The sequence below is a fragment of the Malus domestica genome, chromosome 04 (genome assembly GCF_042453785.1).
Source record: "Malus domestica chromosome 04, GDT2T_hap1".
In the NCBI taxonomy this organism is placed as follows: domain Eukaryota; kingdom Viridiplantae; phylum Streptophyta; class Magnoliopsida; order Rosales; family Rosaceae; genus Malus; species Malus domestica.
The window spans coordinates 24,280,540-24,352,132 of NC_091664.1; the positions used below are offsets into that span (position 1 = coordinate 24,280,540).

At 38.4% G+C, this 71,593-nt stretch overlaps 4 protein-coding genes, 2 long non-coding RNA genes and 1 pseudogene across 6 annotated transcripts; 5 read left to right on the plus strand and 2 right to left on the minus strand.

The window, feature by feature from the left end:
• Positions 1-1,616: 1,616 nt before the first annotated feature.
• Positions 1,617-2,420, minus strand: LOC103425972 (em protein H5). Its single transcript, XM_008364071.4, has 2 exons — positions 2,202-2,420; positions 1,617-1,934 (listed from the first exon to the last, which is right to left on the minus strand). The coding sequence occupies exons 1-2, from the start codon at positions 2,332-2,334 to the stop codon at positions 1,768-1,770; spliced, it is 300 nt and encodes a 99-aa protein (XP_008362293.1). The 5' UTR covers positions 2,335-2,420; the 3' UTR covers positions 1,617-1,767.
• Positions 2,421-4,139: 1,719 nt separating this feature from the next.
• LOC139195213 (uncharacterized) lies at positions 4,140-4,471 on the minus strand. Its single transcript, XR_011579853.1, has 3 exons — positions 4,409-4,471; positions 4,266-4,341; positions 4,140-4,182 (listed from the first exon to the last, which is right to left on the minus strand). It is a non-coding gene; the product is annotated as an uncharacterized lncRNA (long non-coding RNA).
• A 6,277-nt stretch (positions 4,472-10,748) lies between these two features.
• On the plus strand, positions 10,749-12,946 carry LOC103425962 (mitochondrial succinate-fumarate transporter 1-like). The gene is made up of 2 exons (XM_008364062.4): positions 10,749-11,364; positions 12,058-12,946. Exons 1-2 carry the CDS (start codon positions 10,951-10,953, stop codon positions 12,595-12,597), a joined length of 954 nt encoding a protein of 317 aa, XP_008362284.3. The 5' UTR covers positions 10,749-10,950; the 3' UTR covers positions 12,598-12,946.
• Positions 12,947-20,287: 7,341 nt separating this feature from the next.
• On the plus strand, positions 20,288-24,112 carry LOC103425947 (ERBB-3 BINDING PROTEIN 1). The gene is made up of 10 exons (XM_008364046.4): positions 20,288-20,500; positions 20,609-20,736; positions 20,813-20,897; positions 21,063-21,212; positions 21,345-21,498; positions 22,818-23,033; positions 23,128-23,264; positions 23,355-23,446; positions 23,525-23,701; positions 23,802-24,112. Exons 2-10 carry the CDS (start codon positions 20,646-20,648, stop codon positions 23,882-23,884), a joined length of 1,185 nt encoding a protein of 394 aa, XP_008362268.1. The 5' UTR covers positions 20,288-20,500; positions 20,609-20,645; the 3' UTR covers positions 23,885-24,112.
• A 1,589-nt stretch (positions 24,113-25,701) lies between these two features.
• On the plus strand, positions 25,702-29,870 carry LOC103425955 (dnaJ protein ERDJ3A). Its single transcript, XM_008364055.4, has 7 exons — positions 25,702-25,931; positions 26,207-26,262; positions 27,243-27,316; positions 27,477-28,009; positions 28,094-28,429; positions 28,753-29,106; positions 29,234-29,870. Exons 1-7 carry the CDS (start codon positions 25,842-25,844, stop codon positions 29,516-29,518), a joined length of 1,728 nt encoding a protein of 575 aa, XP_008362277.2. The 5' UTR covers positions 25,702-25,841; the 3' UTR covers positions 29,519-29,870.
• A 2,959-nt stretch (positions 29,871-32,829) lies between these two features.
• Positions 32,830-35,157, plus strand: LOC103426268 (pyruvate decarboxylase 1-like; annotated as a pseudogene).
• A 155-nt stretch (positions 35,158-35,312) lies between these two features.
• Positions 35,313-41,886, plus strand: LOC139195326 (uncharacterized). Its single transcript, XR_011580146.1, has 4 exons — positions 35,313-35,939; positions 36,130-36,247; positions 40,774-41,287; positions 41,390-41,886. It is a non-coding gene; the product is annotated as an uncharacterized lncRNA (long non-coding RNA).
• Positions 41,887-71,593: the final 29,707 nt, after the last annotated feature.

Consider the following 71,593-nt stretch of genomic DNA (forward strand, 5'->3'; position numbering starts at 1 on the left):
CTTTTTTTCACGCCATAGGGGGAAGCAATGTGCTGCTACAGTGTATTATGTATATTGTAGTCAATTAAAGCGAGAATATCCCTAACATAAATTTTAAAGAAAAGTTCTACTCACATCGTCGTCACTCTCAAATCTACACTTTCTATAAATGCGTTTTCTATATTGAATAGTGCCGTTTCATTTACTTTCATCATAAAGACTCTCATATCCTTATTTTATACTGCACCAACAATTATAGTCTACGTAACACACAAGTCGAAGTAATTAAGAATTATTTAACAACTTTAATACTGATACGGACGTGCCAATTCTATACCGAACTCGATCGAGTGAGTAGTACTTAATATAGTTCGGTCGAGTGAGTATTACTTAATATAATGACGTGGTAGATTGTGCTGCTGACTTATGAATCGAGCAACTTCGGTCGAGGGGGAAACACTCTCGGTTTTGAGTTCTAAAAGACAAAGTTCAAAACTAAAATTGTGAACTTAGTCTTATTTACGTAATTCATTCAATCTTCGGCCTTGAGTTCTAAAATCGGAAGACAAGATTCAGAACTAAAATTCTGAACTAGTCATGTAATATTAATTCAATCTTCGTTGGGAAAGTCAGATTCAGAATCCAATCATAATCCTCGGAACAATTCTTTCTCGTCTTAAGACTCGGCCACACCAGAGATCAACCCTGATCTTCGACTTCGACCAATACTTCATCTAGGGTTTGGACCACACCAGAACCCATTCCTGATTCACAAATAGTCGTCTCTAATCACTATCAAATCCACACTTGTTTAAATAGTGTCGTTTCAATTCCTTTCATCTTCCTCAACGTTAGGAGGCTCTCATATCCATATTTTATACCGTGTTCTGTGTATTGTCGCCTGAGTTTGACGAGATAAGAAGACATATGTATGAAACATGCAGTCATGTGTTCAAATTTCTTCTGCCTTTGCCTTTGTAATGCGCTACAAAGGTTTCAAAAGAGGGTTTAAACTTCCAACTGATTGGGATTTTTTCGAGTCATGTGATGAATATTTGCTGAATGATTCAAGGAAAAAAGGACGAAAATAATTCAGTCAAAAAATTAACAGCAAATGCTGCAGATGACATTTTTCTGTGGTGACGGAAGCATGCATGCTTGTGTAAGTAATAAGCCCTCTTTTGAGTATTAGCTCGTCAAATATTCAAAATTTCTCCAACTGTCTCTAGAAATACGATTTAGTTGTGACAGAAATACAAGTGGTACACCACGTATTTTAATAAAAATGATAGGAAATTTTATTTTTTAATTTATTAAATTTTTAGCACATATATCTCACAATTTATTTAGTAACAAATAATGTACTACCATGTGTACCGATTACATTAAAAAATCTCTCCTCATACACAATGTTCGTTCAAGAATTCCCCGACAGCTACAAGCAAAATTTTGTTGCACACGAAAAAAGGCTTGGACGTATGAAGAAAACATATTATGGAAACGGAAACCACGGGAAAATGCCATTAACAGATGACTTGAGGAAAATTAAACAAGAAGGAGATTACAAGAGTGGTCTACTACAAGGGCAAAATAAGCAAAACACCGTTCCTAGCTACCACTTTATGCAAAAAGACACTATCGGTAACACTAGCTACTACAAGGGAAAAATAAGCAAAATACTGTTCCTTGGTATAACTTTATGTTACAGACACTGACGTAGCAAGAAACATCAAAAACCAAAGAGGGTTTGGAGTTTTGGGAGCCACCCATGCTGCTTCAAAATCATGATCAGCGATTCTTGGTCTTGAACTTCGACTCGTCAATCTTGATGCCTTCCTCAGCAGCACGCTCTCCTCCGGGCTTGTCAGTGGTGCTCAGCCCGCCCTTCTTTCCCATCTCATGGTACCCCTCTTCCCCTATCTGTCCCTTCCTCGTCTGCCCTCCACGGCTCCGCCCTAATCACCACACACAAAAATTCAGACTGAGTAACTAAAATGTCGAAACTTACCTTCACCTGGAATGCAACGGTAGCAGTATTAAATAAGGATTTATATACATACACACATATATAACCCTTATCACTCACTACCACATAAATTACCATATTTTGTTTACTTTCAGGTCTCGAGATGCTGCTACCCTTGCATATAACATAATATGTGCATGAAAAGTTCTCTCTCGCGGCAGAAGTGGAAAGACGAGTAATTTAATGAATTAGTTACCTTCAGCAAGGTGCTCCTGTGCTTCAAGGCTATGGCCACCAGTACCACCGGGCACGATGGTCTCTCCCCGCCTTGCCTTCTCGTCCAGCTCATTTCTCTTCTGGGGGTCTTGTTTTTCCTGTTCCGACGCCATTTCTTAATTTCCAACCTCTAGTTGTTCTCACAAAGTTTGATGCAATGAAGTAAACACTCTTTTTGGTATTCGTTGCTGTTTGGAGGGAAATCAGGGTTATATAGAGGGAGGGTTGGAAGGTGAATGAGGAGGCAGAGAGAGGAGGATGTGTCATGTGATGGGGCGAACGTGGCTGATGGGGGGCTCTAGAGGTTTGGGGTAATGCCACGCATCTGCTTTGCTCTGTCAAAACGGTTGTTTGACTTGCAGTAAGAAGGACACGAGTCCATTGCTCAACTCGGTCGCACCGTTGCCAAGGAGATGATCATATCAGCCTCATGCATATCCACTACCCACCTTAAGAACAAGGTATTAAATATCGGTAATATCGGAAATATCGGTAGTCCGAAAACACGGAAATATCGATGGAAATATCGGGAAAATATCGATATCGATAAAAATTACATGGAAACCACGGAAATTGTAAGAAAAACTTGGAAATTTTTATTGAAACTTTGCAGGATGTTTATTTAGTCAATTATCTATTAGTTTATCACAAAAAATTGGAAGGAAATGCATTGCATGATGGATTTAACATTATCAAGTTGATTATATAGCGAGCTGACAAACATTGTGAGTGTAGAAAATATGTAGTAATTAATGAAAGAAGTCTAAACACACCATAATCATTTATATATAATGAATTAGTACAATATTTTACACTTTAGTACCACATAGAGTTCCTATGAGGTTCAAATTTTTCACTATCTTCATCATCTCTATGTGTAGAGTGAGTGTATTGTGAAGAGTAGTTATCAAATAATAAATCCCCAAAATAGTTTTGCATATGATTGTTAACATGCCACCCATATGGATCCGAGATTGGTTGAGATTGTCCATAAGCAAAATAATTTGAAGATTGAGTCTGGGATTGTTTCCATGAGTCGCTCGATTCCATCCCAACAGGAATGGGATATGAAGGGTAGGGAAATGGTTGGTTATGAGTATAACCATAGTTACTACTTCCCATTCCAACAGAGTCCGAAGTTCTAGATAACGAGTCATCTTTTTGACTTGACAAAATCCCCTTGCCTCTTTCTCTACGAGTATAGTCCTTCCCTATGGTACCAATTCCTGGTCCTACCCGCCTACTGCCATGGTCATCATCTTGTGTTGCATGCGTGAAGTTTGCCTCACCAGTGAAGGGGGTCATATATCCGGGAGGTGGTGGTCCATAATAGTTTCCATATCCACCACCACTACCTCCAGCTCCACTGTATCCTTCATCATTCCCACATCCAGTGGTAGGTGAGTCTCCTGATCTTGTATTAGAGCTATCATTAGTATCAGCACGATGTTGTGGTTGTGTAGGATTGGAAGAATGTGGAATTCCAGTGTTTCTTGGTCTTGGGCGCAAAAGTTCTTTCAAAGAGTCAGCGCTGCTAGATCCCACCTCCTCCTCTAATACTCTTTCTACATTTATCCCTTCATTACGTGCTTCTTCAGCAACTCTAGGAGCTGGGTTGCCTTCATCATCATCTAAATGAAGAGGTCTAATCCATTGATAAAGTTGGTTACTGTCTGTATCATCATCTTCACCAACAATATCAAACACATCTAGTGGGTCACCACGGTCGACATGATCTATTTCTGCTTCCTTATCTCAAATTTGAAGCTTCATGTTGTAGTAGCAATACACTAATTTTTCCAACCTACTATGAGCCAACCTATTTCTTTGCTTTGTGTGTATGAGTGCAAATGTGCTCCAATTTCTTTCACAAGCAGATGAGGAAGCTGTTTGTGATAATACTTTGATTGCTAACCTTCTCACAGTTGGTGCATCGGTCCCATACATGATCCACCATTCAGCTACAATGAAAAACAATGTTGATAAGCCTAATAACTCCAACAAATTCTATTATAAACTTATAGTGAAATATGTTTACACTCACTAGGAGACATTGTTGTTCGAGCAGCAATTGATGTTGGTTCTCCAAAAGTTCTTCTTGCATCTTTAAACCATGTTAGCTGAATTCAATAAATCGTGTTAGTTTAATCCAACAAAGTAATTATTATAATTTAAGTAATTGTGTACCTCATTTCCAAATTGGCCAACTGCTGGTGATGCAGGGTCTAATTTAGAGTATACATTATGTACAGCACGTATAAAGGTACCATCATCTCCAACACCGGGTTTGTATTGATATCGAGGATTCAAATAATATGTTGTTCAAAGAAACACATACCCTAATAAGAGAAATAATACTTATGCAACTAAAGAAATGAATTGCAAATTATGACATAATTTATACCTGCTGCATGCAAATCGTGGTATAATGTTTTATACCATCGGTCTTCAATTATCTTTATGACCCACCTTGCACCATGTTTTCTTTCCAATTCATCATTCACTACACGCATCAACTCATATACTGCCCCCATAGTAGGATACACTTCTGTGTCAACAATCCGTAAAACCTTATAAAGAGGTTCAAACACTTGGCACACATGTTCTGATTGAGTCCAAAAAGCATGATCAAGCACTATACTTTCCACCATACGACCTGCATTTGAGCGGCTGAAATTGTGGTTGGCCCAATCGTCACTAGTGAATAGTTGCTTCAACCCTGCTTTCTTCTTAAGTAGGCTGTCTAATGCAATATAGTTGGTGGCGAATCGAGTGGTAGCTGGACGAATAATTTCTCCTTTGCAAAATTCACGCATCTTTGCCAACAACCAACCGTGATTGTAAATATAATTTGTGATCGTTCTAGCTCTTTTGACCACAGTAGCAACATTCCTCTCTTCCCCATTGCCTCAAACATGAGATCAATACAATGTGTTGCACATGATGTCCAAAACACATTATGATGCTTCATTAACTTTTTTCCAGCTTTGACAAATGCAGAACCGTTGTCGGTCACGACTTGGATAACATTATGCTCTCCCACCTCCATGATTACATCCCTCAATAATTTGTAAATATACTTGTAGTTCTTTATATGGTCTGAAGCATCAACAGACTTAAAAAAAATTGTCTTTCCCTTGGAGTATACCATGAAGTTTATGATAGACAATCTGGTCGGGCCGGTCCATCCATCACACATGATTGTGCAACCATTAGTTTCCCACTTTGACCTCAACTTGTTAACATACTCGCCAATGTCTTTATACTCCATATCCAAATATTTGTTTCTTATCTCATAGGGAGTGGGAGGTTGTACTCCAACACCAGCCTGTTGACATCCCACTACCATATTTTTGAAATGATGTGATGATGCTTTCTCAGCAGGGACATTTTCATAGATAAAGAACTTGCTAATTAGACGCCCCATTCCCTCTTTCACATTACCTCCAGTGAAATAACTCCAAACACTCTTTTGACGTGTTTTGGATGACTTATATAAACTTGGGGCTATTGGTGGTGTTGGTTGTGATTCTCTAAGACTACCTCCCCGTCTCATTTGTGCACCACCACTTGTCCCGGAACCTTGTGTTCTATTAGGAATTTTATGAAGGTGTTCTCTTTCCCATGCTGACTGTTTGGAGGCACGTAATGCTTGTTTCAAACTGCGTCGTTCTTTAGGTCCCATGTCATCATCACATTCGTCCTCATCGTCATCATCATCACTGTCAACCGCTTGGCCAATGACTTCTCCTCGTAGCCCAGCTCGAATATTTTCCATTCCATGTGTTATCTTTTCCTTCTGCTATTTTTTATTTTTTAATAATGTGTTGATGAATGCCTTCACTTCTGGGGGGACATTATCGCATCGTTGGACATTTTTTACTGGATCTAATCCACTAAGATGGTACTTAAGTCGTGTCACTCTGCCACTCTTCATTACCCGACCACAATATTTGCAAATTGTGCCATGTTTGTTTCCGTCTATTGGGTCTTCATGTTCCCAAGCTGGATCACGTTTAGTAACTCCACTGGACATCTTAAACGTACCTATATTTATTTTTCATGAAAATTAGACAATTATTTTTTGATAAAATAAGAGAACCTAAATAATAAAGTTATTCTACAGAAGAATTAAATACGAAGTAATGAAAATGATTGTAAAAATTTAAGTAATTATACAAATAATATGGAATAATAAAACCTAATATTACTGAATAATAATCCAATTTGATAATAATCCAATTTAATGAATAATCCAATTTAATGAATAATCCAATTTGATAATAATCCAATTTAATGAATAATCCAATTTGATAATAATCCAATTTAATGAATAATCCAATTTAATGAAGAATAATCCAATTTGATAATAAAACCCAATATTAATGAATAATAATCCAATTTGATAATTAAAAAAAACCTAATATTAATGAATAATAATCCAATTTGATAAAAAAAATAATCCTAATATAAAACATGGTGATGAATAATAATCCAATTTTATAATAATCCAATTTAATGAATAATCCAATTTAATGAAGAATAATCAAATTTGATAATAAAACCTAATATTAATGAATAATAATTCAATTTGATAATAAAAAAAAACCTAATATTAATGAATAATAATCCAATTTGATAATAAAACCTAATATTAATAAAATAATAAATAACATTAAACATATTAAAATTATCCTAGGGAATAATTATACAACATTACTTAATTACTTAAAAAAATTAACATGTAATTGTTAATATTACTTAATTACTTACAAAAATTAACATGCAAGTATTAATTACTTAAAAAAATTAACATACGAGTCCACACAAATTTATTTGTTGTTGTATAAATTACAATAATATAAATTTAAGTTTGTAAACTTACCTTAAATATGGAACCGTTTGTGTTTAAGCTTTGGAATTGATCTGGAATGGCTTTGAAAATGGTAAGGGAAATAAAATAATAAATAACATTAAACATATTAAAATTATCCTAGGGAATAATTATACAACATTACTTAATTACTTAAAAAAATTAACATGTAATTGTTAACATTACTTAATTACTTACAAAAATTAACATGCAAGTATTAATTACTTAAAAAAATTAACATACGAGTCCACACAAATTTATTTGTTGTTGTATAAATTACAATAATATAAATTTAAGTTTGTAAACTTACCTTAAATATGGAACCGTTTGTGTTCAAGCTTTGGAATGGATCTGGAATGGCTTTGAAAATGGTAAGGAAAGAAGAAGAAACGAAAATGCTGAATGCCTCTGATAGTGATACTCCACCTCTGATAAGGTGTGAAAGAATATAATAGACAATGGCACACTGTTCTGCATGTGAAAGAATATCACGGACTCACAGTGGCACACGGACACGGTTTCATTATAAAAGCAGTATTATTTGATGTCCATGGTCTGAAACTGCAAAAAGTTATGAACATATTGTGAAATCAGTCAGGCATCTCAGATGAGATGACCCAACCACATCAAAGGGCCACATAAATTTTTTGCAAGTATTGCTTAATAAGCTAGAATCTAAAACCAAAAAGTAAGAATATTATTGGTGTTACAGCTTTACAAGTTACGAATGTATTATATTTATATGTCTTACACAGGTCCACAGTCACCTCACACGACACCACACACACACACCGACATGACACCACACACGCACACAACCCACGCACACTCACATCTCACACGCATACGGTCTCTCAGACTCTCGAATCTTCTCTCTTCTCTTCTCTGAGTCTTTTCTCCCCCTTCTCCGTTCTCCCACGGGCCACAACCAACAACAAACACATATCTCCCAAGTCCCACCCACGTATGCCTCTCGATCCTTCTCCCCCACACACACACTCACGCACAGAGACCCAAGGTCTCTCGATCCTTCTCCCACTCCCACACACACGCACAGAGACCCACATCGGCAGATCGGCTTCTGCTTCTCCCTCGTCGCCGCCGCCGTCGTCTCTCTCTTTTCTCTCTGTGCCGAGGGTCCAAGACCCACATACACACACGCACACCCATCATCATCAGCATCGTCTTTCTCCCTCTCTTTCTCATCTTTGCAACTCGGCGAACTCCGGCGAGGCTGTGCGTGTCGACTCACTTTCCGAACACCTCCGATGGTTTCACGGCAAACTTCATATATAAAAACGTTCATCTCGTCTTCTTTTTCATTTTCATACCTAGATCGGAGTCTAGGGTCCTGTTTTACAGTCGGTCGGAGCTTCTACAACTCCGGCATTCTTCTCCGAGCGGTCAGGGTCCGATATTATCTCTAATTTCGATAATATCGCGATATTATCCCGAAAACCATTTGGATATTGAAAAAAAAATCGGTTCTCCTCAAAACCGATAATATCGGCATTTCGGACCATGCTTAAGAATACCAGAGTGATGGGGAGTTACAACAGTTATCCCCAATTCAGTAAGTTTTTTTTTTTTTTTACATGATATTATCTTCGCTAAGAGGAAGAGAGTGAGCTGAGCCTCACAATAGGTTACTAATAATGTGGTTTAAACTCGCATCATTACTTACAAGTGAAAATAAATATCATTAGATCGTAGTATTAAGTGGTACTTAATTCAAATAAGTTTTGTAACAGCTTGGAATTTATGTTGTAATTAGTATAGGGCTGTTACCATAGTTAAAAGCTGGTTAAGGATAGTTTAAAGTCAATGAATGCATGCATATATTATTTTGTCGTTGATGTTGTTATAAGGCCATCATTGTATGTTTCCGTTATGTTGTAAATGTTGAGCCAAAGTGCATATATAGTTTCTGTGTAATTTGTGCATAAATAGATTGTAATCTTCCCTTGATAAAATATAACAAAAGTCAATTTCTACATAAATTTTTAGTATAGTGTTAACATGCCTTCATGTAGTGCTCGTCTATAGAACACTCTGCCTAGCAATGCATGCCGCATAGCACTGCATGCATAGTACATAGTACTACATTCCTAGCACTGCATGCCTAGCCTTCTGCTTAGCATTGCGATCTGATGGTCTAATTAGAACATCTCGATCTGGTGGTCTAATCAGAGCACCCTTTTGATGGTTGGTGGTCTAGTTAGAACACCCTTCTAGTGGTCTAGTAGTCTAATTAGAGCATCATTCTCTTGTCGTCTCGGTAGAGCATCCTCGTCTACCTAGCACTGTGTGCCTCAACATTGTAAAGAAGCTATTCTCTCTTTTGTGAGAGCCTTTCTCTCTGAGTTAGAGTTCTTCTCAATGCTTATCTGAGGGTTTCGATTTTGTACAACTTTGGGGGGGGGGGGTGACCCTAGCTTCGGCTGGGGTTGGTTACCTGCTCTTCCCTTCCTTTCCGTGTCTCCTCTTTCTCCTTGCGGTAGTGGTTTCCCCATGCTCTCTGTTTCATTTTGCCATTTTCTTCTTCTCCTACTGACATCCCTCCTCCTTGGTCATCCTTGCTCCAATATGCAGTCTAGTTATTCTGAGATGGTGTGTAGAGCTTCGGTGCTTGCACGGGCTCGGGTGTTCCTTACACCACTACCTTCTCTTTGTCTGCCCTTGATGGCGGTGTTGCTAGTGGCTTTGCAAGGGCTTCTTTCCTCAGGTAGCCGGAATTCCTTTTCTGGTTGCTTGATTTCTTCGATGGTGGCTGCGTCTCAGGTGATGCTTGGGGTTCGATGCGATGATCGACGAGTTGGCGTGTGGTCGAAGGTGTGGATTTGGGCGACTCTTGATCGGCTGTTGCGGCAGGGGCTGCTGTTGCATTCTTGGGTATCTTTTTTGTCTTGGGCCCACGTTGTTGGTTAGGCTTTGGTTTGTTTGGCTGGTCCATTTTGCTTGTCAATGTACTTTGGTTTGGACCTTTGGTTGTTTAGTTTGTAAGCTTGCGTGCTTCTTGTAACTTTGTTTACCTTGTTTTTTGGCTATGCCCTGGAATAATATTCAGTTTTCCAAAAAAAAAAAAAAAAAATTGTAAAAAAGCTCAATCATGTGCTAAAAGAGTCCCCTCCAACTCCTTCTTGGGCCTTAGTCCTCCCTTCTTCCTTTAGGCATTGGTCTTCCCTTCTTCACAAGTCATCAAGTTCTTTACAAGTCATCAAGTTCTTTTTTCGGGTTAACCATAACTCTTTATTATATTAGATATTAGATTAATGATCGATAAGATTTGAACCCATACTTTTTTACTATTATAGTAAAGAACCATTTATTTTTCTCTTCAAGTATTAAACCCTTTAGATATAAGGAGTTTTTTAAAGAAAAACTCACGGTACAGTTCAATTAAATGAAAAACTAAAAAGTCAAACTTAGTACTATTCATTTTATCCTTTATTTTATCTTTATCGTTAAAACTTAAAATTTTCAGTCTTTTTCATTAATTTTCCTTTAATTATAACACTTGATACGAAACCGTGTTTTAGCACATTAAAAAATATCTCATGGATTTGGTCAAATGACGTCTCCAAGTAAAAGATTCCACCATTCTACTTGACATCTGTATATGCAGAAAAACACATGTTTATATTCTAATCCACGTACTTTAACTGCTAATTAATTAGCCCCTATTATTCTGACAATCCCTGCATGTTCACTTTGGGAAGAAGTGACGTTACCACTCATTAGTAAGAAGAAGAAGAAGAAGAGAAGGGAAATTTCTCCTCCTCTTCTCCTTCTTCGCAAAACCCAGATTTCAATTTCCAAATCCAGTTCGAAATTTGGAATCGAATTCCCGAAAAACATGGATGAAAATCCCAACCCGACGAGTCCGCCACCGCCGCCCAAGAAGCCGCCCATTCCGCCGTACGTGAAGGCGCTGTCGGGCTCGTTCGGTGGGATCATGGAGGCCACGTGTCTTCAACCCATCGACGTCATCAAGACCCGGCTCCAGCTCGACCGGACTGGCACCTACAAGGGAATTGTCCACTGCGGCGCCACTGTCGCCCGCACCGAAGGCGTCCGGGCTCTCTGGAAGGGGCTCACCCCATTCGCCACCCACCTGACATTGAAGTACGCGCTTCGGATGGGCTCCAACGCCGTGCTGCAGGGTGCGTTTAAGGACGCGAAGACCGGGAAGGTCAGCAACCACGGTCGGCTCATTTCTGGGTTCGGAGCTGGAGTTCTCGAAGCTCTAGTCATTGTTACTCCTTTTGAGGTCTGTGCATTGTTTTGAAGTGTCCAATTGAAAAAGTCGACAACTTTATTGGATTTCTCTTTTGGGTTTCAGCTGGTATTTTATTCGATATTCTACTTTAAACTAATGGTAAGTGGACGGGATTCGGACTCAGGTGCATACGTAGTACATTTGCTAGAGCCATTGTAGCTATGTCAGAATGCCTAAATTTGATTTCTTACTACTTGTGGATTTTGTCTATGATTGGCAGTGGGTGGTTTAATTTAGTTAATGAAAAACTAAATTTATAAATTTTGAAGCAAGGCAATTGGGAGTACGAGGATTTTGAGATTTTAGTGACTGATAGAGAATTCGGGGAAGATACTGATTCAATTTGCTTACTTTGGGACCAAGCGTCTTTTATGTTTTCAATCGCACATTGCACTTAATTAAGTTCTCCTGTTCGTTGTTAGTTTTTGTCCAAACATGTACGAACTCTAAGCATCGATCTGGGATTGTTTAAAATTGTGTTGTTAGGTGCATTTTATACTCGGTTTACAGCTGAAATGGTTAGCTGGTTATATGGCATTGTTGGCTTGAGTCGGTTAGTTATACTCTTGAGAGATCTCTTGTATGAATCTTCGTGTGCAAGCTAACATAGTTCATTCAATACAACAAAGATATTATGCGTGTTCATTGTCGGCTTGGTCTTGATTTGGAATTTAATTGATGCAGGTGGTGAAAATTAGACTACAGCAACAAAAAGGATTGAGTCCTGGGCTTCTGAAGTATAAGGGTCCTATTCACTGTGCTCGTACAATCATCCGGGAGGAAGGTCTCCGTGGGCTCTGGTCAGGTGCTGCTCCAACTGTTATGCGCAATGGGACGAACCAGGCGGCCATGTTTACAGCCAAAAATGCATTTGATGTTCTCTTGTGGAAGAAACATGAAGGAGATGGGAGAGTCCTGCTGCCATGGCAGTCCATGATATCGGGTTTCCTTGCAGGCACAGCCGGCCCAATTTGCACCGGTCCCTTTGATGTTGTGAAAACTAGGTTGATGGCTCAGAGCCGAGGTGTTGATGGCAAGATGAAATACAAGGGCATGGTCCATTGTATCAGGACCATATATGCAGAGGAAGGGCTTCTAGCTTTGTGGAAGGGACTGCTGCCTCGGCTCATGAGGATACCACCCGGGCAGGCGATAATGTGGACTGTGGCTGACCAAGTGATAGGACTGTATGAGAAACGATATCTTCCCAATGCACCCTTGTAGGTAACGTCATTTAATTGGTTTGTTAGTTCCGGTTTTCAATTCCATTGCAAGAATACATTCCTCAACCATCTTAATTTAGCAGTTAGCGTTTCTTCATTGAGTTTCTTAGGCTTCTCCAAATGTACACCGGTTCTTTAAGACCTTATCAATATTTTTGATGATCGGTAGGAGAATAGGCAACTTCTCATCTCAATAGAAACAAACTCCATATGTAGCAGATATGTTTGCAAGGATGTCTCAACCGAATCACAATTTTTGTGTTCTCTGTTCAATTTGTATCAAGAATCGATTGTTATAGAACCATCATCTTCAAAACTTCAGAGAATGTTACGAAATTTTTAATGATTAAGTTTTCTTTGTTTTAATCTTAAAGTAACTGTACCCCACTTAGTGAAAAAAGACTTTGTTGTTGTAATCTTAAAGTAACTATAGTTAGAGTTGATGTGTCGGTGTTAGCTTGGGAGAAATTCTAGGGTCGGGGCATCTAGACCACGTGGCTATATGACCACATTTTTGGTGTCCCTAACCCTCGTATGTTTTCTACCATATATAGGCGTCTGCACTCAAGAATTGTTCGATAAAATAGAGTGGTAACTAGGGCAAATTTTCTGGTTGTGACACCTGTTAAATGTTCTCGGAGTAGATTATGAGCATGCGTTAAAGCCACAAAAGCTAAGCAGGAACATGCTATGTCACAAACTACTTGTTTATTTTGTAGCACGAACATGCTGTGTATGTAATTCACGAAAATGAAATTCCCAGCTTAGGATGGTTAAACGATAAAAGTATGAAAAAATTGGGAAATTGGAGTCCCTTTAATAGATTTCAATCCAATATCCAAGCAATTTCCTAAAACACTAGAGCTTATCATTTTCATATTACATAAATACCGTTGGTTGAAATTTGTCGACATCGTCATAGTTTATTGTATTGATTTGACTTTATGATGAGATATTGGAGAAAACTGAATTTACATTACGAAGGATGATTACACTGTTCTGAGTAGAACAAAATAAATCTTTTTATGCAAAATGTAATGCAATGAGGAGTTGGGTTATTCGGAGTTGGTTCCTTCGGGGGAGCATTAGCAGTGCATGCTTCAGATCTGGAGACCGATATTTGTATGTAGAACCTTAAGGACCAGGATTATGAGCATTAGTATTAGAGACGTCATTGGAATCTAAATGATGAAGCAGACTGGTGGTTTTTGTGAATTTGAATAATAGGTCGCCGCCAGTCATCAACTTTTTGCAAAATTATTTCTAGAAAATTTCCTAATGAAAATCAGATCCATGACATATAATCCTTGTCCCTTACACACCCAATATAACATAAGCATTTTTATGTTAGCATAACTTGGTTGAACAATAAACCCAAGAATCATGATGCGTGGCTTGTTAAGAATTCATATCCACACCTTTTTAAGTGTTCATGCTTGTTCTGTTGATACACTACACAATAAACCCGAGAATTATGATATGTGCCTTGTTAATTAGCCAACCAAAATTGGGATATGAAATGGCAAAAAGCTCCACAAAATCTGCGGAATTATCATGCAAAACCTGCATCCTACACGATGAATCATCAAACTAGGGTGTCACTTTGTGTTGCTTATATTGGAATTTCATAGTCAAATTTAAGTAGCTTTGCAACCCATTTATGTTGAAAGTCTGTGGATTAAGAAAATATCTGAGACTTGTAGATAATTGTGCCACTTCTTATTGGCATGCAAAACGTAGCTTACAACTGCAATGGTTGGCTGGTTAGTTTTATGTTATGATCCATCACTGTTGAAGTTAAATTAGTTAGATGCGTTTGATTGACCAATTTTGGACCAGATTGACCTAATCAACACCAATTTCACCATTGATAAAAAATAGTGTTAGTTTACAACTGGATAAGTTGAGAATATGAGCTCGTTTAGAAAATATTTTTAAATAACTGAAAATAGTTTTAGATAGAATGTTTTTTGAAATCAATTCTTAGTAAAAATGCAAGTTAATACTAAAAAACACTTAAACTTCTTCCTGCAAGAAGCACATAGCTAGTACTTCACGATACACCTCGACCCGGTATCTAAGTGGACATCGATATCGAGGCATGATGGTTGACATCCGAGTGGTGATGAAACTATAACATGCAATGATGTGTAAAAAGTGTGAAAAAATTAAATCAAAGTCTAAAACTAAATTAATCTAGAGATCTTAGATTCGAATCTCGTGAATGACGAAGTCAATACAAAATTAAGTTGTTTAGTGTGTGGCTTAGCCGAAATTCTCCTCCCCTTTGTGTAAAATATATCGTTGTACTACAACAACAACAACAACAAAGCCTTTTCCCACTAAGTGGGGTCGGCTATATGAATCCTAGAACGCTATTGCGCTCGGTTTTGTGTCATGTCCTTCGTTAGATCCAAGTACTCTAAGTCTTTTCTTAGGGTCTCTTCCAAAGTTTTCCTAGGTCTTCCTCTACCCTTTCGGCCCTGAACCTCTGTCTCATGGTCACATCTTCGAACCGGAGCGTCAGTAGGCCTTCTTTGCACATGTCCAAACCACCGTAACCGATTTTCTCTCCTCTTTCCTTCAATTTCGGCTACTCCTACTTTACCTCGGATATCCTCATTCCTAATCTTATCCTTTCTCGTGTGCCCACACATCCAACGAAGCATCCTCATCTCCGCTACACCTACGTGTTGATGCTTCACCGCCCAACATTCTATGCCATACAGCATTGCCGGCCTTATTGCCGTCCTATAAAATTTTCCCTTGAGCTTCAGTGGCCTACGACGGTCACACAACACGCCGAATGCACTCTTCCACTTCATCCATCCAGCTTGTATTCTATGGGTGAGATCTCTATCAAATTCTCCGTTCTTTTGCAAGATAGATCCTAGGTAGCGAAAACGGTCGCTCTTTGGTATTTCCTGATCTTCGATCCTCACCCCTAACTCATTTTGGCCTCTGTTTGCACTGAACTTGCACTCCATATATTCTGTCTTTGATCGGCTTAGGCGAAGACCTTTAGATTCCAACACTTCTCTCTAAAGGTTAAGCTTCGCGTTTACCCCTTCCTGCGTTTCATCTATCAACACTATATCGTTTGCGAAAAGCATACACCAAAGAATATCATCTTAAATATTAAGTTTGTGATCTTCACTAGATTGCTCCGGTCATTAGCGTGGATAAGTATGTAAATGGATAGAGACAAGAAGCAAACACAAGATGTACGTGGTTCACCCAGATTGGCCACGTCCACGGAGTAAAGAAGTTCTCATTAATTGTGAAGGGTTTACACAGTATATAGGTTCAAGCTCTCCTTTAGTGAGTACAAGTGAATGATTTAGTACAAATGACATTAGGAAATATTGTGGAAGAATGATCTCGTAATCATGAAACTTTTAAGTACCGAAGTGTGGTATCGTCTTCACTTGCCTTATCTGTTTCATAGGTAGATGTGGCATCTTCTTTGGAAGTACTCTTCCTCCATCCAGGGGTGGTATCGTTAACTGGTGGAGATGCACAAGGTAATGTATCAATTTCACTTGACGCTTACTTGTAGTTTCAGGCTTGGTCAAGCGCGATACAAACCATGTAGTAGGAGTCCCCCAAGTCGCCGAGCTAGGGGATCTGCTGAAAAAGGTGACAGACAAGGTAAGCAATCAGAGCTCCAAGCAATCAGTCCCAGATCAGAAGTTTGATTTCGAGTTCCGGCTGATTGTTATCCTTCTTCTTATCTTGCAGGTAGCATGAAGGATAAAGAGAAGAAAAGGAGAAAAGGTGATATGAGATACTTTTGCTTTTGAAGAAGTAACTTTCCACATGCTTATTCTTGAACTGGGCTGAAGGGTTTTCTTGTTTCCGCCAGAGTATAAGGCCGACTGAAGAATTTGAGGGTCAAAACAAGTCCATCAAATCTAGAGTACGTTCGACCTTGCTGATATGGGATACTTTTGCTATTGACAAAGTAGTGGATGTATCGGCATGTGTTCTGTTGCGCTTGTCTCCACATGCTTCCTTGTATCCTTCTCACTTGCCCTATTTGTTCCTTAGGCAGATGTGGTATCTTCTCGGGAAGCATAAGATGTTGAAGATGAGTACTCGAGAGCAATGGGGTTCCAGGTAGTCAGTTCCAGACTGGAAGCTTGATTCCAAGTGTTGACTGATTGCTTTCTTTCTCCTTGTCTTGCATGTAAGAACAAGGCCAAAGGAAAAGACAGGGAAAAAGCATGATATGGGATACTCTTGCTTTTAACCCTGATGATATGAGATATTCTTGCTCTGGTGTAGCTTGTTTGCAGAGGTATTCTCGGGGGGAAAGAAAACTGAGTATTTCGAGAGGCTTCGTTGGGAGTGCCCTCTCAGATATGAGGAAGGGTTAAGCATTTTTGCAGGTCTGCCTGTCCGTTGAGGATGGAGGTCGACATATATAGGAGTCTCCCTAATAAGAAGGAGTAATACTATTCTTTTACCCTGCTTGGTCATAGCACGGTAGTGGGAGCTGCCAGCTTCACGTGTTTTAACTCTGTCAGAGCACTTTGAAAAAGTGGTCTGTGGTATCTGGAAAGCTGATGTTACGTGTGAAGATTACAGATAAGCTTTATCCAAGGAGATCTGGCTCTTGAAGTTGAGAAAGCGGTGTGAGGATTACAGACAAGCTTTATCTAAGGGGCTCTCGAAGTTGAGAAAGCGGTGCCTCTTCGATTTTCGAACAAGCAATCCTGTCGGGGATCTGTCTCTCGAGATTCGGAGAACGGTGCCTCTTCGATTTTTGAGAAAGCAATCCTGCTAGGAGCCTGGCTCTCGAGATTCGGAGAGCGGTGTCTCGTCGCTTTTTGAGAAAGTAATCATGTTGGGAGTCTGGCTCTCGAGATTCGGAGGACGGTGCCTCTTCGATCTTGAAGCAAGCAATCTTGTTGGGAGTGTTTTCTCGAATGTGAGTAAAGGTTAGGCCTGTTTGCTAGTCTACCTTGCCATGGGGCACACAGGTTGACACACAGGGACTTTCCAATTATCCAGTAGTGGTCCTGTTCCTTTACCCTTGTGGGTAATAATATGGTAGCTAGACCTTCAAAATTTATGTGTCTAAACTTTGTTAGTGCTGTTTCTTTGCTATTCTTTTACCCTTCTTGGTCATAGCGATGTAATGGGAGCTGCAAGCTTCACGTGTCTAAACTTTGTCAGAGATTTTTGGCAAAGTTATCTGTGGTACCCGTGAGCTGATGTTGCGTGTGGAAAGTGGATGATTGAACAGTAACATTCACGTGCTTTCTACTTCACCAGAAATTTTCGACAGAATGCTTGTAATTTCCGCAAAGTTGAGTGTGCATGTGACAGGTGCTGACAAGGCTGAAAAAGCAGGTGCCTCTTTGATTTCTGAGATCGGCCCTCGTGGTCTCTGAGCAGCCCAGCTTTTGAGAAAGCAAGCACCTATTCGATTTCTGCGATCGACCTTCGTGGTCTTTGAGCAGCCCAGCTTTTGAGAAAGCAAACGCCTATTCAATTCCTGAGATCGGCCCTCGTGGTCTCTGAGCAGCCCAACTTTTGAGAAAGCAAACACCTTTTCGATTTCTGAGCAGGCGCCTCTTCGATTTCTGAAGCTCCATCGAGTGCAGATTTTTATAAAGGCTGGTATTAAGTTCCAAAGCACACTTGAATCTCCACCAGTAGAAGCTCTCTTCTTGCATTTCTAAGATCTTGATTTGTCCGACCTCTTTTCTCTTCAACACCTTTGAAAATGTCTGGCCCATTCGACCGTCGTTTTGACTTGAACCTTGTTGAAGAGGCAGCCACGCCTTCTCTAGACAACATATGGCGCCCATCCTTCTTATCCCCTATTGGTCCTCTTACCGTTGGGGATTTCGTGATGAAGAATGATATGACCGCTGCGGTGGTGGCCAGGAACCTTTTCACTCCCAAAGATAACAGACTACTTTCCAAACGGTCTGATGAGTTGGCTGTTAAGGATTCTCTGGCTCTCAGTGTTCAGTGTGCAGGTTCTGTGTCTAATATGGCCCAACGCCTATTTGCTCGAACCCGCCAAGTTGAATCATTGGCGGCTGAAGTGATGAGTCTCAAACAGGAGATTAGAGGGCTCAAGCATGAGAATAAACAGTTGCACGGGCTCGCACATGACTATGCTACAAACATGAAGAGGAAGCTTGACCAAATGAAGGAATCTGATGGTCAGATTTTACATGATCATCAGAGGTTTGTGGGTTTGTTCCAAAAACATTTATTGCTTTCGTCTTCTAGGGCTGTACCGCGTAATGAAGCTCCAAATGATCAACCTCCGATGCCTCCTCCTTCTAGAGTGCTGTCCAGTACTGAGGCTCCGAATGATCCCCCTCCGGTGCCTTCTCTTTCTGGGGCTCTGTCGACTGCTGAGACTTCTCCTAAGCAACCTTTGTGAAGGCTCCCTCTTGTTTGTTTATTTTGACTCGTGTATATGTACATATTTGTAACTTCTTAGAGATATCAATAAAATATATCGTTGTACTAAAAAAAAAAAATCTAAGAGTGAGTGTAGTGGACGAAGAACCATTATTACAAATGCTTGTAGTGTCATAGCATAGATAAAAGTACAATAAAGGTAGGAACATTCATATTTTGGGTAGAATGGATATTACACAACTAACAAGAAATAAATTTCCTATATTATTAGAAATGGATGCTAGAATTCGCCAATGAACCATTGCTTGCCACATAATATAGCTACTAAGTTGTGGAGGGGCAAATAACAGAAAGTGCGAGTGGACAAAAATACAAATTTATTAAAACCTTGGCTTTTTGTAACATAGTAACCCATATTTGCAAAATTCGAATAATTTCCAAAAATATAAAAATATAAAAGCAGTTATGCTAAGAATATGAGTAAATTACAAATATCTCAAGAAATGTGACACACTATGCTCATAAAAATGCAGACACACAAGTCTCATGCAAAGAAAGTAGCCATATGAATAAGCTAGGGGTAAATAATCTACGCTCGGGTACCATATAAATGTAAAATTAGTTAAGTTAGTCACATACGAGTCCTAGATGCAAAAACATCTAGTACAATATTTTAAAATCTGGAATAAATACACTTTCATTTCTATAGAGTTTAAAGCCTTTAAAATTTTAAGAGAGTTTTAACGAAACACTTTCGGTACTGTTTATTTTTAACGAAAAACCATATTTTTACTTTTCCCTGATACTATTCACAACACTATTATTTGTCATTTTTCATTAAAACTAAATTTTTTTTTTAGACTTTTAGTTAGTTTTCTTAAATTTTTTAATTGAGTAACTATGCACTTCTATAAATATATTTAAAATCTTAATTGAATATAATGGATTTGTAAAGCTTTTTTAACTTCCAACTGAATAAAGCATACTAAAGTAGGGCAAAAGTCTTTTGATCATTTTTTTTTTCCGAACAAATGATATTATTTATTCAAAGAGAGAAGTGAGCTTAATCTCACAATGAATTAACAATAATATGGTTCAAATTTGTCTTTAACAAAAATCAAACTGAAAACCTCTCGCTTACAATAAATTAGAATACCTTAAACCGTTGTACGCAAGTTTTTTGAGAGTTTTAACAAAACACCCCTGATACTGTTTATTTTTAAAGATAAGTGTTTTTGAACTTTGGGTTAGTTTTCTAAGTTTTTACCCTTTTAAGAAAAGACAATTTTCCGAATTTCCCTAAAATAAAACCCCTAACATAAGCTGCGACGCGAAATCGTATATAAACAAACGCAGCCGCATGTCGAAACCCTAGCTCTCTCTACCAAGCCACCTTCGTACCGCTTCTATTCGTCCTTTTATCCGCTATATTAAACCCAAACCCTAAACACTCACCTCAGTGACCTCACCCCCTGTACTCCGCTCCATCGCACCTCATATTTTCCCCCAATCAGGTCTCAGATTATCCAATCGGATTTTGATTTTCGAACTGCCAATGCTAATTTCACAGCAGTTCTTCGACTATGGCTTCTCGATTTCTCATCGGATTTTTGATGTTTTAGGTTTTTGAAGTCGGAGAATTCACAGAGCTTCCGAACAATGTCGGACGATGAGAGAGAGGAGAAGGAGCTGGATCTCACATCTCCAGAAGTCGTTACCAAATACAAGAGCGCCGCTGAAATTGTTAACAGTAATTTTCTAGCTGTTTGTGTATTCATATGCTTTTGTGGATGAATGTATTGACTTGCATTTGGGAAATTTTGCAGAGGCTTTGCAGCTGGTAATATCGGAATGCAAACCGAAGGCGAAGATTGTGGAACTTTGTGAGAAAGGAGATTCATACATCAGAGAGTAAGTAATATATTTAATTTACAGTTTTTAAATAATCCCATAAGTTGATTTTTCTTGTTGGCATTGGAAACTACTTGTTTTTCTTTGGAAATTTGTGGGATTGTGTTGATTTTTCTCTATTGTAATGCGATGGTTTAATGGGTTGTGTTGTTTTTGTGTATGAAGGCAAACTGGTAACATGTACAAAAATGCGAAGAAGAAGATCGAACGAGGCGTTGCCTTCCCGACTTGCATTTCTGTGAACAACACTGTTTGCCATTTCTCTCCTCTTGCCAGTGATGAGTCAGTGTTGGAAGAAGGCGATATTCTGAAGATGTAGGTTTTGACACATAACCTAACTTTTGTATGTTCTGACATTTTTGAAAGATAGCTTGTGGATTAGATAATTTGATTCGGACTTTTATATCCCAAGTACCAACATACCGATGGAGTTTTGTTCTCCTGCAGTGATTTGGGCTGTCATATTGATGGGTTCATTGCCATAGTTGCGCATACTCATGTTCTTCAAGCAGGGCCAGTCACAGGAAGGGCAGCTGATGTTATTGCAGCTGCTAATACTGCTGCTGAAGTTGCATTAAGGCTTGTTAGGCCAGGGAGAAAGGTAATTTCTTGTATGTTACTGGGTTGTGTGATAGGTTACTGGGTTGTGTGAGGATGGTTAGTGATTGCATTATTTGTTTGCTTGAATCATTATTGATGTGAAATGGGATTTCTTGGTCATTTGTTAAGCGTTTTCGCTTTGTGGTCTTCTATTTTGATGTTGTACTTTGAATTGACAGCTTTTTTGTTTTCATAAAAGATGTGTTTTATGCTCGTTGCACCCCCTGATGATGAAATGTTAGTATAAGCTATGGACTTTCATCCAAATGAAGCTTTTTGTCATAGTTACACTGAAGGGGAATTCTATGTTATTTAATTGTCAAGTTGTCATAGTTCCACCACTTAGATATTTTATTTATATTCTTTTTCAGTTTTTGCCTTGTCATATTCTCAGATGGTAGCTGGTAGGCTTAGATCTCCACTAGGTCTCCATCTGTCTTTTAGCTAGTAATGTCAAGTTGTTCTACTGCTGATGTGTGTCAATTCACGGTGATAATAACATGTCTTCCTTATGAATGAGGTTTTGAAGGCAACTTTGCCGAGGTGATCTATGATAATTTGATTTCCTCTTTTTCCCTGTTGCCTATATTATGCTTGGCTATTGGTGGGCTGCTCTGGTTGGACATATCTACATTGTTCATCTTGTTGTCCTCTGAGCCTACACCACTTCAATCTCCTGGAATATACTTTCTTCACTTATGCAAGTGTTCCTTGCTTCTATATGATGAATACTTGTCGAAAGCTATGGGCTAACGTCCAAGTGAAGCTTCATGTCATAGTTACTCTGATAGGATTATTATGTGAGCATATTTGATAGTTGTAGGCAACTTTGCCGAGGGATCGATTATCCTATCGGTTTCCTCCTTTCCTTGTTGCCTATATTGACTTGCTACATTTGGTGCGTAGTGCAGGTGTATTTCTTGTCTGTGCAATCATCATTCAAATTAGCTTACATTTAAAGTGTGCCTTTCTTTCGAATACTTTACTATATGAAGCAAAAAGAGAAACCTAATTGATCAATCCATTTTTTGTAGGCAACTTTGCCGAGGAAATTGAATCTTATTGATTTCCTCTTTTTCCCTGTTGCCTAAACCAACTGGCTACATTTTGGTGATAGTGCAGATGTATTTTGTTGTCTGTGCAATTGTCATTCAACTTAGCCTACATGTCTTCCAATTCATACTGTTTGCAATATTTGTAGTCAATTTAAACATGTACATAGGATTGCTGTTTGGTGTTCAGAAAAGCATAATTTTTTATCTTCTAGTTCTTTTACTATGCTATATGAATTTTTATGTTATTTTCTTTTTGTGGCTGCAGAACAAAGATGTAACAGAAGCAATACAAAAGGTTGCAGCAGCTTACGACTGCAAAATTGTTGAAGGTGTTCTTAGCCATCAGCTCAAGCAGTTTGTGATAGACGGGAACAAGGTCATATTAAGTGCTTCTAATCCAGAGACAAGAGTTGACGAGGCAGAATTTGAGGAGAATGAAGTTTATGCAGTGGATATAGTTGCAAGCACAGGTGAAGGCAAGGTAATAAAGGAGTTACAAAAAGCAAGCCCAACAGTCATTGTTATGTTATATAATTATTGGACTTTTAAATCAACACATTTATTTCAATTTGCAGCCTAAGCTGCTGGATGAGAAGCAGACGACTATCTACAAGCGAGCTGTTGACAAGAGCTACCACTTGAAGATGAAAGCTTCTAGGTTTATTTTCAGCGAAATAAGCCAGAAATTTCCCATCATGCCATTCACTGCTAGGTTTGTTAACTTATGTTATTTCCGTAATTATTTTGTCCCTAGGTCTTCTTTTTTTACTAGCTTTATTAAAGGTATTTTTCTTTGCATTAGAGCTTTGGAAGAGAAGAGGGCAAGGCTGGGCTTACTTGAATGCGTCAACCACGAGCTTTTGCAGCCATATCCTGTTCTGCATGAGAAGCCTGGTAACAATCTACCCGCTTGACTGGCTTTTGGGAAATCCTAGTTCTGTCAGTCTGATTCTGTGAATTTGTGATTTGCAGGTGATTTTGTTGCTCATATCAAGTTCACCATCTTGCTAATGCCAAATGGATCAGATCGGATCACATCTCATCCTGTACAGGAGCTGCAACCCACTAAACAAGTAGATGACCCCGAAATCAAAGCCTGGTTGTCTTTGGCCACAAAGAAGAAGAAAGGTGGTGGAAAGAAGAAGAAAGGTAAGCTAGATAAGTTTCTTGATTATGGTTCAAGTACGTCCTGGAGAGATTGTAGGGTCATTTTTTAGACTCTGGATTTTTATGTCTTTGCACGGTGCAGGTAAGAAGAGCGATAAGCCTGAGGAGTCTACGGAAGCTGAACCGATGGATGCAACGGCAAATGGTGCTGAATCTCAAGCATGAGCCTTTGTTTCGTGTTTCAATTTTGGTTCTCTCCCCACACACTATATCTGGTTGGAAGTTGGATATGAATTAATTTAATACAGTGTTCAGACGTCGATTCTAGCCGGGTTTTTCTCTAATACGCAATTCCGGAACTTGCGGGTTTTTGTATGTTCTTAGATTTTGTAGTCGATTAACGTCAAGTTTAAAGTTACATAAAAATGTATGGCAATTTACGACGTTCGGGAATTTGGTTACCGCATGCTATCCTCAACTTTGGAACACACTTGATATCGATTGGGATCTTAATAATTGGTGTACGACATTAGGTAAAGCTTGTGAGTTCGAGGTTCTTTGTGGGTTTCCGCTTATTCAGATGAAAAAGAATGAAAGATATTGGGGTCCTGTGTGGTTCTCTATAGCTTAGTTCTGAAGTACAATAGTAAAGCGATGCACAATATTTTGGGGTGGTGGTGATATTCACCCCTCTTTATGTTTCAGTCTTCTTAATTTTCGATTATCGGAGCGAATAAATTGAAGGTCAAATGTTGGAAAATAATAATGGATGTGTAAGAGGTAAAAATGGGGGACTTGGATTGTCTGCCCTCCCATTTCAGTGCCCTCTCCTTGCCCTCCTGTTTGTGTGGTCACGGTTAAGTCACGGTAACATTTTATATTACTATTTCTTTTTGTTTTATTATTTTTATAAAAAAAACAATATAAAATGTTGACGTGGCTTAATCGTGACCACACAAAATAAGAGGGCACGGGAAGGGCACTGAAATGGGAGGGCAAACAATCCAAGTCCAAAAATAGGTGTGTGAATAGCACCATTCTATTTTTTAACTCTACATTAACTAATGGGAAATGCTAGAGGATGAGGTTTTATTAGCTTCTGAATACTATGAGAGCATGTTTGTTTAACAAAGGAGAGAGATGAAGAACTTAGAAATAGTTTGAACTGAGGAAAGCATGTTTGTTTAACAAAGGAGAAGGATGAATAACTTAGAAATAGTTGGAACTGAAGAAAGAGAATCTGATCAACTAACTTCTTCTAATTTTTAGTATTTGATTATTTAACGGAGAAACATACACGTTTTTTTTTCTTTTCCATATGTTAGTAACACAGGTAATGTAAGTGAAACATATTCATATTTTAATAAAAACAAGAAACCAAAGAATTAAAATGATTTTGCAAGTAAACGTGCTGAAAATGTTGATTTGATGTTTGCATTGTCTTATGAAACACATGAGATAATCTTGAGTCAGCCTGCTTGACCTCATGAATATACACACCCACCTTGTATTTGGCCTATTATCTATTTCTAACTTCATGTCTACATGATTGTTATGACTATGTTTTGATTTATATTATCGATATTTTTTTTGTGTGAAGATATTGTCAATACTTTAATTACACAGATGTTGAAATTTTTTCAATCTATATGTGAACATAAATCTTTTTAACAGTAATTAGTTATTCACGAAAACTTAGCAGTATAACTCATTGATATATTTTTATGTAAGTGAGTAGGTCCAAATTCAAATCTTGTAAAAACCAAGTTAAATACATAAATAAGACTAACCTATCGTGTTTGTGATCCCGTGGTTAATTTCAAATAAAATTAGCCGCTAAAATTGTAATGGCGCGTATGGCACTCCTCTCCGCTGAATCACCCAAACGCAGAGCGTGGAGAACAAAAGCGCGTGTAGGCGGTGCGTTTCCTTAACATTTAACGCAATCAAGAACTCTGAAATTCCATTGGTCAGTTTGCGTGGGAACAGGTCATACCGCCACGTGTACCTAACGGCCTTATAAACCCAAGAAGAATCTAGATTCGTTTGGAACCCGCGAAGCACCTTTATAAGCCCCCCCCATTTCAATCTCCTCCTCCTCCCTCCGTCGCTCTCAGCCGAAAAATCCAACAAATCGCGAAGCTCGCAGCCGAAAAATCTTTGTAAAATTTCGGATTCCGAAATGGAGAACCGGTTTACAGTTTGGATCTTGGTGTCATTGCTGCTCTTCTTCCTCTTAACCATGGAAGCGAAAACGATAGACCCTTACAAGGTACGGTTTCCGAAGTCTACAAATTCTTCATTTTCTTTGTAATTTGAAACTTTTCCTCATTTTCCCGTCCAATGTGAATGAATTGAATGTAAATCAGATTTAATTACGAAAAGTCCCTATGGATTTTGAAATTGGAAGGAAAGGAAAATTTGACGAAATTGGGATGAAACGGTGCAAAAGGAGTAGAATTTGAAATTGGTTTTTAGTTTTAGCAGATGTTAGGGTTTGTACTTATTTACCCATTTTTTCTGAAATTGGTTTAAAATTGTTAGCAGGTACTTGGAGTGGAGCGGAATGCAAGTCAGCGTGAAATTCAGAAAGCGTTCCACAAGTATGTTCTGGCAACTCTATGTATAATGTACTTCATTATTTGTGCTAAACCAAACCACTGAGAAAGTGAGATGATATTTTGTTTTTTTGGGGGTTTTGGGTGGGTATCGAAAGTATTAATAATCAGGGCTCGTCTGGGATTGCTTCCGGAGGAAGTGCTTTGATTAGAAGCACTTTGACATTTTCATTAAAAGTCAGTTCTTAGGCTTAAAAGTCCAAGTGCTTCCTGGAGAAGCATTCGGTTGGTGCTTCTAGGACCTAGGAGCACTTGTAGCTTTTTCTGTCAAACAGATTACTTTAGGAGTACTGTTGATTTTCAGAAAGCGCTTTTAGCTCTTCAGATTGCGATCCATAATTGGCCCTTATTGTGGCTTCCTAGCTCATTTACCATTTGTGATAAGTGGGCATATATCATTTAGGATGGTGGTCTCTGCGAAGTTCTGTTATTGGTTTGGGACGAGTTGGGGTTGGCTCAAGTGACAAACTATAATTCATCAGGCCTAACTTTGGCACTGTGGTCCAGTTTTCATCTGTGGTCTTGTTTGAATAAATGGTTAATCGTTCTTAGCCATGAAGGCGCATTAATGGTGATTTTGGGCAATCAAAAGTAGTGGTAGTGAAGCTATTGAGCTGTTGTAGGACTTAAGCTTAAAGACTGACTTTTATTGCAGCATTTTGGACTTGTCCTTGTGAGTAAGCAGTGTTTGTTTCCTTTTGTCTAATTTGATACTAGGAGACTAACATATGTTTCTCCTCATGCTATTAAAACGATTAAGAGTTTATCCTTGTAAGTTAGGGTTGCTTTTGCTTAAGGGCATTTTCATTTATTCACATTACGTAAGGTCCTGTTCTGAGACATATAATTGGCTCTCCAGTAGTGCCTGTCTATGTGTTTGTGCGTGTGCTTGTGCATTCACAATGTAAATGCTAGTGTGACATACTTTTTACCTTACTCATGCTAATGTGAATAATGCGCTATAGGCTCTCTCTTCAATATCACCCAGACAAGAATAAAAGCAAGGGAGCTCAGGCAAAGTTTGCTGAGATAAACAATGGTATGACTTCTGCCTTCTCTAGTTTTTCTTCATTTTTTTATTCCTTTCCTGTTTCCTTTTAGGTTGAAGCTACTTCAATTCCTAAATACCTATCTTGTTGTAGTAGCCACATCCACAAAGTTTGTACTTAATGTCGGTTAATTTCTTCTTCTTTGATTAGCGTATGAAATTTTATCTGATGAAGAGAAGAGGAAAAATTATGATACATATGGAGATGAGAAGGGAAATCCTGGATTTGGAGGTGGTTCTCCCGGAGATCATGGTGGATATACCTACTTTACAAATGGTGGACCAGGACAGAACCACTTTACCTATGGCCCTGGTGACTGGCAGAGCATGGGTGGGCAGGGAGGTTCCAAGTCATTCTCCTTTTCCTTTGGAGGTCCCAGTGGTCCAAGTTCATTTGGTTTTGGCATGGAAGACATCTTCTCAAACTTTTTTGGGGGTAAACCTGGAGGTGGGGGTCAGTTTGATGGTTTCAGTGGTTCAACTGGGTCTCAACCTGGTTCTCGGCCTGGGTCTAAGACATCTCCAGTGACCATTACGACCGTCAGTTCACAGGTGTATAAGAAAGAAATAGTTGACCGAGGGATGACTTGGCTACTGTTATCTTACACTCCTTCATTGAAGGGGAAGCAACACGTTGAAAATATCATAGAGGAAGTTGCGAGTTCCCTGCAGGGAGCCTTAAAGGTATTTTCAGATTCTTATTCATTCCTTACAATATGGCTGCTTTTGATCTCCAGATATACTCATTCTTTCCTTTTATTCTGTCAGGCCGGAAGCATAAACTGTGAGACAGAACCCTCTCTCTGTAAGGACCTTGGCATGTATCCCAGCAGAATGCCCAGGATATTTGTGTACAAAGTGAGGGGAAAGGGTTCTTTGGTTGAGTATGATGGGGATTGGGCTGCAAAACCTCTGAAGACATTTTGCCAAGACAATCTGCCAAGGTTTTCGAAACGGGTTGATTTGAACCGCGTTGAGTCTTCCACTTTCACAACCAATAAATTACCTAGTTTGGTGCTTCTTTCCACCAAGAAAGATACACCTGTTATCTGGCGTGTCCTTAGCGGATTGCATCACAATCACTTCATTTTCTATGACGCAGAGGTATATGGTGATTTTTGTTGGCTAAATCTACTCAATTTTCCTTTTCTGAACCTTTTCGATATATGAAGAATGTGTCTTTACCAATTTCTTGACATTCAACCTGAAAATCCGTTCGAGAGTACGAGGGCAATATATGTGTGTGTGTGTGTATGAAAAGGGTAGGGTGTAATGACGACCCTGGTACTTCTATGACAAAGTGAATCATATACTTTTCAGTTTCAGGGAAAAGATGCTATGGTTGTTTTCATTCACCTTACGTTTTCTTCATTGATAAATATCTGGCATTTTTGTATTAAAAAAGTCATTTCACAACGATAATGCAGGTCCATGATGCTTCTGATCCAACAGTGAAGAAGCTGGGAGTTGGTGCACTTCCAGCTATAGTTGGTTGGCTTCCGAACGGGGAGAAGCATGTCTTAAAAGCAGGCATTACCACCAAAGATATGAAGTCGGCGATTAAGGAGCTTAGTGCTTTACTTGAAGGCTTCGAGAAAAAGAGCAAGAAAGCAGCTTCAAGTCAGGCCAAGAAATCACCGACTGATGCGGGGGAGAATCAGATACCCCTATTGACAGAGTCTAATTTTGATGCTCTTTGTGGTGAGAAAACTCCAGTTTGCATCATTGGTGCATTCAGATCTTCCAAGGAAAGAAATAAGTTGGAATCAATTTTGACCGCGGTGAGTATACTTTCTCTTGTATAGACTCACCACTACTGTATAGAACATCTGGTTTCTCACATGACAATGATATTCTTATGGAAGTTGAAAGATTAACATTCTGAATTTTCTATATTTTCGTTTTCAGGTCTCTAGGAAATCGCTATCAAGGCGACAGAATTCAGCTCATGGCAAGGATTCTGTTTCCTACACTCTCTTGGATGCCACCAAGCAGGCTACCTTCTTAAATGCGTTTGAGAAAGCAGGATTCAAATCATCGGATAAGCTCTTGGTTGCCTACAAACCTCGGAGGGGGACATTTGCATCATTTAATGGTGAAATGACTACAGAAGAAGTGGAGAGGTTCATTAGTTCTGTTCTTAACGGGGACATACATTTTTCCAAAACACGGCAGAAACCCGTGCTCGGGTGAGAGGAAAGTCCGGATCACGTAGTTCCTGGCTTTCGTGTACATAGCTTCACTACTTTGACTATAGAAAAGATAAACAGTTTTTCGGCTACAATTAAGAAGGAGAATGTGAGTTTTGGCCCTGGTCGTGACATCGGGTCACCATACATACTTGGAGGAGCATCCATTTTTTCGTAGTCTACAAGAAGTGTTCCTCCTCGAACCCTAGGAAAGTGGTTTTGTCTTTGTAATGCCATGGTAAACGTTTCATACCATTTCGTTGTATGAATCGTGTTATGTATTTTTCTTTACTTGGTGTAAAAATTAGAGGCCAATTTTTTCTCTGGAAATAAGATGGATGAGATTTGAAATTTTAGTTCTTGCTTTATCACTTGCTACGTTTGTCTTGCTGATTTCTTTGCTTCAACTCGATTTCATTTGTTATACTGTAGCAAGTGGCGGTGATGGTTAGGGACTTCATCGTCCCGGGTTCAAACTTCCCCCACCTCTCAATGTGGAGATTGATGTAGAATGGAAGATTTGGCAGAATACTCTTTTTGAAGGCCCAAGAGCATCTTCAAAAAGAGATGTCAAAATATTAAGTGAAATGTCATTGTGTATATTCAACTGAAGCGTTATCCAACCAAAATGCCATAAGAGATGTCAAAAAGTCCACATCACTAATAACGGTAAAAAAAAGACATCACTAGTGTTATCCAACCAAAATGCCAATTCTTATGTGGTATTACATGGAATGGCAATAGAGGGAAGTTGCTGTCAAATTTGATAGCAGCTTCAAATCTATTTTTAGTGGATAATAAATGCTTTTTATAATTTTTGTTATTATCTTTTGTTTTGAAAATACTAAATACAATTATGAAAAGTAAATAATGCAATTAATAATAGTTTAAATTTGATATATCGACAACAAAATTTACTAAAAAGATCAATGTGCCAAATAAACATTCAAACTTAAATTTTTTGTTTAAAACTTGACATTTCTTTTGAAGATGATCTAAGGTTTTAGATTGCCACATAAACAATCAATTTTAATTAAACTACTATAATTTGACATTTTCTTTGTAGATGGTCTAAAAAGACTTCTAACTTTGTTTTTATTTTTATTTTTTATTTTTGCCTCTTTTTACATGTAAAAAGACTAATGAGTGCATTTTTGCTCACCACTGTTTAGTGTGGTATATGCTCACCACCCTATTTATCACCGTTAGATGAGTTTGAATATTGAGATTTGTGCTTATCCATTACACGAATCTCGAAATTTAAACTCATCTAACGATGATAACTAGGGTGGTGAGCATACACCACACTAAATGACTAATTAACCCAATGGTTTTAATTCTTTGTCCCTTCTCCCTCGAAACAAACGTGGACAATAACCACGTTCCTGGCATGTGTAATGATTTGTATGAATTTGTAATGCGCCGATGTTGTGTGTATAACACAATCTTAAACAGAAAGTGTTAAACATAGCTCTATTAAGAATTATAGCCTTGTAAGATAGTTTTTTTTATTAAACAGTGTCAGACTATTTGTATATACCGTCTTCAACCGAAGGAGTTAAACAACTCCTAAATAATTTATTATTTTAAATTTAATAGTTAATTTAACTAAACTACTACTTACAATAATAAAATAAGGTGATCCATACATTTTTTTTAAGTTACACGTGTTGCTAAATGGTAAGCCTCCAAATTTCTTAACTTTATGTAATCTCAATACTGTTTTAATAGAATTTTGAGAGATTCGTAAATGAGTAAGTCTCTAAATTTTTTACTATTTAATTTTAAAAACTTTTTAGATATGATTTTCGAGTGACATGTGTCGAGATGTAATTGATTATGCAAATTTTCGATAAGATTCTTGTCAATGTGGCACATCTTTATCTTTAGTTTCCAATGTTAATAAATTGACTGGTTATTGATGTAGAATTTTCACACGTTCATCTTTCTCTCTTGAAAATCTATTTTGTTCAAGGAAGAACAACTCTCATGGTTTCTTGGGTTTGGCGAAGAGGTGCATTCGTAAAACTTGTAGTATTTTTTAGATGTATGAGTCCAAAAACTTTCACTTGTTTGACTAACACTCTTGATACGATATTTAGAGATCATCTATAAGCTTTGCAAAGAGCTTCAAATTTGACGGTTGAATCCAATGGCAAATTGTAGCATCTGCTGCTGGGCCCCAGCAAATGGGCTGGGTATTAAGCCAAGTTTGGCCAGCTAAATGCCCTTTTGATCATGTTTTGGCCTAGTGGGCTCCGTTGATTTTTAGCCCAGCTTTTGATTGGAGTTGAGTTTTGTCCAAATGAAGCCATTTTTTGAGAGATTTTTCAGCATGCGGGGAATACGGTCTTGTACGTCAAGTGTCATAATGCAAACACATATATCATAACACTTGGTGTATCAGATAGTGTTATCGGCACACTAAAAAATTTCTTTATTTTTTTAACCCTTTAGCCTTTTAGTCTTCTAACTATTAAGAAATTTGGCAAGGCGGGTGGCATGGTTCACCGACCAAATTTATTTTTAGCGTCTAAATAATAAGGTACTAAATAAAATATGGAAACTAAATCATAGGGTAACTGATCACACAAAACCTATGACTATTGTTACAAATCAACGTATTAGCCAAATTTCCAGACGTGAGTCAGCTTATAGCTGGGATGACTGCAAAGTATGTCCACCCACCAATCTCTGAACCATCAATCAAAATGCATAGCTAATTAGCAAAACTAACTCAAAACAGCTAGTTAATCACTGCATCATGATGTTTTCCTTTTGCATGTAAAGAGTTCGAACCAGTATATGATGTAAACCGACCCTTCGTTAATCTTTTACATCATAATTAACCGCATTTGTGTAAACTTTACCTGAATACTTTATGTCCACAACTTTAGGATTTGGATCAACGTAGTGGAAACAATATTTGTATTATTAACTAAAAAATTGTGTGTCCAAGTGGTGAATTGGTTTGTTAGTCAGTCTTTTTTTTAACGCACTGCGTCATGAGTTCAAACTTCCAATCCCCATCTTATTAGTGTAAAATATCCGTTCTTCTAAAAAAGAAACCCAACATTTTGTGTGTATATATATAATCCCCCTCTTCCGTTTTGTCTCAAAACAATTTTCTTAACTAAATACTACTACATTATTTTTTGAGTCGGGGCTCACTAACATTGGCTGTTGCAACGAGCTCAACACCGGCTATGCCACCGATGGCTATGCGCGCTCATGAGGCATGGGCGCGTGTGCTGTTACTTTCACTGTGGCTGGACAGAGTGTTCTAAATGCGATTGCTGGAGCCTGCAGTGATGATTTGCCTGTGATTTGTATGGTTGGAGCCTTGGAGGCCCCAACTCCAATGACTATGGAGCTCATAATAGGATTCTTCACCATACTATTGGGTTGCCTGATTTTAGCCAAGAGTTTAGGTGCTTTCAGAAAGTCACTTGTTATTAGGTAATTAGCACATATTTGAAAGTACTTTTAAAATTATTAAAAACGCTTTGACAAAAATATGTACTTGAAATATCAGCAACTTTGCTAAGAAGATTCTTTGAAAAACTAGGCATTTAAAAAAAAATGTATTTGTTTAAAATAATTCTTTATCTTTATTTTCAATAAAAAGTAAACATATGTATAGAATACATGAATTTAATGTGTATTATTGAAAAATGTGTCAAAATAACGTGTATTAAACGTACAAATATGCATTTATGGTATAATACGTGTATTATATGTTGGAGTTTAAAACAAATGTGCAATTTAACTAATAATTAAAACATGTACGAAAAACGAAAGTATTTTTAGAAAATACATACGTATGTATATAATATACGTATGATATGCGAATTTACTGACTGTCAAGTTTAAACGTGTTTTTTCAAAGAGCACTTCAGATTTTATCAAGAACTTTTATGCACTTCTACGAAAAACGTTTATAATGCCTTTTTAACTGTTTTTCAAACAACTCTTAACCATGACATAAGTTTAAACCAGAGACTGACATGATCAAATTAATAACTTAATTTAGACTTTAAAATTGAGCATATATATATATATATATATGCAAATTTCACATCTTTTCTTATTCGGAGAGGGAAACGATTTGAACTTGGGACATTTTCTTATATGTATTTTTGTACCGGAAAAAGGAAAAAAAATGTATACATCTACAAAATTGTGAACGGTCTAAATGTGTGAGAGTCTAACGCTATGCGGTTGGTGCATACAAGTTTTTCTTTCTCCTTTGCTTTTGTAAATAAAAACTTTATTTTTTTTTTGTGCAAGTACCCTTTTACCATAGTGGTAGAAAGATGTTGAGCTCTTGCACCACGAAGTGGGTTCAAACCTCGTCGTTAGCTAATTTAACATATAATCTAACAAAACTTATCGTTTGACCAAAAAAATAAAAACTTTTTTTTCTCTCCAAGGTTTGCTAATTTTGGTACGTTGGGTTTAATTGGTAGGCTGTGATAAATAATATAGAAGATGCACCTGAATTGATCAACAAGGCAATTTCAACAGCTTGGGAAGAAACGAAAGCAAGCATGTTTACATCAGCATAAGTTGCAACTTGGTTGGAATTCCTCATCTAGCTTTTATCGTGAGCCTATTCCAATTTCATTGCCTCCAAAGGTAATTTTGGCCTGCATTATATTAGCAGTTAATTAGAGCTGCGATTCTTTCTCATTTAGGACTACTTTCGTTATAAGCGATTGTGTTAGAAGTGTTTTATTATAACCATGTTGGATTTTTTATTTCTTAAAACTCCAAGTTCTTAATGAAAAATCACCTGGAAGTGCTTCTACGACCTAGAAGCACTTTTAAGTTTTTCTGCAAAACGTGGCCTGCAGCACTTTTGTTTGTCAAAAAAACATACTTTTAACCCTTATTACATTGTTTGTTTGTTCTGTGATACAGGTTGAGTAATCAAATAGCCTTAGAGGCAGCAGTGGAACCAGCAGCGGACCAGGCAGTGAACCGGTTATGATAGACGGGCTAAAACTTCGATCTGCAGATGCAGCTGATGCCTTTGTTAAGCTAGCCGATGCTTGTGGTTATGCCCTTGCTATGTTGCCTTCGGCAAAGGGAATTTTGCCGAAACACCACCCGCATTTCGTGGGGACATACTGGGTGGCCATAAACACTGCATTTTGTGTTGGGATTGTGGAGATAGCAGATGCATACGTATTTGCCGGCCCAATTTTCAATGACTACACCGCTCTAGATACTCAACCCTAATCAACCAAGAGAAGGCGATTATTGTGCAACCCGATCATGTGATCATAGGGAATGGCCCTACATTCGGTAGTGTATTGCTTAAGAATTTCCTCAAAACTCTAGTGAAGTGGCTCAAGCGCAACACAATTGCTTATGAGAACTACGTACAGCAGGATACTTGTGCCCGATGGGAAGCGTGTGAAATGTGGACCAAAAGAACATTTGGGGGGTTAATGTTATGCAACATGTACAAAACATGTTGTCAAGGAAAATAACTGTGATTGCTGAGACTGGGAACTCACGGTTGAACTGTCAAAAACTGAAATTGCCGCCGGGTTGCCAATAAGCCAGGGGAAAGTCTTGTGTTTGGTGTTTTTAGGGTTTGGTTTATGGGTTGAACTGAAAAATTTGATGATGGGTTTGCAAGTATGAGTTTCAAATGCAATATGGATCAATTGGTTGGTCTCTTGGGTATGCTCAAGCTGTTCCTACAAAGCGAGTGCTTGCTTTCATTGGTGATAGCAGCTTTCAGGTAGGTTTAATAAATTTGCTCCCTTTCCTCTAGCGCTCATTAGCATGCTCCTAAACAAACAATAAGCGGGTATATATAATACGATTAAAAACATTTCTATTGTCTGCTTAGTGTTTGTTTAGGAGCGTGCAAATAAGTGCTAGAAAGGTATTTAATCATATTATATACACTAACTTATTGTCTGTTTAGGTGCGTGCAAATAAGTGTTAGAGGAAAGGGAGCAAATTATTAAACCTACCTGAAAGCTGCCGTAAGCAATGAAAGCAACGCATTATAGGAACAGCCTGAGCATACCCAAGAGTTCCTCCAATTGACCAACCAATTAATCCATATTGCAATTGAAACTTATACCTGCAAACCCATCATCAAAATTTTCATTTCGACTCATAAACCAAACCCTAAAAACAACATCAAACACAAGACTCTTCACCTGGCTTATTGGCAATCCAGAGGAAATTTCAGTTTTTGACAGTTAAACCTGATAAAGTTTGTTTGTTTGGATGATTTTGGTTATAGTTTGAATCGGTTTCTTAGCAGAGAATGGAGAGGACATGGAGATGTGATTGACTGCTTGAGTGGATGTGTAAAATGCAGCAGCTCAGATTTCATTAAGTAAGGGAAAATGTAGTAGGGTATGGTGCATTGCCATGACCCATACTTGTGTAAAAAGGTGATTGACAAGAGGCTTAACAACCATTTTAACTTCACTACCCCAGATTGAATCCTAACCCTTCATTTGGGGTTTTAAATGATCTAATTTGGAGTGTACACTTGTCACTCACACACTCACACATTCATTTAAACAAAAAACTAGCCATTTGAGGCTTTAACCCTTTCTTCTTCTTTCCTCTTTGATGCAGACCGAAACCATGCTCGGGAGCTTCTTGCTGCCTTCGATCCTTCGACTTTAGAAGCTGTTTAGCTTCCAACACTCCCTTCTAAACTGCTTCTGGGAGTCATTCCAAGCAATCCCCTTAGGTAATTGAATCTCTCATTCGGTAATGCTTTTGTGAAAATGTCTGCAATATGATCTTCTGTGCTGCAATAGATTAATTTGATTGTGTTGTCCCGCAATGCTTCTCTGACGAAATGATATCTTCTTTTGATGTGCTTTGTTCTCTGATGAAATACTAGGTTTTTGGTCATGGCGATTGCAGAGGTGTTGTCACACAGTAATGGTGTGGCATCAACCTGCAGCTCCCCGAAGTCGTTAAGTATGAACCTTAGCTAAATAACTTGAGCTGTAGCTTCTGATGCACTCACATACTCTGCCTCGGCTGTGTACAATGTAACACTTTGTTGCTTCACCGAGGCCCATGAGAAAACCCCTGAACCAAAGGTGAAAGCATAGTTCGATGTGCTTCTTCTATCATCTTCACTGCCATCCCAGTCACTGTCACAAAATCCAATTAGGATAGTTGACTTCCCCATTTCATACTTGATGCCATAGTCAAGTGTTCCTTGCACATATCTTAGAACTCTCTTTGCTTTCCCCATGTGTATCTTGCTAGGATTCTGCATAAACCTAGAAAGTAGGTTTGCTGAGAACATTAGATCCGGCCTTGTTGCTGTTAGGTACAATAGATTGCCAACAATGCTTTTGAAGAGATTAGCATCTGCAGGTTCACCTCCATCATCCTTCTTAAGTTTCTCATTTGCAATTAGGGGTGTAGAGACTGGTTTGCAACCCTTCAAACCAAACCTTTCAAGTAAGGTTTCAGCATACTTCCTTTGATGAATGAAGATGCTATTTGCCTCTTGTATTACCCTAATGCCAAGAAAATGATGCAAGAGGCCTAGGTCAGTCATTTCATACCTCTTCATCATCTCTTCCTTGAATTCTTTAATCATTGCAGCATCATTTCCAGTGTAGACAACATCATCCATATAGATTGAGACAATGAGTGTCTTGTTGTTTTCTATCTTGGTGTAGTGTGTAGCTTCACTAGGACTTTTATGAAATCCTTTCTCAGTGAAATAAGAATCAATCTCACTGTACCAAGCTCTTGGAGCTTACTTTAGGCTGTAGAGAGCCTTCCTTAACTTGTACACCTTTTCTGGAAACTCTTGACTTGTGAACCCTTGAGGTTGTTAAACAAACACCTCGTCCTCTAGCACTCCATTTAGAAATGCAGATTTGACGTCTAATTGGTGCAACTTCCAACCTTTTTTGGCTGCTAGAGCTATCAAGGTCTTTATGGTGTCTAACCTTGCTACTAGAGCAAAGGTTTCATTGAAGTCTACACCAGGCTTCTATGAGTAGCCTTTAGCTACCAATCTTGCTTTGTTCTTCTGCACAAAACCATCTAGGTTGAGCTTGACTTTGTACACCCATTTCACACCAATCACAGGCTTGTCACTTGGTCAGTTTACAATTTCCCAAGTGTCATTCTTTTCTATCATTTCAAGCTCTTCCTTCATTGCTTTCTTCCAAACCTTGTCTTTCTCAGCTTTTTCATATGTTTCTGGTTCTACTACACAGTAGTTACATGTAGCATAGATCTCATCCAAGCTTTTCAACCTCACTGGAGTTGAATTTGGAGTTGTTATCTGTGATTGAGTTGGTTGTGGACTCATGCTTGCTTGTTGTGAAGTTTCTTGTATGTCATTATTCTTTGTGACTTCTTCTTGAATTGAGGTCTCCATAGGTTCCCTTGTTTGCCTTTTGTTGAGATCAAGTTGTAGAGAGACACTATCTTTCTCTTCTACACTTGTTTCCCAATTCCATGTTGAGTCTTCATCAAAGATAACATCTCTTGAAAGGATTATCTTCTGAGTTGATAGATTGTAAACTCTGTACCCTTTCTCACTGGTACCATAACCTACAAAAACACCCTTATTGCTTGAATTCTCCAACTTGTGTCTTAGTTGTTGAGGAATGTGGGTGTAGCACACTGAGCCAAACACTCTCAGATGCTTTACAGAAGGTTTCCTTCCATTGAACAATTCAAATAGAGTCTTCTTATCCAGTGCTTTAGTAGGGCACCTATTCAATAGGTACATTGAGGTGTTCACAGCTTCACCCCAAAATGTATAGGGCATGTTCTTCTCATGCAACTTAGACATAGCCATTTCAACTATAGTCCTATTCTTCCTTTCTGCAATATTATTCTGTTGTGGTGAATATGCCACTGTGGGTTGCTTCTCCGATCCCACATCTTCACAAAATGCATTGAACTCATGTGAGGTGTACTCACCTCCCCTATCACTTCTTCGCCTTTTGATTTGGTATCCACTTTGCAATTCCACCATTACCTTGAACTTCTTGAATATTGTGAATACCTCAGACTTAAACCTCATGAAATACACCCAACACATCTGTGAGTAGTCATCAATGAAGGTTAGGAAATACCTGTTTCCACTTACTGTTGTTGTTTGCATTGGTCTACACACATCGTGTGAATAAATTCGAGTGGCTTTGTTGCCCTCCAAGCCTTTCCAGCTTCAAATGGATCTTTGTGATGTTTTCCAAACACACACCCTTTACAGGTTTCACTGCATTGATCCATCTTTGGTATCCTTTGCACAATTTCATGCTTTTGTAGATTTTCTAGACTTGTCATGTTTAAGTGACCAAGCCTTTTATGCTATAGCTTCATAGAACCTGTCACACTTACTTTCCTTGTCACTTCCTCTAGGTACTTCAACATAAGTAGAAAGCTTATGTTTTTCACTTCCACTCTAGTCACTAGATTTGATAGGGACATGTCATCATAGATCTCGACCACAGTTCCCTCAAAGAGTAGGAAATAGCCATGCTTTATCATTTGACCCACGCTAAGTAGATTCTCATCCAATCCAGGCACTGACATCACTTCCCTTATGCATCTGCTTCCTTTCTTGGTGTTAATGACCAGAGTTCCTCTTCCGGTGGCTTTGACAAAGTTTCCATTTCCCATTTTCACTTTTCCAGTGAAGTTTGTGTCAAGGTCAATGAGTAATGACTCATGTGCAGTCATATGGTTGCTGCAACCACGGTCAATGTACCTACTTCATTGTTTTTCTCCACTTTTGCACTGAAAGCACAAAACACATTTGCTTATTTTTCCACTTGATTTGCACAGTTCACTTGTTGCACATTCTTTGATCTGCAATCCCTCATGATGTGCCCGAACTTGTTACATTTATGACATTTAGGCTTGTCCTTGAACCAACACTCCCCAAGATGAAATTTGTCACAGTGATTGCATTATTGCTTGGTTCTTGGACCTTCATTTGAGTTGCAACCTTGGTTAGGTCTAGGGTTTTGATACCCATTTCCTTCCCATTTCTTGTTCTTGCCCCTTCCACTGTGGTTTCTGTTTGCTTGCATTGGCTTGACTACTAGATCCAATAGAAAGTGATTGAAATGCTTTCTAAGTGGCAGAATCTGCATGCCTCTCGAGCCTTTGGTCAAAAGCTCTTAAGAATGCTATCACATCTTGCACACTAAGAATTTCAATGTCTATGGTTTCTTCAATAACACTCACTATTAAATCATAAGGTTTAGTCAAACCGATTAACAGTTTTTAGACAACTCTCTCATTCGGTAGTTCATCACCATGTGTTTTCATCTTATTTACAACATCAAATAGCCTAGTAAAGTAATCTTTCAACAGCTCATTTTCCCTCATTCTGGTATACTCGAAATCTCTCCTAAATGATTGAAGTTTTACCTTTCTGACTTTGGTGTCTCCTCTGTACTCTTGCTGTAAAACTTCCCAAGCTCCCTTTGCAGTTTCTTCATTTGCTATCTTCAGGAAAATGGTGTCTGAGACAGCACCTTGGATGATTCCAAGTGCTCTAGCATCCTCCATCCGGTTCTGCTTCAGTGGTTTGAGCTGTGTTTCTGTGAGGTCCTCCTTTAGAGCATCGACCTCAATCTCAGGTAGTTTATACCCGTGTTGAACCATATCCCATTATCACAGGACTTGAAAATGGTTGTCATTCTTATTCTCCAAAAATCATAGTTCTCTCCATCAAAGACTGGAGCTTTTAGCTCACCGCTACTGCTTGATCCCTTCATTTGCAGGGTTGTTTATTGGTTGTTGTTGTTGAGGACACTACGTAGGTGCTCTTAAAGATCTCAACTTGTACAGATTACGCCCAGAAAGTTGTAAGATCAGAAACTGAGCTCTGAGGCCATGATAAAGTTTGTTTGTTTGGATGATTTTGGTTATAGTTTGCATTAGTTTCTTAGCAGAGAATGGAGAGGACTTAAAGATGTGATTGACTGCTTGATTGGCTGTGTAAAATGCAGCAGCTCAGATTTCATTAAGTAAAGGAAACTGTAGAAGGGTATGGTGCATTGCCAAGACCCATACTTGTGTAAAAATGTGATTGACAAGAGGCTTAACAACCATTTTAACTTTACTACCCCAGATTGAATCCTAGCCCTTCATTTGGGTTTTAAATGATCTAATATGGAGTGTACACTTATCACTCACACATTCACACATTCATTTAAACAAAAAACTAGCCGTTTGAGGCTTTAACCATTTCTTCTTCTTTCCTCTTTGATGCAGACTGAAACCATGCTCGGGAGCTCCTTGCTGCCTTCGATCCTTCGACTTTAGAAGCTGTTTAGCTTCCAACAAAACCATGAGTCCCCAGTCTCAGCGATCACAATTGTTTTCCTCGACAACATGTTTTGTACATGTTAGAACAGAACATTAACCCCTAAAGGTTCGTTTGATCCACATTTCACAGGCTTCCCATCAGACACAAATATCCTGATGTACGTAGATCTCATAAGCAGTTGTGTTGCGCTTGAGCTGCTTCACTAGAGTTTTGAGGAAATCCTTAAGCAATACACTACCGAATGCAGGGCCATTTCCTATGATCACATGGTCGGGTTTCACAATAATCGCCTTCTCTTTGTTGATTAGAGAGGAGCGTCATTTTTCTAGTGAACAATGATGGATGCACAATTAAGGTTGAGATACATGATAAACCTTACAATGTGATAAAAAAAATGGAACTACATTGGACTTGTACATGCCATCCACAATGAGGAAGGCAAACGCTGGACAAACCAAGGTGATTATTGAGTTAATAATTTGACCAATACTAATTATGTAGGGTTGTGTTTGACAAAACATAATGGCACCCTTTTGATTTTCTTTCCCTCTTTTCTTGTAGTTTGTTGTGAAGAGGAGTTGATTGAAGCAATTGAGATTGCAAATAGTGATAAGAAGAATTGGTTGTGCTTCATTGAGGTGATTGTTCACAGGGAAGATTGTTGCAAAGAGCTGCTTCAATTCGGCTCTAGGGTTGCCGCAGCTGGTGGCCGTCCGCTCAAGACCTAAAGTAGCTTAGTTTGGTTTCTTTAACACTGTGAACATGTTTTACGTGATCAAAAAGTTTGTAATTTCATTGTCATATTTTCTTTGGAAAAATTGCACAGTCAATTCCACTCCAGCTATGCTATTATATATAAAAAGTCGCTATGAGGTGAATTTATTATATTAATAGGAAAAAAAAATACAATATGTTAAAGAAGACACAGGTTAAAAGTCAAACCCTGATTGTCAAATAAGTCATAGGTTAAGTGTAACAACCCGTCCCAATTCATTTTACGAAATTTGGAACGAGAGTATTTTGGTAAATTAATTGGTTTTGGCTAGATATTTTATTTTTGTTTTTGGTCTTGTTTGGTGTGCCCAAGGGGCCCACCCTTGATTTTGTCCCCCGGCCCAAAACACTTCACCCCTCTCTCTCTATCTCTCATTCTCTCCCTCACTTATCTCATTCTCTCTGTGCTCTTCCCCGAGCTCTCGCTTTGTCACAGCTCACTCTCTCCATCTCTCTCCCTCGCTGCATCCTTCTCCCCCGAACCCAACACACCCAACCAAGACAAACGACGACACCACCACCACCACCACCACCACCGTGATCGGCTTAGACCCAGATCCGGCCCAAACCTAGTTGGATCTCAGAAACCTAGCTAGCACATGGGTGTGCGTAGGCGTCTGTTCTAGCCGGCGCATGGAGCACACGAGCCTCCATTGGAGGTACTGTGCTCCACTGCAGCGCGCCGGCGATTTTCCGGTGAACTTCCGGTGACCCAAATCGGCGCGTGGCCATCTGGGCCGCTGCCCCGTGGCGGTGCGTGGGGGTACCTGAGGTCCCCCTTATGTTTTTTGACGTTTTGAATCTATTTATAACATATGTTTCCCGAAATTCAACTGTTTTAGTATAGTTTTATTAATTTTTACCTTTATGTGCTTAGGTGCAATTTTTTTTGGCATTTTCGTCCTTTCTTGTTTGCACGGCTCTTCGCCAATGATGTACGGTAAGTGGACCCCTTCTAAAATGCATGATTTTACTATTAGAAATGCGTACATGAAAATCATGATTTTAATGGCTACGTTTTATGAAATGGTTATAAGTAAATTGGTTTCACGCTTTATGAATTATTATGCTTTATCGACTTTACGTTCCTTTTGGTATATATGATTGATGACTATATACATACTTGTGAATGTGGTTTTAAGATATAACGTTTTAGTTATTGAACTCCGATTAATATATACATATATATATATATATTAGAAATATTATGTTAACGTTTTTATGTGCTTATTTAGTGGTTACTCATATGATATTGCGTGCGAGCGAATGAGACTTATATATTGGCTTTGGCCGGGTGTTTGGTTGGTGCCTATGGGCGTAAGACATTTATATTGGCTTCGGCCGGAAGATATTTATATTGGCTTCGGCCGGGGGATGTTGTGCCTTAGGGCAAATGAAGATATATGTTTATATATATATATATATTTATATATATGCCTGGTGCTACTACTACTAAGCAACCTATATATGATATATGTTTTATGAAAGGTTTTATGGCATGCTTGGGTTTTGAAAAACCTATTACATAATATGCTATTGAGTTTTCATAAACTTTGGGGGTTAGTACGTTGTTGAATAACTGTTTTAGTCTTACTTATATATATCAACTTGGTCCACTCATGTTTTGTTTTGCGTCCCCTCAGGACTTAGAATCTCGGCGTACAATCTCGGCGTCAAGGCACTCCCGTATCAACATCTTCGAGTCCTCTCGATGTAGGACCCGTCTCCTTGTTCATTCAATTTTATATTATCCCTTTTTAGTGTCCCGGATTAGTTATATGCTCTGAACATGTTCCATAATTGCATACTCATTATAGTTAAATTTACAAGCCTTATTTATGTTAGTTATATTCTTTCTAGTTCTCATGCATTTTAATATGGCTTTGTCATCTTAGAGTTGGCTTCATACATGATAAAATGTCTTAAAGAAGAGTGAATGAAATGGTGATCTCAGTGAATAACAAAGCATCATCATTCTTGGGCAAACATATTAACGGGATGCAACGATATCAAACATTGTTAGTATGTTCAAGATAAGTGTGTTTCTTTGTTAAGCATTCATATGAAAACAGTCTTAGAACATGTTAGTTACCCTTGTAAATGAGCCATTAACAGCTGTGCATTATGCCTTTCCAAATGACTTCGGGCCTACCAAGACTTGATGAAATGACAATATGCATGCTATTTCTGGTAAAAAAAATTTAACGCTCTGCATGCATTATTCTCACTGACTCTCCTAATATTATTTTTTGAATCTTCCATTGCATGCAATGCACCGTAATGGTATTTCAAGTTAATGAGAAAAAATTTCACTAAATCACAGGGTTATTTCTATGGTCCCACATTATCTCACAATACCAAACAAAATGTTTTGATTAATCCTGTCCTACTTGTAACAATATGGCAACTTCTTATTTGGTGACTTTACAAGCCCGAGCACACGACGATCCTGCAAAAACTTCACTCCAAGTCCATTACATATTTGCCACATGAAATTAATACTTCACATATCATAAAATATGCATATAGACACATAAATGTGATTTCACATTTTCTACTTATTATGACATGAAGTATCGCTTGAATATTTGACACTAATAAAAATCTATTTAAATTGAGAAGGCTACACGTCTTTGACATGGGAGTCAGCATGCGTGGCGCCACCGCTCCCGCCAATCCGAGACACATGACTTCCCTGAACGTCTTTTAGATTTAACCTAACTTTAATCATACGGTGCAAGCAGCCAAATATAATTGTGAATTTTATGTTGCTTGATTTGCTGTGTGAGAAACATTTTTTCCGTTCTTTACGAGGAATGTTAGTGAACACATGTCCAAACTCACAACCACATGGACTTTTCACTTCTATCTTCTATTGTTGTGATAATCAAGCACTTTAGTTTTTAGTTCACCATTTAAAAATTAGTTTTACAAAATATTAATCAAATTAAAAATCATAACTGTTCAATTAATCTTGTTAAAAAATTAGTATTTAATTTAATGACACGGGTTGTCTATTTGTTGAGATAATTATTTGATTACTAAACGATTTGAAGTTTAGTTAATTTTCTACTGAGTTAATTTTTGAAGAGTGATATAAAATATAAACAATTTTGATAATCTAAAACTTTACAGAAGGATAAGAAAGGAGAGTCTGAAAAAAATTCAAGATCTTTTGTATAACGGTACTCGACCCTTAATTCGTAGGTGATTTCAAGTTAAAATGGTATGGACAACGGTTTCGAAACTGGGCATGTGAAAGTAAGAACAATTATCCATTCATTATAAAACATGACAACGAAATTACAAATTCTTTGTTCTGGAGCTGTTTATCCTCGTATAGCTCTTTCTCAATTTCTTTGTTATAAGTTTTGCTAGAAGTGGTTTTGACTTGTTCTATGACTTCTTTGACGGTGAGGGTTTGACTCTATTTATTCCTTAACATATTATTTGTTTTTCCTATTAATATAATAAATAAGAAAACTAATGAAAAGAGCTTGAAAACTTTGAGTTTTAACGATAAGAACAAAATAAAAGGTAAAGTGAATGGTACCAAAATTGACTTTTTAGTGTTAAAATGTGGTTTTTTTGTTAAAATGAACAGTACCGGAAGCTTTTCGTTAAAGTTCTCATAATAAATTCACCTTATATGGTAACTTTCTATATATAATAGCATAGCTGTAGGGGAATTGACTTTGTAATTTATCTGAAGAAAATATGGTATTGAAATTACAATCTCTTTGATCACGTATAACATGTTTGTGGTGTTAAAGAAACCAAACTAAGCTACTTTAGGTCTAGGCAGACGGCCACCAGCTGCGGCAGCCCTAGTGCCGAATTGAAGCAGCTCTTTGCTACAATCTTCCCTGTGAACAATCACCTCAATGAAGCACAACCAATTCTAGTTGGAGGGGAATTGACTTTGCAATTTATTTGAAGAAAATATGACAATGAAATTACAATCTCTTTGATCACATAAAACATGTTTGCGGTGTTAAAGAAACCAAACTAAGCTACTTTAGGTCTGGGCAGACGGCCACCAGCTACGGCAGCCCTTGAGCCGAATTGAAGCAGCTCTTTGCTACAATCCTCCCTATGAACAATCACGTCAATGAAGCACAACCAATTCTTCTTATCACCATTTGCAATCTCAATTGCTTCAATCAACTCCTCTTGGCAACGAACTACAAGAAAAGAGGGAAAGAAATCAAAAGGGTGCCCTTATGTTTTGTCAAACACAACCCTACATAATTAGTATTGATCAATTGATTAACTCAATAATCACCTTGGTTTGTCCAGCATTTTCCTTCCCCATTGTGGATGGCATGTACAAGTCCAGTGTAGTTCCAATTTTTTTTTTATCACATTATAAGGTCCATCATGTATCTCAACCTCAATTGTGTATCCACCATTGTTCACCAGAAAAATGACGCTCCTCTCTAATCAACAAAGAGAAGACGATTATTGTGCAACCCAACCGTGTGATCATAGGGATTCGGTAGTGTATAGCTCAAGGATGTCCTCAAAACTCTAGCAAAGCGGCTCAAGCGCAACACAACTGCTTATGAGAACTACGTACAGCAGGATATTTGTGCATGATGGGAAGTCTGTGACATGTGGACCAAACGAACCTTTGGGGGTTAATGTTCTGTTCCAACATGTACAAAACATGTTGTCAAGGAAAACAACTGTGATCGCTGAGACTGGGGACTCATGGTTTAACTGTCAAAAATTGAAATTTCCTCCGGGATGCCAATAAGCCAGGTGAAAAATCTTGCGTTTGATGTTGTTTTTAGGGTTTGGTTTATGAGTCGAAATGAAAATTTTGATGATGGGTTTGCAAGTATGAGTTTCAAATGCAATATGGATCAATTGGTTGGTCAGTTGGAGGAACTCTTGGGTATGCTCTGTAAGATTGTGAATGACAATGAATGTTGTATTGGATCATTTTGTTGTAAACCACTTGTCTATCAAGTTGTTAGCAATCAAAGTGATCCGATAGTCCTAACATAATAAGGATTATGGAGTCTTATCCCTTGCAATTAACCTAGAGGAAATCTGATAGATTTTATTATGAAGATGTAGAATCATGGTGGGACTTAAACACTAGAGAGATAGGGTCAATCTTCCCAGCCAATGATAGATGGGGTGTGTTAAAAACCCTAACGATATAAATACCACAGGTAAGTCCCTGCTTCCATACGCTTGTACTCTCAATTACACCAAACCCTATTCACAGTAGAGACATTTTTAAGTACTGGAAGTAGAAGACAACCTGTGAACTCAAGCCACCATGTCTCCAATCGGTACAGGTTAGTGTCATTCATCTCCTTCTTGTCATTATCATGATGCATGTTAAATTGTGATCCTAAAACCATGTTGTATTAGTCCACCTTATACATGTGGTATCAGAGCTAAACAATATGACTAGAATCCAATTCAAATAACCGCATCGTTATGGATAATTCAAATCATCCTATTTTGCTTCCGCTGTTCTTATTCTTTCATGACTCAATATAGTTGTATGTATGATGACCGTGTGCTGCGATGTTATTCATCATAAAGAAGCATATATTATGGCTAATAAGTTTGGTGCAGAAATTTTATATACGGTGCAGGGTGTAGATAATACAATCTGCAGGAGTTCAATTGAAATCCCAGCATCGTTTGATATTGAGTGGAACACCAATCCAGAATAACGTCATGGATTTGTGGTCCCTTTTGGTTGAAAATTACACTTTCAGTGAAGCAATTGAAATTAGGCCTGGCAATTCCTGACATGACCCGATAACCCGACATGACACGATACGAAATTAACAGGTGTTCGGGTCGACACGATAACGAAACGGGTCGTTATCGGGTAACCCGATAAGCACCTGTTAAGATAACGGGTTTGTTCGGGTATACACGTGGTAACACGATACACGATAAGCAGAATATTAATTTAATAATTTATAACCCTAAAAAAATACTATAATAATTATATATATATTAATTTAACAATTTTATACCCCTAAAAACTATAATAATTATATATATATATATTAAATTAACTATAATAATTATAATAATTATATATACTATAATAATTATACCCAAAATTTTAACTATAATAATTATATATATATATATATTAAATTTTATACCCCTAAAAACTATAATAATTATACATACAAAATAAATAGATTTAAATCTACTTAATAAATAAATATATATATACACACACATACACCATTGAACTTCATGGGATACGAATTATACAAAACTAATTTCAACGATCCAACCGTCAAACATGTTTGTATATACTTCGAGATCGCATACGCCAAAAATTGAAAAAAACAAACATTCAGATAGCAAGTAACGGGACAAAACTTTTCGACGGTTATAAACGAAAAATCACGATTTAACGGTCATTTTAACTCCGATTTTGATGATTTTTTACAACCACACTCCTTGACCCTATATGAATACAATGGTTGAATTCGATCTTCAATTTAAAATATTTACACTAGTGGATACCACAAAATCTTATGTTATACTTAATAAAAGTATGAATAAACTCTTAAGTATTAGTGAATCTATTGTTTTGATGGGATACTCATTCTACAAAACTAGTTTCAATGATCCAACCGTCAAACATGTTCGTATATACTTCGAGATCGCATACGCCAAAAATTGCAAAAAACAAACATTCAGAGATCAAGTAATGGGACAAAAGTTTTCGACGGTTATAAACAAAAAATCACGATTTAACGGTTATTTTAACTCCGATTTTGATGATTTTTTACAACTACACTCCTTGACCCTATATGAATACAAGTAATGAATTCGATCTTCAATTTAAAATATGTACACTAGTGGATACCACAAAATCTTATGTTATACTTAATAAAAGTATGAATAAACTATTAAGTATTAGTGAATATATTGTTTTCATGGGATACTCATTCTACGAAACTAGTTTCAAAGATCCAACCGTCAAACATGTTTGTATATACTTTGAGATTGCATACGTAAAAAATTACAAAAAACAAACATTCAGAGATCAATTAACGGGACAAAACGTTTCGACGGTTATAAAAAGAAAAATCACGATTTAACGGTCATTTTAACTCTGATTTTGATGATTTTTTGCAGCTACACTCCTTGACCTTATATGAATACAATGATTGAATTCGATCTTCAATTTAAAATATTTACACTAGTGGATACCACAAAATCTTATGTTATACTTAATAAAAGTATGAATAAACTCTTAAGTATTAGTGAATCTATTGTTTTGATGGGATACTCATTCTACGAAACTAGTTTCAATGATCCAACCGTCAAACATGTTTGTATATATTTCGAGATCGCATACGCCAAAAATTGCAAAAAACAAACATTCAGAGAGCACGTAACGGGACAAAACTTTTCGACGGTTATAAACAAAAAATCACGATTTAACGGTTAATTTAACTCCGATTTTGATGATTTTTTACAACTACACTCCTTGACCTTATATGAATACAATGGTTGAATTCGATCTTCAATTTAAAATATTTACACTAGTGGATACCACAAAATCTTATGTTTATACTTAATAAAAGTATGGTATAGTACTATTGTTTTATTTTTTTTTCATAATTATTTTGGTAAACTTCTTATAATTTGAATGATTTTTAATGTTTGGTTTTTCTATGCTTAGTTTATGCAGAAGATAGTTATGACGTGGAAAGCCTTACTGAAAACATCATCAACATAACTCTTGAAGGTAATAGATCAAGCCAAAGTTCCAATGCAATTTCATGATGATCGATGTAAATCGAGGATTTTGTAAATTGAGGTTTAAACTTTTGAGAAAGATTTCACAACCTTGAAAACAAAAACTGTTTCATTTTGTATATCCTTGCACATTTAAAATTTGTAATAGATTAGTAGTGTATGTATTATTTTTTTATTAGGCTCTTATTTTTGAGTGTAGATGTAGTACTTAAACGACAAATGTGTTTTAATGTTTTGAAGTAATATTTATGTGGCAATGTGTGGTATGTGCAAATTTAAGTAAAAAAATATATTTTTCTTAACGGGTCATAACGGGTCGGGTCACTTTACCCGTTGGGTAAAGTGACACGACCTGTTAAGGACCCGTTAAGATAACGGGTGTGACACGACACGACCCGTTAAGATAACAGGTGTTACACGAAAACGATACGAACACGACTGACACGACCCGTTTGCCAGGCCTAATTGAAATGAAATGTTTTATTAGTCATGTTGATGCACAAAACCGGAGGTCTTGGAACAACGTAAATCCGACCGTGAATCTACAAGAAAGTAAATAACACTAGAAGTATCGTGGTTCACCCCAATGTTTAGGCTACGTCCACACTGATTATTGTATTTCTCTGAGATGTTGAAGAGGGAGAGAGAGAGCTTCTCCGTGAGGATGAGAGCTCTGAGAGGGTGAGGGTATGGCCTAAGAATTGGCCTCCCTTAATGAGGAGAGTGAGGGGTCCTTTTATAGAATAAGGGCTCCTCACTTATTACATATTTGCCCCTCCATTTATTACATAATTACACTTGAGTCCCTCAAGTATTTATACAAGATCTAAAAATGAAGGCCCTAAGTATGGTACAAACAAGTCAATTATGATTTGATAAATTTATAACTGGTTTCTGATTCATATCTGGAGAAGGCATAAAGAATTTTCTCCCTGACATGTTTTCTTGACTGTGTTCTCTTCCACGAGCTCGCTGTGATAGCTAATTTCAAATTTCTAAGTGAGCCACCATCCAGTTATTATTGATCGAGCCGTTATTCGGGTTTTGCTTCCCCGTACATCATCAAAACCCAGTTGAGAATTACTCCCTGCTAGGAGATAAATTGGGGTTTGTCTTCTTGCTTCTGCTCATTTTCCATAAATACATTAACTCTATATTGCAAACAAGGATTGCCGCATGACTTTAAGCTTATTGCATTTTGACTATATATTGTCTTAAGATTGCATGATTGAATAAATCCGGTTGAAGGAACCTTTTACAATGGGCCTTTCGTATTTTAATTTCAAGTAATACCATATAATTTGGGTGAGCCATTGTGATCCTGAGGAGCTTGTGCTATATATCTATCCTGTTCACAAGTAAGTTTTCTGGGCCTTTAATTCCTAATGCCTAGAATGAGCTTTCAATGATTTTCTCCAATTACATTTAATTTCGTTTATTCCAGTTCGCTGCATAATTTTTGAGTAATGGAGTACAAGAATAACGGTATGGCCACTTAGGTGTATTAGTTGATTGGTTGAACTAATTTGAATATAAATGCTTGCTATGTTTTTCACATTGTTTTTGCAAACTGACTTTCCCATACATGTTAATTAAGTTGATGTTCACGCTTCCCTCTATCGTTATGCCTGTAAACACCCCTCTTCAGAAATCAGAAATTGTTTGATTTCAGTTCATGTTTGCAAAGTTTGTCCCTTGTGACCTTCATCTTCAAACATAAAATTGCGTTAGCTGAGACTTTGTTTTTTTGAGAAATTTCTCAAATACACACAATTGAGATTTTGGAGAATTTCTTCAATGACGTCGTTTGCAAGTAAGTCTTTTGCATTCTCTTGTTTGCTATAAGTACATGTTTGGTATAACTGATTACCTATGACAAATTATGAATACTTATGACATGTTATGATTCACATCAACTGTGACACTAATACTATGTTGATTATCGTATAACGTCTTGTGTGGATGCAAATTTCTTCGTCCTTGATCTTGGACAATTTTGCACCTACAAAACAATTAACACCTTAGGTTAAGGCCAAGAGCCTCACGCGCCCACGATGAATGGGGGGGGGCTTTGGCCGAAGAACCTCCGATGCCAAAGTTAGAATTTAGAGAGAAAGAGTGTTTAGAGAATTTTGGGATTTTTGCCAAAGTGTTGGAATGAATTTTTGGTGAAAATAGGAGCCTATTTATAGGATTTCGCTTGTCTCTTTTCCCTCAAGGTGTGGCCGGCCTTGAAGGGATTTTGTGGTTATGATTTTGGTATAATTAGTCAATTTATTGGCTAATTAAACCCTAAAGAATAAATTGGTGGTTACAAAATTGATTATTTGTATAAATGGGGTAATAAAATGGAGAAAATGAAAAATGTTAGGAAGAAAGGGAGGTGGCCGGCCATTGCCTATTTTTAGGGTTGAATGAGATATATTTTGGTGGTTAATTTGGATGATTTAATTGATATTTAATGGATTAATTGGGTAATTAATTCATTAATTAACCAATTAACATTATTTTGGAGGTTACCTTGCAAAAAGGGATTTGATTAGATAGACTTTGAATTGTTTACCTCTTTTTTGGAGCATTTTTTACTTGGTTGAGGATGATTGCCAGCTGCTCGCGCGTAGGAATCCCAGTATGCCTCAAGGGTATTTTTGTCCTCTTTTGTCCAAAACTCCACGTGTCACCTAGTGAATATTTTTGGCTCCACAAATGCCCCCACACCTGTTGGGCTGCTCGCAGAAAAGGGTAGCAGGTGTAGAGATAATCTTGCTTTAGGAAACGTATGACTGCTTCTTATTTTGATGTAGATTCTCTCTTTAATAGGAAATTAGGTCCTTCTAGGAAAGGGAAATAAATTTCTCTTAAAGCCTATTTAAGTCCACCTTAAGTGGGTTATTAAATCAACTTTGGAGAGCAATTTATTCTACCCTACAAGAGAGAGAGAGAGAGCTTAGAGGATATTTGTTCCCCCTCCTTTAGCAATCTTCTACATCTTGCCCGTGCAAATGACCATCTTTCGTTGATTTCTTCGTCTTTTCTGTTCCACACCGATGTAAGAAAAATTTAATTTTTTTTTGTCTTCTTCTTGGATAGTGCTGTCATGGAGCAACCGTCGGGGTGGTGCAGCATGTCGGCTGGCAGGAGCCTGGAGTCGGCTCGGCATGGGCCGATGAGGTGTTATGGCAGGGACTACGGCTTTAGGCTGATCGATTTGGCTAGAGCCAAGGGCAGCTTATGCGGTTGGGGTTGCAGATTGTGGCGCTGGGGCACAATGTTAGGCGAGTCACATGGCTCATGTCCTTTGGGCTCTTAGACCTTACTCGGGCCAGGCTGGCGACTAAAAGAAATGAGAAGGTCGTGGGCCTCATGGATTGCTAAAATGCTGGGCATGCAGGCCTCCTGCCTGCTAGAATGCTGGGTTGAGCTTTTCTGCTGAGTATCGTGAATGTCGTTGGCTGCTTAGTCCTATTTATTGGGAGAAAGATAGGCTGCCCTCGAAAGATGAGGTAAAGAGGATCAAGATGGATGCATTGGCTCGTTTGATTGCTGTCGTAGAGCTTACTATGAATGAATGTGGAAAGAAGAGATCTTCCCCACCTGCTCAAGAGATGCTGGTTAAGAGAAAATTGAAGACTTTTCCACTGCTGCTCATGATTATCTGTCTGCTGTCGAGAGGCCTGTGATTAGCATGACTTCTTCTAATGGGAAGAAAAATGAGGCTGCTAGATCTGAGCATGTGGCGCATTCCATGTTGAGAGTGGCTAGTACAATTGTTGATAAAATTGCTCAGCATAAATGTTTTATCATGCCCCCAGTGTTGAAGTCTATACCAGGACGTTCGTTGGGAGCCAAGTCTGGTACACCTTATCATGCCCCAAGTGCTGAAGTCTGTACCAGGACGTTTATTGAGAGCCAAGTCTGGTTCACCTTTGGAGATACTTGCTTTTATGAAGAGTGGTAAGGTGGACTTTGCTACTAAAGTGGCGCCAAGGCCCACTCCCTTTGCTGCTGAGACTGATTCGCCTGTTAGGAAGGAAGATACTACTCGCGTGGGCAGCTGTGAGAAATCCACTAAGCCTGCTTCTGGGAGGCTGTTGAGATCCGTGTGCTTTTAAAACTAGATCTACTTGAAGTCATTGACGCTTGTGCCAAGTTTGTTGATAGCGGTAGAAAGGTTGTTTGCCCAAGTTCCTTTGCGAAACATACGACCCAATATAGAATGACTACTCTGCTTGCTATGATGCATATATAGCAAGGCTGTCAAGGAGATGGTGAAGATTATGGCAGTAGCTTATTCCTCAGCTGAGGAGATTAAGAGGTTGAATTATGAGCTTGTTGCTTTGAAGGGAATGGATGAGCTGCAACGCATCCGTGTTAGTCTACTTGAGAAGTATGAGCAGCTGAAGGGTGAGATGGATGGGCTTGAGGTTTTGAGGCCTTCTCTATTTCTCCAAAAGACTTGTTTGCTTTTACTTTTGAGGCTTCAATTGGTGAAGTAGTTGGAAACGTTAGTGCCCAGGTTGGGGCAGCTGGGGGTGAAGCGCCGGATGATGCCACTGCTAAGAGCGTTGCGGCTGCTGAAAGTGTGGTGATCGAGTAGTCGTGGGATGTCCAAGCTGCTGTAGTGTAGTATTTTAAGTAGCCTTTAGGATTTTCTTTGTTTTTCCTTGTAACTCTTGTTTTGCTTGAACTCCTTTGGCCTTTGCTAGTTGTTTATAAACATGTTTTCCTTCACTTTTCTTCATCTTCGCTTCTTTTGTTCATACCCTAACCTTTAGACTTGATAGACCAGTGGGAGGCATGCTACTTTTTTATAAGTAGACAAGCTCGCGTAGCCTATGCAGCCGTATATGTTGGTGTAGAACTTTGCAAAGTTGTTAGTCATTGGGTTGGCAGCCGGATGCCTTACTTACAGAAGCAAACAAGTCCGCACAACCACTAGGCTGTTAACCTTGACTTTCTCCAATTCCGTAGGTTGCGTAGCAAGTATCACAACACTTTAGGACTTCGTGTAGGTTGTTTCGCGCTTAGCAGAGGTGAAGCTCATCGACTACGTAGCATGTCAGCAATGGATAAAACTTCGTATATGCGCACTAGCTTGTTTAACCTTTCACAATAATGTGCGGTTGTATAAGTCTAGCGCGACTTTACTGCTTGAATGGCAAACCGTAGGCAGTCTTCTGGAATCCGTAGGCTATCTTAGTGCATTAGGTTGTTCCAGGGTAGCCGTTTGTAGGGCGTACTGTGTAATGTGCCCCCTCCGTCTCTAGGGCCCGATTCCCCACGAATTAGGCTAAAAAACCCAAAATCCTTCAGTTAGCTAAGCCTTGAAAAAGAATATTGTGGCTAATTCTAGGAATCCCAACACAAGCCATCGTGTATCTAGTTATACTAGGGCAGCCAGGCTCATCCACGTCTGGATGTTTAGAGTGTAAAGTTTATCTTTTCATCTTGGATAGCTGATGATAGGAGCATATTTATGCGACTTAGTTAACATGTTTTCTTGCATTTACTTAGTTAGTTATTGCTTATAAGAGTGTTTTAAGCTATTTTCGTGTGTTTGTAGCTCCTAATAACAAAGTTGGAAAGAAAGTGCATTTTGGTGCAATTTGGAGCAATTTTGGGCCAAAATGGATTGCATGCATATGGAGCAAGTGGGATGGACGTTTTTGGTGTTTTAAAAAGGGTTTCAACACATGCAAAAATCTGAATAATGAAGTTGAAGTGTGGAAGTGTGCAGATACATACACTTAAGGAACAATTTAAAAGGAAAAGAAGTGAAAGATGCCATTTGTTGGATTGCTTTACAAGATGTATTCACATTTTCAGCAACTACAAACATAATTGCAAGCTGAAATGATGCATAGCATGTGTGTAGAGATGTAAAGTGGCCGAAAGTTGATGTTTGCAAGATGAAATGATGCAAAACATGTGTGTGAAAGTTGTCTAACAGCTAGTACATGTGGAAAAAGGATGGAATACAAGGCAAATGCATCAGAAATTGAAGAATGAAGGCACATGGACAGCTACAAAGGAGTTGAATTAGCAAGAGAGGAATGATTACCTTTTGTTAAAGGCAAGACACAATGATAAAAGAGCATGTAAACTAGTTGTTTTTGCATCATTTTGGTCTTTGTTTGTATTGTTTATTGAAGCCACTTGAGTGATTCTTTGCTTTGGAGCTTCTATAAATAGGGAGTGAAGGGAAGAACACAACATATTACACTACATCAAAAACACAATCAGCCACACCACCCATTCTCCATCCATTTTTTTAGCCAAACCCATCTACACATTCATACACTACGTCACAAACACATTTTCAGCCATCTTTCTCTCTTTTGCCACACCCCCCATCCATCCTAAACACCACCATACCATCTCCCATCCATTCCTTCATACAAATACCATTCAAACCTGTCCCCAAAACCTTGTGCCGCAGCAAAGAGGAAGGAGGAGAAGCCTTGGACGTGCATGCCATTTAAGTTAGGATCGTTGGAGCGTTTAAGTGTTTTCTTTCTTTTGTTTTCAATGTCTAAATTTGTTTATCTTTGCTTTGAAAGTATGAGAAACTAAACCCCCCTTAGCTAGGGGGAATTCGAAACCATGTTTATGCTTGCAATATGATTTGATTACTTCTAATTGTGTTTCATAAGTTGTGAATTCAATTTACTTATCTATATGAATTAAAACTTATTTGTGTGTGTTGGTTGAGAGTGCACGCTTAATTTTCATGCATAAATCTAATGCTAGGATATAAGGGAGTTTCACCTAATCGTTATGAACTTATATTCACAAGTAGTAAAGGTTGTTATTCACAATCGCGTTAAGTAAATTCTTGGAATAAGTTTCATGCAATTCATAGTAACAAGTGCCTCGTCAATGCTTATGATTTTCATAGAATTTAATGATTCTTGCTTGTATCTCTATTATGCAATTCATGTAGGGAACTTGTGGGGAATACTTTGGATTGTCGTATGCAATCATCCAATTCAATAACTTTAGGAAAATCTGAGGGTTAATTAGTGCAATTCACGGTTAATCTAGGGCATTGAGAATTCATGGTTTATTGAAAAGCAATTGGAAATCATTTTGTATGCAAGTGTGACATGTGTGGAGAATAACCTCCTAGCTAGCCTTCCATCCATTCAATTCAACCAAATTCGTCCAAAAATCTGTTTAGTTTACAACTTGTTTGTTTTGTTTTCAAATTCGTCAAAATCAATCCCCCCCCCCTTTACTTTGTTAAGTCATATTAGTTAGAAAGTGATTTTGTTTGTGTTTTTAAGTGTTTTGAACCAAGTTACAACCTGTTTTCGTCCAAATTCTTTATTAGTGGCAGATTTGAGTCTTTTAGCTTGTTTTGAGCTGTTTTGAGTCTTTTGAGTTGTTTTAGTGTTTTATAGTTTAGTTTTGCATTCTTTGAGTCTAGTTTAGTGATTTAAACTTTGTTTTACATTTTTGAGTCAGTTTCAAGTGTTTTAGCAATCCCTCCTAATCCCCGGCCTAGAACGATCCCTACTTACATTCTTTTACTACAATTGACAAAAAGAGGGTTTTATTTGTGTGCTTATATATCTCGCATCAAATTTTTGGCGATGTTGCCGGGGATTAGCAACATTGCTAATCCCTTGTTATTTCTTTTTTGTTTATTTTCGTGTTTTTTTTTATGTTAGTTACTGACCTTGTTTGTTTTTTTGTTTAAGGTACCAGTTTATGACTCGGAGTTCTCATCCGATTCGTGAGCATATCTTGGACTTTGACGACGATTTTGAGAGGACTTTGAGAAGGAATAGGAATCAGCAAGATCGTAACCCACCTATTCCTGAACCTGAGTTTCAAGGACATCCACTTGAAGAGGAAGAGGAAGATCCCAACATGGCAGTGGACAATCGAACAATCAAGGAGCTTTCCGCTTCGGGATTGGACAATGCCACTCCCCTATGCATCCAATACCCCCTGGCTGCCCTAGGGAAGACGGACGAGTTCGAATTGAAATCAAGTTTGTTGCATCACATCCCTAAGTTCCACGGGATGTCCATGGAAGATCCTAATAAACACTTGAAGGAGTTCGAGGTTGTTTGTTCGAGCATGACCCCTGTGAATGTTGATGGGAGCATTCTGAAAATGAAGGCTTTTCCCTTTTCTCTCTTAGAAAAGGCTAAAGATTGGTTGTATGAGCTAGCCCCCAAAACCGTCACATTATGGGAGAGTATGAAACGGGCATTTTTGGAGAAGTTTTTCCCAACCTCTCGAGTCATTCTACTACGCAAAAGGATTAGTGGCATTCAGGCTTATTCTTCAATATTTCTACGAAGGGCTTCTACCAATTGAACGCCAAATGCTAGACGCCTCAGCGGGAGGAGCTTTGGTGGACAAAACACCCATGGTTGCCAAGACCTTAATTGCTAACCGAGCAGTGAATGCTCAACAATATGAAGGCGTTGGTCAAAGAGACACCCCACGGCAGCAAGTGAATGAGGTAAGTTCCACATCCGACATTCAATCACAGTTAGCTAATCTTACTTCCATTGTGTCTCAGATGGTCGAAGGAATGAGGATGAAAGAACCAAGTGTATGTGGTGTGTGTTTTACCTAAGGACATGCCTCTGAAAAGTGCCCTCAATTGATTGAAAATGGTGGATGGGAAAGCGCCAATGCAATTGAATTTCAAGGCCACAACCAGCCAAGGAACGATCCATATTCTAATACGTACAATCCAGGTTGGAGAAACCATCCAAATTTCAAGTGGAGGGAGCCCAACAATCCCAACAACAAGGAGGCTTTAGGCAACAACCTCCGGGCTTCTATACCAAGCAATACGCACCAACACAAACCCCACAACAACCTGCCCAAAACACATCAGGTACATCTTTAGATAATGACACACTTCTTAAGTTACTCACCAATTTGTCTCAGGGGCAAGAAAATCAAGCCAAAGCAATGCAAAACCAAGACAAAAGGGTGGACCAAATGGAGAAGCAAATTGGGCAGATTGCGGAGTTTGTAGGACAATTCAGAGAGCAAGGTAAGTTGCCTAGTTTGACCGTTGTCAATCCGAAGGGAGGATTTGAATCTGCAAAAGCCATGAGTTTGCGAAGTGGAAAACAAGTTGGATCTGATACCCAACCGTCCAATTCACGTTCCAATGAGGTTGAAGAATTGATAATTGAAGAAGATGAGCAAAGCACCCCCACGACAAAGGTGGAAACACCTTTGCCGCAGGCCCCAAAAGCTCATAAACCATCCAATTCGGCCAACAAGGGTAAGGAAGTTCTAATTTTGATTAATTCTAACGTTGTTCCTCCAAATGTACCTTTTCCTCGTAGGTTTATGAAATCAAAGAAGGAGGAGGCTGAAAAGGATATTTTGGAAACGTTTAGAAAAGTTCAAGTCAATAAACCACTTTTGGATGCAATTAAGCAAGTTCCCAGGTATGCCAAGTTTTTAAAAGAACTTTGCACAACTAGGAAGATAATTTCGAGTAAGGAGGTTGTCAAGGTAAGTGAAAATGTCTCAGCTGTTTTGCAACGTAAACTGCCCACTAAATGCAAAGATCTGGGTAGCTTTACCATTCCTTGTGTAATTGGTAATACTCGTTTTGAATCTGCCATGTTAGACTTAGGTGCATTTATAAATGTCATGCCTTATTCAATCTATGCATCTATGCACTTAGGCGAATTGAAAAATGATGGTGTGATTATACAATTGGCCGATCGATCTAATGCCTATCCAAAGGGAGTTTTGGAAGATGTTTTAGTGCAGGTCAATCACTTAATCTTTCCAGCGGATTTCTACGTGCTTGAAATGGACGAGTCAGACCATTCCCCTTCATTGCCCATCCTCCTTGGAAGGCCATTCATGAAAACGGCTCGAACAAAGATTGATGTGTTTAATGGAACATTGACGATGGAGTTTGATGGGGAAGTTATTAATTTCAATCTTTCTGATTCTATGAAGTATCCTAGTGAGAATCATTCATGTTTTGTTATTGATGTAATTGACTCTTTGGCGCAGAACCATTTTGACAAATTGAACGACGATGCACTTGAATTGGTCATTGCACGAGGAATGGACAAGCAAAACATTGAAGCAACAACCATGGGAACCCACGGCAAGCATATGAACTCTTGTGCCGTACCCCCTAGTGATGAGGTCATTGAGATGGTGGCTGCCCTTGAGTCATTGCCACCACAAACTGGTAAGTTTTTGGACCCAATTTTAAGTTCAGTTTCGGCTAATAAGATGCTTCCCTCAGTTGTGCAGCCACCTACACTTGAACTTAAGCCATTGCCTAGTCACTTGAAGTACGTTTACTTAGGAGAGGATGAGACGTTGCCCGTCATTATTTCATGCTCACTCACGGCACAAGAAGAAGGTAAGTTAGTGAGGGTGCTAAAGGAGTACAAAACAGCAATTGGGTGGATGTTGGCCGACATCAAAGGAATTAGCCTCACAACTTGCATGCATCGCATACTTTTGGAGGAGGGGTCTAAAACATCTCGAGAGGCTCAGCGCCGACTCAACCCTTATATGATGGAAGTTGTGAAGAAAGAAGTCATCAAGCTTTTAGATTGTGGAGTTGTCTATCCAATCTTGGATAGTAGGTGGGTTTCGCCCGTTCAATGCGTTCTGAAGAAATCCGGAGTGACGGTGGTAGCAAATGCGGAGAATGAATTTGTGCCTACTCGCATTCAAACCGGTTGGAGAATGTGTATCGACTATAGAAAGCTAAACGCCACTACAAGGAAATATCACTTTCCCTTGCCATTCATTGATCAAATGCTTGAGAGGTTAGCCGGTTATGCTTTTTATTGTTTTCTTGATGGTTATTCTGGTTATAATCAAATTGTCATAGCACCCGATGACCAAGAAAAAACCACTTTTACATGTCCTTTTGGTACATTTGCTTATCGTCGCATGCCTTTTGGTTTATGTAATGCACCTGCCACGTTTCAAAGATGCATGATGAGCATATTTTCTGATTATGTTGAGAAAATAATTGAGGTTTTTATGGATGATTTTAGCGTCTTTGGTGATTCTTTTGATGGTTGTTTGCATAACCTTAGCTTGATTTTAAAACGTTGCGTTGAAACTAACCTTGTGCTTAATTGGGGAAAATGTCATTTCATGGTTAAACAAGGCATAGTTTTGGGTCATATTATCTCTGAAAATGGTATTGAGGTTGATAAGTCAAAGATAGATCTTGTGCGTCACTTACCCTCTCCTACTTCGGTTAGAGAGGTTCGTTCTTTTCTTGGCCATGCAGGTTTCTATCGTAGGTTCATCAAAGACTTCTCAAAGGTGGCACAACCTCTTTGCTGACTACTACAAAAAGATGTGATGTTTGAGTTTAATGAGGCATGCACGGCATCATTCAATCAACTCAAGAAGTTGTTGACCACGGCACCAATCATTGTCCCACTGGATTGGAGCCTACCTTTCGAGCTTATGTGTGATGCGTCCGATTATGCTTTAGGAGCTGTTTTGGGACAAAGGAAGGACAAGAGGCCGCATGTTATCTATTATGCCTCACGAACGTTCAATGATGCGCAGTTGAACTATTCCACGACGGAAAAATAACTTCTTGCCGTTGTTTTTGCTTTAGATAAGTTTAGATCATATTTGATTGGTACTAAAGTAATTGTTTTCATTGACCATGCAGCTTTGAAATACTTGCTCACTAAAAAGGAAGCCAAGCCGCAGTTAATTCGTTGGATATTGCTTCTTCAAGAGTTCAACATTAAGATTCGAGACAAAAAGGGAAGTGAAAACGTGGTGGCTGACCACCTAAGCCGTATGATGCATAATGAGGAGTCCCTACCCATTGCTGAAACATTTCCTGATGAACAATTGATGTCCATTAAGGTAAGTGAACCATGGTATGCTGATTTGGTCAACTTTTTGGTGTCTAAACGAATTCCAAGCACTCTCACTAGACACCAACGTGATAAGCTTAGGAATGATGCACGGTTGTATGTATGGGATGATCCATATTTGTGGAAATATTGCCCTGATCAGATTATTCGTCGATGTGTGCATGATTCTGAGTTTCATTCCATTTTAAGCTTTTGTCATACATATGCATGTGGTGGTCACTTTGGCACACAAAGAACAACACTTAAGGTGTTACAATGTGGGTTCTATTGGCCTAGTATCTTTAAGGATGCTAGAACTTTTTGCTTAACATGTGATAAATGCCAAAGAACAGGAAATATAAGTGCAAGAGATCAAATGCCGCAGGTTTCCATCCTCAATGTTGAAATTTTTAACGTTTGGGGTATTGATTTTATGGGTCCCTTTCCTTCCTCGAATGGTTTCATGTATATTTTGCTTGCAGTTGATTATGTGTCAAAGTGGGTGGAAGCAAAAGCCACCCTGACTAATGATTCTAAAGTGGTTGCAGATTTCATTAGAACCAACATATTTGCAAGGTTTGGCATGCCACGAGTAATCATCAGTGATGGAGGGTCTCACTTTTACAATCGGACCATTGAGGCGTTGTTAAGGAAGTACAATGTCAACCATAAGGTTTCAACACCTTATCATCCTCAAACCAATGGGCAAGCCGAGGTGTCTAATAAGGAGATCAAACAGATTCTAGAGAAGACCATTGGGCCAACAAGGAAGGATTGGAGCTCGCGTTTGGAGGATGCATTGTGGGCATATCGCACGGCATACAAAACACCCCTTGGCATGTCCCTATTTTGGCTCATCTATGGCAAACCATGCCATTTTCTCGTAGAATTGGAGCACAAGGCGCATTGGGCCGTCAAAACATTCAACATGGACCTTGATGCCGCGAGAATTCACAGAAAGCTCCAATTAAATGAACTTGAAGAGATTAGGCATGAGGCTTATGAAAACGCCCGAATTTACAAGGAGAAGATGAAGGCTCTCCATGACAAGATGATTCGAGGCAAATCATTCTCCATTGGGCAGAAAGTGTTACTCTTTAATTCCCGCATTCGCTTGTTTCCTAGTAAGTTGCGTTCCAAATGGATTGGTCCTTTTGTGGTTACTAATGTTTTTTCTCATGGTGCAGTCCAACTACAAAGTTTGAAGACGCAACAAGAATTCAAGGTAAATGGGCATCGTTTGAAGCCCTATTATGAGGCCTTTGAGGAGCAAGTTGTGGAGAATGTACCCCTCCATGCCATGGGCCCTATTCAAGCATAAATGGAGGTATCGTCCGGCTAGAAGACGTTAAAGCAAGCGCTTCTTGGGAGGCAACCCATGTATTCAAATGAGGAAGATTTTTGAATCGCTCCACAAGCAGTTTTGCGTTTCTAAAAACCTTCCATTTTCTGCATTTTCATTTTGCTTGATTGTCAATTTTTTTTTTAATTTATTTGGTTGTTGCTTATTTAATTATTTTTGGGTTTGGATTTATTTATTTTTTTTTAAACATTGACAGATATGCAAGGTATTTTTACATTCATAAAAAAAAGAAAGGAACATTAAGCAGAAAAATACAAGAGGAAGCCTTCACAAAGGCTGTTTGGGAGAAGTCTCAGTAGTCGGCGGAGCCTCAGTAGTCGACGGGGCCACAGAAGGAGGAGGTATCAGAGGTTGATCATTTGGAGCTTTACTACGCGGTACAGCCCCAGAAGACGAAGGTAAATGCTGTTGGAACAAACCCACAAACCTCCGATGATCAAGTAAAATCTGATCATCAGATTCCTGCATCTGGTCAATTTTCCTCTTCATGTTTGTGTCATAGTTGTGTGCGAGCTTGTGCAACTGTTTATTCTCATGCTTGAGCCCTCTAATCTCCTGTTTGAGACTCATCACTTCAGCTGCCAACGATTCAACTTGACGGGTTCGAGCAAATAGGCGTTGGGCCATGTTGGACACAGAACCCGCACACTGCACACTAAGAGCCAGAGACTCCTTAACAGCCAACTCATCAGACCGTCTGGAAAGCAGTCTGTTATCTTTAGGAGTGACAAGGTTTCGGGCCACCACCGTAGCGGTCATGTCATTCTTCATCACCGAATCCCCAACGGTAAGAGAACCAGTAGGGGATATGAAGGATGGGCGCCATTTGTTGTCTGGAGAAGGCCAGACTGCCTCTTCACCAAGGTTCAAGTCAAAACGACGGTCGGATGGGCCAGACATTTTCAGAGGTGTTAAAGAAAGAAGAGGTCGGACAAGTCAAGATTGTAGAAGTGCAAGAAGGGAGTTTCTACAGGCAGAAATTCAAGTGTACTTTGAACGTCTTGCGTACCTCTATAAAAATCAGCACTCGATGGGATTTTAGAGATCGAAGAGGTGAGCTCAGAAATCGAAGAGGTCAACTCAAAAATCAAAGAGGCGCTAGCTTTCTCAAAACCTGGGTTTGCTTAAAAACCACGGCCAATCTTTTTTTCCAGATTTGTCCGCACTTGTCACATGCAACCTCTGCACTCGATGGGATTTCAGAGATCGAAGAGGCAATTCCAGATATCGAAGAGGCATCTGCTTTTCCAAACGTGTCAGCATCTGTCACATGCAGAGTAAGCTTTGCGAAAATCACGGGCAGTTTGTCGAAGCGCCGATTCCAACCATCTACTTTTCCAGACGTGTCAGCATCTGTCACATGCAGAGTAAGCTTTGCGAAAATCACGGGCAGTTTGTCGAAGCGCTGATTCCAACCATCTACTTTTCGAGACGTGTCAACATCTATCACATGTAGAGTCAACTTTAAGAAATTACGAGCAATCTGTCGAAGATCTCTTGTGAAGTAGAAAACACGTGAAGTTTACTATTAAATCATCCAACAGTTGCTAACAAAAGTGAAAGAATAGTACCGGTAATTAATTCCTATAAATGTCACCCTTCACCCTCCATTGCAAGGCAGACATACATAACTCTTCTTCTTCTCCGAGAATGCCTTTCCAACAAACCCTCTCGAGTCACTCAGTGTTCCTTATTCCTTGGGGTACCTCTGCAAACAACTCATCCAAAGCAAAAGTATTTCATATCATGAAGGTTGAAAGCAAGAGTATCTCATATCAAGCTTTCTCCCTGTCCTTCTCCTTGTCGTTGTTTTGGGACAAGGAGAAAGAGAGCAATCAGCAAGGGGTTCTAGATAGCGGGTTCCAAATCGGAAGATTGATACCAAGTGCTGGCTGATTGCTCTCTTAGCCTTGCTCTCGAGTACTCATCTTCATCATCTTATGCTTCATCTTCGTCTACCACATCTGCCTGGGGAACAGATAAGGGAAGTGAAAATGATACCTCGAAGCATGTGGAGACAACGTGCTGAATCATCCTCAACTAGGGACAATGAGAAAGAAAGCAAGAGGTGGGCACTTGGAAAGATTGAAGAAAGAAACAGACCACCACCTCTACCTCGTGACTACCTGCCATGCAGAAGAAACAAGCAGAGAAGAATGCAGACTGTGCAACTCTCGCTCAGAATTCCAAACCAGTTCGAGATCAAAGCTGTGGAAAGTCAACAAGATCATCTATCTCCAAAACCAGATTTGCGTTCTTAAACTCTACTCTGTCTGGTTTTTACTTTGCCATATTTGTCATGTTTATTCGTTAATTGTTTGTTTGCTTGTTTTTGTGTGAGTTTATGCTTAAAACATTGAGGACAATGTTTGATTTAAGTATGGGGTGTAACCAAGTTGCTTTGCATGAAATTCGTAGGAGTTTATCACCCATTACTTCTAGTGTTGTTCCTTGCTATTTATAAGTGTTTTTAAGCTGTTTTTAAGTGTTTTAAAGCTGTTTTGGAGTGTTTTAGTGTGTGTTGACATAAAAATCCGAAAATCTCATAAAAATTTGAAAAATTGTTTTGAAAAAAAAAACCCAAAAAGAGTTGTTTTTGTGTGTTTATTTGTGTCTTAGGGTACCTTCCAACACAATGATGAGGATTTGGTTTTTAATTACATGACTGTTAAAGAGAGTTATAAACATGGATGAAAATTTGATTTACTCTTTGGTGTATGCTTGGTTGTGGTTATAATTTATGAATTCACATGCAATCATAAAGAAAAAATCAGTTTTGTAACATGCTTGAAAGAAGGAACTCAAATGTACGCTACAACCTTGTGAGACTTCAGCCTAAACGTTTATTTGGAGAGTTAATAAACTGTGCATCATTGTTTTCTAAAGTCGTTGCATGATCTCATTATTCTTTGCTTGGTTGCTACTTAGAAAGCGTTTCATCATTTAGTTCCAAATGCTAGAACTCATGCCTATTTCATTCAAAGCATGTTATTGATTTGCATAACACATATTCAAGATGAAGTTGTTTAGTGATCCAATAGCCAAAAAGCCTATCCCATTCATTATATGTTTAAGTTTAACCCCGTGGAGCCTTGTTTGGCCTACGTTCTTTGTTAACCCACACTATCCTCACCTAGCCTAGATTAGGACCATCCATACCCTTGTTCTTGAAGCATAGTAAAGCATGACTCAAAATGAATTCCTTTTGATTAATGTATTGCAGAAAACAAGTGTGGGGGAAGTGATTCTTGTGTGTGTGTGTGCCAAAGTCCTTAATAAGGCACGGGTCGAAAAGAAAAAAAAAGAAGAAAAGTTGTGAAAATGTATGAAAAAGAGTTCTAAAGTGTTGTTTGTTGAAGAAAGGGTCCAAAACATTGAATTCGGCCCTAAGTTTTGCTTAAATCTTCCCTTTGTGTTAAAAGTTGATTTCTGCATTCTAAAGTGAATTCTAAGTTTCGATTTCATTACTTTGCTTGCTATTGCTTTAGGAACGTTTGTTATCCCTATCTTTCCTTTGTTAACCATTACCCCAAGCCCCGTTACAACCCTTGACTTCTATCTTGAGTGTTATGTGTTTCAATTTGTGGAGTTTGAATTTGGTATGAGCATATGGTGTCACTGGTTCTCGTATCTAAGTAGTAGCATTCCATTCATGAGATCATATCTAAACATGCTTAGTAACTTTCTTTGTAACACATATATGTGAGTGTTCGTTTTCATGTTTACATCAATCTTCTCACATATAACTAGTGTAGGGTGTGTAGTCAGAAAATGTGTGAAAATAGAGAGTATCTTGTAAGGAATTGAGCAAATTCTCTAAGGCATGTTACTACATTCAAAACATCATTTTAATTGGTTAAATGTGAACTAGTAAGTGGTGACTATGATTAAGTATGTGCTCAAGTGTGAAGATAACTAAAATCTGTGGGAATAATGATTTTTAACATGTCATGTGCATTGGAAATCCCTGAGGCAAATGTTGGAAGGATTAGAATGTGTTTTGTTTACTTTGTTTTGTTTGTTTGTTTCGTTTTGCTCGAGGACTAGCAAAAGCTAAGTGTGGGGGAATTTGATAGGAGCATATTTATGCGACTTAGTTAACATGTTTTCTTGCATTTACTTAGTTAGTTATTGCTTATAAGAGTGTTTTAAGCTATTTTCGTGTGTTTGTAGGTCCTAATAACAAAGTTGGAAAGAAAGTGCATTTTGGTGTAATTTGGAGCAATTTTGGGCCAAAATGGATTGCATGCATATGGAGCAAGTGGGATGGACGTTTTTGGTGTTTTAAAAAGGGTTTCAACACATGTAAAAAATCTGAATAATGAAGTTGAAGTGTGGAAGTGTGCAGATACATACACTTAAGGAACAATTTGAAAGGAAAAGAAGTGAAAGATGCCATTTGTTGGATTGCTTTACAAGATGTATTCACATTTTCAGCAACTACAAACATAATTGCAAGCTGAAATGATGCATAGCATGTGTGTAGAGGTGTAAAGTGGCTGAAAGTTGATGTTTGCAAGATGAAATGATGCAAAACATGTGTGTGAAAGTTGTCTAACAGCTAGTACATGTGGAAAAAGGATGGAATACAAGGCAAATGCATCAGAAATTGAAGAATGAAGGCACATGGACAGCTACAAAGGAGTTGAATTAGTAAGAGAGGAATGATTGCCTTTTGTTAAAGGCAAGACACAATGATAAAAGAGCATATAAACTAGCTGTTTTTGCATCATTTTGGTCTTTGTTTGTATTGTTTATTGAAGCCACTTGAGTGATTCTTTGCTTTAGAGCTTCTATAAATAGGGAGTGAAGGGAAGAACACAACACATTACACTACATCAAAAACACAATCGGCCACACCACCCATTCTCCATCCATTCTTTTAGCCAAACCCATCTACACATTCATACACTACATCACAAACACATTTTCAGCCATCTTTCTCTCTTTTGCCACACCCCCCATCTATCCTAAACACCACCATACCATCTCCCATCCATTCCTCCATACAAATACCATCCAAACCTATCCCCAAAACCTTGTGCCGCAGCAAAGAGGAAGGAGGAGAAGCCTTGGACGTGTATGCCATTCAAGTTAGGATCGCTGGAGCGTTTAGGTGTTTTCTTTCTTTTGTTTTCAATGTCTAAATTTGTTTATCCTTGCTTTAAAAGTATGAGAAACTAAACCCCCCTTAGCTAGGGGGGAATTCGAAACCATGTTTATGCTTGCAATATGATTTGATTACTTCTAATTGTGTTTCATAAGTTGTGAATTCAATTTACTTATCTATATGAATTAAAACTTATTTGTGTGTGTTGGTTGAGAGTGCACGCTTAATTTTCATGCATAAATCTAATGCTAGGATATAAGGGAGTTTCACCTAATCGTTATGAACTTATATTCACAAGTAGTAAAGGTTGTTAATCACAATCACGTTAAGTAAATTCTTGGAATAAGTTTCATGCAATTCATAGTAACAAGTGCCTTGTCAATGCTTATGATTTTCATAGAATTTAATGATTCTTGCTTGTATCTCTATTATGCAATTCATGTAGGGAACTTGTGGGGAATACTTTGGGTTGTCATATGCAATCATCCAATTCAATAACTTTAGGAAAATCTGAGGCTTAATTAGTGCAATTCACGGTTAATCTGGGGCATTGAGAATTCATGGTTTATTGAAAAGCAATTGGAAATCGTTTTGTATGCAAGTGTGACATGTGTGGAGAAGAACCTCCTAGCTAGCCTTCCATCCATTCAATTCAATCAAATTCGTCCAAAAATCTGTTTAGTTTACAACTTGTTTGTTTTGTTTTCAAATTCGTCAAAATCAATCCCCCCCCCTTTACTTTGTTAAGTCATATTAGTTAGAAAGTGATTTTGTTTGTGTTTTTAAGTGTTTTGAACCAAGTTACAACCTGTTTTCGTCCAAATTCTTTATTAGTGGCAAATTTGAGTCTTTTAGCTTGTTTTGAGTCTTTTGAGTTATTTTAGTGTTTTATAGTTTAGTTTTGCATTCTTTGAGTCTAGTTTAGTGATTTAAACTTTGTTTTACGTTTTTGAGTAAGTTTCAAGTGTTTTAGCAATCCCTCATAATCCCCGGCCTAGAACGATCCCTACTTACATTCTTTTACTACAATTAACAAAAAGAGGGTTTAATTTGTGTGCTTATATATCTCGCATCAGCTGACCCATATATGTGTCGGGGAATTGGTTTACCCTCTCGCACTGAAGAGCAATTAGTTTACCCTCTTGCACTGGAGAGCATGGTTGGTCCCTCGGAGGGCGCAATTCCTGCGATGAGTCCCTAAGAAGGGTGCATTCTTCTTTTGAAATGCTGGAGTGATCAGTTGTTATAAGCATGCAGCCGAGCCAAGTTGTGATTACTTCTGAATTCCTTATTGAAAAACAAGTGAAACGAACGAGAACTTAGCTGTAAGGTAGGAACTGCATAACAACTGGATAGTCCTCGACTTGTGAGGTGGTGGCCGTGGAGCTTCTTGAGTCTTCGGGCTTTGATGTAGTGGGAGGTCACACATGGTACTTCTTCAGATTGTAGGCGCTCCACTACTTTTCAATCTTTTTATCGTTTCATGGTGGCGAGGGTGTAATTACTTTTGCCGCCTATTCTGCTGATCTTGTACGGACCTTCTTAGATAAGATCCATCTTTTTAGAGCCTCTTTTGTGGGCAATGATGAAGGCTTTTCTTAGGACTAGATCTTTGAGCTGGAACTGCCATATCTTGGCCCTTTTGTTGTAGATGGCAAGGAACTACTGCTGGTAAGCTGCGATGCAGGTGATAGTCTGCTCGCACTTCTCCTCTGCCAGATTTAAGCCTATGGCCATCTCCTTTCGGTTGCTCATTTTTTAGTGGTGCGATATGCCCATAGACATTTAGGGAGTTCGTCTGGCCATTTTCTTTTCTTTCTGGTGGGGGATTTCTTATGGCAGTCGAGGATTATCTTGGTGGATACTTTGACCCGCCTATTACCTTGAGAATATCTTGTCGTAGACATGTGCTGCTTGATGCCATATTTTTTTAAGAACTTCGCCAAATCTTTGCCCACAAATTACAGGCCGTTGTCGGTGGCGATGGATTAAGGGATTCCAAATCGGAGGCAAGGGATTCCAGGCAGTCAGTTCCTGACTGGAAGCGTGATTCCAAGTGCTGACTGATTGATATTTTTCTCCTTGTCTTGCACTTAAGAACAAGGCCAAGGGAAAAGACAGGGAAAAAGCATAATATGGGATACTCTTACTTTTAACCCTGATGATATAAGATACTCTTGCTCTGGTGTGGCTTGTTTCCAGAGGTATTATCGGAAGGAAAAGAAGCTGAGTATTTCGAGAGACTTCATTGGGAGTGCCCTCTCAGATATGAGGAAGGGTTGAGCATTTTTGCATGTCTGCCTGTCCGTGGAGGATGAAGGTTGACATATATAGGAGTCTCTCTAACAACAAGTAGTAATGCTATTCCTTTACCCTTCTTGGTCATAGCAATGTAATGGGAGCTGCAAGCTTCACGTATTTTAACTTTGTTAGAGCACTTTGAAAAAATGGTATGTGGTATCTGGAAAGCTGATGTTGCGTGTGAAGATTGCAGACAAGCTTTCTCCAAGGAAATTTATCTCTCGAAGTTCGGAGAGCGATGCCTCTTCGGTTTTCGAACAAGCAATCCTGTCGGGGATCTGGCTCTCGAGATTTGGAGAACGGTGCCTCTTCGATTTTTGAGAAAGCAATCATGTTGGGAGTCTGGCTCTTGAGATTTGGAGAGCGGTGCCTCTTCGATTTTTGAGAAAGTAATCCTGTTGGGAGTCTGGCTCTCGAGATTCGGAGGGCGGTGCCTCTTCAATTTTTGAGCAAGTAATAATGTTATTCCTTTACCCTTCTTGGTCATAGCAATGTAGTGGGAGCTGCAAACTTCACATGTTTTAACTTTGTCAGAGCGCTTTGAAAAAGTGGTCTGTGGTATCTGAAAAGTTGATGTTGCTTGTGAAGATTGCAGACAAGCTTTATCCAAGGAAATCTGGTTCTCGAAGTTCGGAAAGCAGTGCCTCTGGTGCGCAAAATTACTTGACACACAAATTAAACCCTCTTTTTGACAATTGTAGTATAGATGTAAGTAGGGTATCGTTCTAGGCCGGGGATTAGGAGGGATTGCTAATCTATTCTAAATTAATTTAAAAATATTAAACAAGACTCAAGGACACAAAACTAGGCTAAAAATTCTAATAACTCGAAACACTCTTAAAATGACTCAAAATAATGGAAACACTCAATTTAAACACTAGGAACTGAAATGGACGGAAATTAAATTAAAAGACTAACAATAAAGAAAACTAACTAAATATAATTTAATAATGGATGGGTGTTTGGTTTTGATGAAAAGTAAATTAAACTTAATTAAATTACAGAATTGACAAAAACATAAAATTAAGGTAAAATGATAAATGACGGACTAGCTAGAGGGTTCTTCTCCACACATGACACATATGCAACCTAAATTAATTTTCAGTTATTCTTCCAATAAGTTGTGAATCTCAATACTCCAGATTAACCGTGAACAACACTTTTTTAATCTTCAAGTTTTCCTTAAGTTATTGAATTGGACGGGAAAACGCATACAACAATTCAAAACATTCTTCAAAAGTCCCCTACGTGAAAAGCACAATAGAGATACAATCAAAGATCATTAAACTTTGTGAAAACTATAAGCATTGACGAGGCATTCGTAACTATGAAAAGCATGATACTCTTGCCAAGAATTTACTTAACGTGATTGTGACTAGCAACCTTTACTACTTGTGAAAATAAGTTCATAACGATTAGGTGAAATTCACTTATATTCTAGCATCAAATTCATGCATGTAAATTAAGCGTGCACTCTCAACCAACATACACAAATAAGTTTTTATACGAACGGATAAGTAAATTGAAATCACAACTTATGAAATCACAACCGAAGGTAATCAATTCATATTACAAATATATTCATAGTTTTGAATTAA

Bases quoted from the DNA above. Each gene is read 5' to 3' on its own strand.
- LOC103425955 (XM_008364055.4), top strand. From the start codon at position 25,842: ATGGAGAACCGGTTTACAGTTTGGATCTTGGTGTCATTGCTGCTCTTC. The intron at 25,932-26,206 runs GTACGGTTTCCG...AATTGTTAGCAG, and splicing joins AAACGATAGACCCTTACAAG to GTACTTGGAGTGGAGCGGAA. The intron at 28,010-28,093 runs GTATTTTCAGAT...TTATTCTGTCAG, and splicing joins CCCTGCAGGGAGCCTTAAAG to GCCGGAAGCATAAACTGTGA.
- LOC103425962 (XM_008364062.4), top strand. From the start codon at position 10,951: ATGGATGAAAATCCCAACCCGACGAGTCCGCCACCGCCGCCCAAGAAG. The intron at 11,365-12,057 runs GTCTGTGCATTG...TAATTGATGCAG, and splicing joins TCATTGTTACTCCTTTTGAG to GTGGTGAAAATTAGACTACA.
- LOC103425947 (XM_008364046.4), top strand. From the start codon at position 20,646: ATGTCGGACGATGAGAGAGAGGAGAAGGAGCTGGATCTCACATCTCCA. The intron at 23,034-23,127 runs GTAATAAAGGAG...TTCAATTTGCAG, and splicing joins CAAGCACAGGTGAAGGCAAG to CCTAAGCTGCTGGATGAGAA. The intron at 23,702-23,801 runs GTAAGCTAGATA...TGCACGGTGCAG, and splicing joins TGGTGGAAAGAAGAAGAAAG to GTAAGAAGAGCGATAAGCCT.
- LOC103425972 (XM_008364071.4), bottom strand. From the start codon at position 2,334: ATGGCGTCGGAACAGGAAAAACAAGACCCCCAGAAGAGAAATGAGCTG. The intron at 1,935-2,201 runs GTAACTAATTCA...TGTGGTGATTAG, and splicing joins ACAGGAGCACCTTGCTGAAG to GGCGGAGCCGTGGAGGGCAG.